The sequence below is a fragment of the Lissotriton vulgaris genome, chromosome 9 (genome assembly GCF_964263255.1).
Source record: "Lissotriton vulgaris chromosome 9, aLisVul1.2, whole genome shotgun sequence".
Taxonomy (NCBI): domain Eukaryota; kingdom Metazoa; phylum Chordata; class Amphibia; order Caudata; family Salamandridae; genus Lissotriton; species Lissotriton vulgaris.
The window spans coordinates 299654847-299726935 of record NC_141697.1 but is presented as its reverse complement, the minus strand read 5'-3'; positions in this window follow the sequence as shown (position 1 = coordinate 299726935).

The window sequence follows — 72089 nt, the reverse complement described above, 5'->3', positions numbered from 1 at the left end:
TAAAACAATGAATTGATGTACATTAGATATTGAGTAAAATAGTAGACTAATGAAATGATATTATTGAACGCTTGACACGCATTATACTTGCCGCTTAAGAAAGTTCGATATGATTTTCATTTCACTGCTGCACTTTATGAAATAAATGGCCACCGACTTCGCTCCTCATGCCCAGTTCCAGTCTGCTCCGTAGCCGGCCCACTGGGTTGTAGGCCCGTATTTGTGCGCCAACCTTTTTCATTAAAATCTTTGAACACGCAAATATTATCGTAGCGTTTATATTTATGAATGTTGTTGAAATGTATGGCTACTGTCATCGACATAGGCAAAATACATGCAGTATGATTAAGGTTAAAGGTTAAAAAAAAAAGGCCCGGTATTTAGCAGCTACACTATGTATCGCAGGCAGCCGGAAAGGTGTTTTTAGACGCCCTTGAGCGATACCACAGAAATACCACCTGACCGCCACCCTTGCACACGACCTATAAGGCCACGATCGTGTGATTCATGTAGATACGCAGACCATCGATGATTATCTATCTGATGCTACTGGTCCCTCTGGGCTTAAACGCCAAGATGGTAGAGAATGCACCCTGTGGAGATAGGTCGAGTATGTGGTAGGTAAAAATATTTTCGGATTTATGCAAGTTGATGTATTTTGAATGCTGCCCCCACCCCCTTCTTCTCCTCCCTTCTGCAGGTCGCGTCGGAACGTCGGCTGAAGAATGGAAGAGCGATGATCGAACGACCGACGATAAAGGAAGGAGGAGCTGTTGAACATAGTACTGATGCTAGACTTAGATATGACTGTTCCTCCATTAGAGCATAGCGACTGGGAGAATGGACTAACATGGAAAATTGACGGGTACTGTATGACGGAAATTGACTCGAAATTAGCACGCTAGACAACGCGATTATGACGTTTAATTAGATAGGGAAAGGACTGGGAAAAAGTCCTGAGGTAAGGGTACCCAGGCATCACCCGTCTGGGAAGGTAGGAATGTTGCTGATGTTCGAAATGTACCACCTCCTTCTCACCCTCTTATAGATATAACAAAATTGCCCGACTGTTCTCCTGATCAATACCCTCTGTTGCCTCAGCCTGGAGAACATCCAACCCAAGGAAGAAAATCAAAAGGGGTTTAAGATCCACCTATGGACAATAGCCTGACCAGGTTAATTTCTGACCGGCTGAGCGAGGTGAAAGTATTGGCAATTGGGGGCGCTCGCAAAAGTAGTAAACGAGAAGAAAAGGAGGAAAGGTAAAAAGAACTCAGCCCAGGGATAAATAGGATATTAAAAATGCGCAGCATGCGCAAGGAGATTTTTTTTTGGCCAACAACTGTTTTATGTTTTGTCGTGAATGTCCTCTATATGTAATACATGAACTGTCTTCCTTTGTCGGAGTTTGTGTGTGTGTACTGTAGGGATTTATGTCCTCCCTCTGTTTGCGTCTCTCCGTTACCTGACCCCCCTGCTGTCCTGTGTTGTGAGCGCACTAAATGACCTATTTTCGTACACGTCTCTCTCTCTCTCTCTCTCTCTCTCTCTCTCTACATGTCATACGTGTACCGAATGGCTCATTTAGATTGCGGACGACTCTCACTCTCTATGAGAGTCTCCCTATTTCCTCTCCCTCTTTGTGGTAAAATTGTGCCCCACCAGCACCAGTCTGATAGGATATTTATTGAACGCGAAGGTGTTCAGCGAAATTGACCAAAACAAAAATGATCGTATCTCGCCATATTACTACCTCTCCTTTCTGCAAAATGAATGAACTCGAATTGGCTGAGAAGGAAAGGACAGGTAAGACGACTAAAGTTCCCCAATCTGGCCTTTTATAGGGGAACTGTATGTCTATGGCACTTTATTTTTTTGTTCATCAGAGACGAACGCCAACGTCTAGGTTGACCTCCAATGCCCAGATTGCCCCACCCCCTTTTGCACCCAAGCGCGAATGCCCGAAGCGTCCCCGCCCCACTTGATTGACCCCAGCTGCTGTCCCGGATATAAACATGATGACCATGAGTAACTGTCGTCCCTCGAGAAAAACCTGCTTTACCCTGACTCTCGATGATAGCGCCCCCGCCCAGTTTGAAAAGGTTAAGCCAGCCTTGAAGGGAAACGTTAGACTGTTAAGGCTCAGGTTAGAAAGACGAGTCTCCCTGGAGGTTCCGAGATGTTGAGTTTGATGAAATGCACAGTTGATAAGAGTCTGACTTTCCTCCATATGTGACATGTGTAGACGATGAATAAAACTTGGCATGAACTCAGTAGGAATGCTGACATATGCACTGCTTGGTAATGAACCTCTGACTGTGACCGATGAGCGTATCTCCCAAGTGCGTAGGATTGAGGGAAGAATTCACGTGCATAAATGTCTTCCCCTGACCAGTTCTCTAAAGCTTGTTTTTTACCTATTTCAAAGATATACGATCACCGGAGGAGAAGGGTCGGACGTGACACACAGCCTGGCCGCAGATCATGGGACACATGTGACATCGAACAAAGGTGGAGCCCCAGCACGACAGGAATACGGGACGAGACAGCACTCTCCAATGTGGTAAAACGAAAGGATGAAGGGCTGCCCTGAAGCCTTTTGTCCGCCTACCCACACGTGCCTGAAGCTTCCGTCCCCCTCTTCAAGCCCGGTTGATGGGCTTGCTTGCTTGTTATCATTTGCTCCCTTGGTCCCTTTGGTGTGTCCCAGGAAAATCTGCCCCCACTCCGCCCTCTCACTCCCATCGACTATCGAAACCACACACCCTCTTTTCCACATGACTTCTTGTCGAAAGGAAAAACAGCATCCAGGTGGAAATGGGGTACGCCGCAGGAATATGGGTGCCGAGCTTAAGGCGCCACTAAAAGGATTGGTTAGGGAACAGGACTGTGGTCTAACAGCAGAGGACTGACCGCACCCTGCAACGCGTAAGGATGGACCCGAGCTGGACCTATAGCTCCACCGCCGGTGCTCAACAGCGCCAACGAAAGGACACGGACTAGAGCCTACCAGTGATGGCTCACTGCTAAAAAGACTAGAGCCTACCAGTGATGGCTCACTGCTAAAAAGACACTGTGGCGAAGAGATATTGTGTATTGAACTGAATTCCGCCCTCAACTACTTGGTCAAAATGTTCATTGGTCACATCCTTAAGTCAGAAACATTTATGCTATGTAGTGCTTTTGAAATGATAGGAACTCGACAAATGCAATTTCCTATGTGCTGCATTCTGCCCATCACATCAACTGTACATGATTATGTGCCAAATGTTAGTATTGACAAATGCTAATTCTTCAACCGCGCCTGTTTATATGTACCCCCATCAATTACAAAAATGAACTCTGTTATATAAAAAGGGGCGACTGTGGAAAATCAGGAAAAGTAATGTACATAAGCAGCGTTCATTTCCCTTTTCCCACTCCCCTTCCTGTAAGCACCATGAATACCATAAAATATTGACCGCATCACTCCGCCAGTAAAAACCCGTACCCATAAGTACATGACAGCCATTCTAGGCACCATGGCCTTTTGCCCATTGGAATCCCTGGCTTCCCTCCTGCGCGTATCTTAAACCCCCTCTCACATGCATAGACCATGCAACCCTCTCCCTCTGCGCGACCCTGCTATGAAAAGCAATCCTCTTGTTTGACCCACGCAAAGTCCCCCATTTCCTCTTGAAAAAGCATCCCTCGCCTCAGCTGACATAACCCCCCCAGCTGTATCTGACTGCCCCCGTTCTCTCATGTGCAGGTCACAAGACCTCTCTCTCTGTGCGACTCTGTCCCTGTGAGCACCCTGGCTCTCCCCTCCTCCCTCACATGGGCAAGTCATAAACCTCCTTCTTCTGCAAGACCCCATCCTTGGGAGTCACAGCCGCACCTGACCAGCACCTCCTTTCCTTTCATGAATAACCCCTCTGTTAGTAAACCCTCCCTCCGCGATGAACTGTCCACACATGTCCGAGGCCATCGCCTAAGCCGGAAGATACTGTTTATTGCCCCCTTATTGTATGGAGTCACTCCTCTTCAAAGAACCCACTATTGATCCTGGCTTCCCCACCCCTTGGGATACGATCAGGCGCACATCTCCTAATAATCAGCGGAACACTCAGCTGCGTCATTGCCCCCTCTCTTATCTACAGTTCAAGGGTCTCTATTGATAACATATGTGGGGTAGGATTGACACGAGGATTATAGGGATGTCTTTTCTTTGTGTCACAATGTCCTGATTGTAATGCCAAGTGTTTTGTAAGGTATAAAAGACGAAGTCTCAGCTCACTTGTTAGAGCACCTCCCGACAGACACTGTGTTTTGTGTCCGAAATGACAGGCTCTCCTCATGAGTAATAAATCCTGTTCTTGTGATTCCTGCTTCCAGCGCCCGTCTCTTTATTTGGTAACTATTCAGAATGAGAACTAAGAGGCGGCTTGCGCCAGCAGCCCGGGCATCGATAGTAATGCGGGCTCACCTTTTACACTTGATAAAATCAAGGTGACCTATTTAATTAGCTGTCTCACAAGGATGCTCTGTCATCCTTGTGAGCCCTAACGTGGATGACCCTTCCTACATCTTGAAATTACAATCTATATTGATGTTGGAGGCACCACCGTATATTGTGGGTGGAGATTTCAATGTGCTATTGGACCCAATAAGGGATAGATCCAACAGGAGTAATTACGTAGGGGCACCAAAGACACGGCGCGCACTAAAGAATATGATTCATGATCTAGATTTGGAGGATGTGTGGAGAACTAAGCAGGGTGCAGTACAGGAACATACATTTTACAGCAAGAAATCTAAGCATGCCTCGAGGATAGATTATATATGTTTACAGATAGGCACTCAATTAATGACATAAAGAAAGTAGAAGTAAAGCCTAGCCTTCTATCTGACCATTCCCCTCTCCAGTTAGTCTATGTGAAAGGCGTAACACAGACACAGTCTAGATGGACATTAAAGAGGTCTATTCTTTCTAGTACAGAGACAATACAATCTATTCGGGCATATACAGCAGAATTATTTCTATTTAATATGGGGTCCACTACTTTTGATTATATATGGGACGCATATAAGGCAGGGCTCAGAGGCAAGCTTCATGCAATAGTCTGTACCAAGAACAGATCGGAGGCAAGGGTACTTAAAGATCTTGAGATTAAAATAGGACAGTTGGAGCAGGAAAGGATGAATATACACATCAATGAGCAGGGAAAACTCACCCAGATCGAATCGGATCTAGAATCAGCTAAACAAACTTATAGAGGGCATCTAGACATTAAGTGTAAAGCTCAGTGGGATTCCAATAGGATGGATAATTTTGAATATGGGGAAAAGGCAGGAGCATTACTAGCGTGGAAATCTAGAACTGACTGTGCAAGGAATGACAAAAAGGAGTTAATAATCAACAACAATAATGGAGAAACATCAAGAAATATTGAGGATATGCAGAACTGTCTTCTTTCCTTGTTTTCAAGCTTATATAGAAAAGAGGCGAATCCGCCTATTGAAGCCATATATACATGGTTGAGCAACAAGAATTTGCCTAGGCTATCTGAGGAGGGGAGGAACACCCTGGATGCCCCTATCACAATAGAAGAAATTTCCGTACAGATTAGGAAATTAAAGAACAAAAAAGCTGCGGGCACAGACGCATTACCCAGTGAGCTATATAAACATCTAACTGAGGAGTTATGTCCGATATTAGAAAACATATTTAATTCAATCTATTCACCAAAGGGTAGGGTCCCAAACTCCTGGAGGGAAGCTGTAATAGTTTTAATTTTGAAGCCCGGAAAGGACCCTCAGAGAGCAGATTCATACAGACCAATCTCCCTGCTAAATGTAGATTATAAAATCTTTGTGGGCATTTTGGCAGGGAGATTGGCCAAATTGATACCCACGTTGATCCATGAGGACCAGAAGGGCTTTGTGGCGGGTAGGCATATTGAGGATCAAACGCACCTCCTACTGGGATACATCGATCTAGCAGTACGAAAGTCAGAACCCTTGGCAGTGATAGCCCTCGACGCTGCCAAGGCGTTCGATAAAGTCTGCTGGAAATACCTCTGGGTAGTCCTTGAAACAATGGGGTTTGGGTCACTTTTCATCAATACACTACAGAATTGTTACAGGGGAGCCTCAGCTAGGATCGTTTTAAATGGAACACTAACATCAGTCTTTAATATCAAGCAGGGAACCAGGCAGGGCTGCCCTATCTCGCCATTACTGTTCAATTTGTATATTGAGCCTTTGGCGCAGGCAATAAGGCTCGATCCTATTATAGCACCCTTCCAATCTGGACAGTATATTTCCAAATTAGCCCTCTACGCGGACGACTTGATCCTGTATACGAGAGACCCAGTTACAGCCAAACCCCAGATAGAGGAATTGACAGCAGAGACGGAGGTTATGCGCTGGAATTTAGATCATTGGGCAGGAGTGGAGAGCTTGGAGTTCAGATATCTGGGGACTTATATAGTGAAGGAATAAGATCGGATCCCTAAAATAAACTTAGACAGAACTACTAAGGAAATAGACCGTTTGTTCAGTAGGTGAAAAAATCTCCCATTAACAATATACGGGAAAGTGAACTTGATAAAAATGGTGGTTCTTCCAAAGCTTACATATCTCTTCTCTACCATACCGCTACTATTCCCCAAGAAAGATGTAAAAAGGATACAGGGTAAGATTGGGAGTTTTGTGTGGGGGAATAAAGGGACACGCTTATCCTGGAAAAAACTCAGAAGAAGATTATTAAAAGGTGGTTTAGCCCTCCCCGATATCAGCCTCTATGTTGTGGCTTTTCAGTTTAAGAGTCTCCGCACGTTACTCAGTAGGCCAGATGATTCACCCTGGGGCAAACTATTGCAGGAAATGGCTAGAATCGAAGGGAGGAATGGCGAATTTATGTATAAGTTCGGCTCCCCAAGATACTTCAAGAGGGTTCATTTAAAGATTTTAAAAACAGCCCTGGAGACATGGTACAGGATAAGGGTAGGATGTGGAATTGGGTATTATTCAGCCTCATCTCTAATCTTGGACTCACCTGGTACCCCGGACTGCTTAAAAGACGCCCTGGCTGTACCCATCCAAAGAGCTGGAATAATGAAGTGGGAGGAGCTAATGGATGAGGATGGGATACACCCATGGGAGTATTTGAGGGCCAAGGTTGGGATAGATCTGTCAAGGTTTAAATATCTTCAACTAGTGTCCTGGCATACAGCAGTAGTGGAAGAGATGGGGAACAATAAGGTAGTAGAAAGGCTTATTCGATCATCTACACCAATCTCTAAAGAAATCTCCGTTTGGTATCAGCAATTAATAAAAGGAGATGACACAGGGATACCAGCGGCAGAAGGGGTTTGGAACAACTCTGCACTGGCTATGTAGGCAGAGCATATGTTAGAACCATCTTTGAAGATCTTGTATAAACATATAAAGCCTGCATGTTTAAAAAAAAACATTTCTTCGTGGTGAATAGACTTTACTACACTCCCTATAAAATCGGGAAATTTGCCCCTCTACCTCCACTGAAATGTCCAAGATGTCAGGAATTGTTGGCCAACGATATACATATGTTTTTTGATTGTAAAGAGCTAGATCAATTTTGGACTGAGATAGGACAGGCTCTGTCAGGACTTTTTAGCTCTGTGATTAAAGTCAATCCCTCCCTAGTGATTTTTGGGGATGACGGCCTGTTCTTTCAGTCAGCTACTAGTTTGGAAAAAGGGCTCCTCCTATATTTGATACTGCTGGCTAGGAGAGAGATATGTAAGAGGTGGAAGGACCACCTTCCCCCGAGCAGTGAGGACTGGTTAAGATCATCATTTAGTATGGCCCGGTTAGAATACGAAAGGGCTGAGGAGAAGCCGCTTAACATCTGGCACCCTCTTATAATATGGGGAAGGGACTTAAGACTGATTCGGACACTCCTATGATTACAACATGTCCCCGGTACTAAAGGGGAGGAGGTCTGGTGACCCAAGTAAATGTGGTCAGCCTGGTGGCCCCTAGAGATGGAATACGGCTGTAAAGGTTCCACAAAGACTTGACACAGTGAGATAAGGAGTAAAAGAAAAAAAAACAAGGATGCTCTGTCTTGGTCCATGCTATTGGTCTACACTTCCGACCCAGTTCTTGATAATTGTACCCTGTTCTTGGAAACATTTCAGGAGATTATTTGCAGGCCAAATCAAGAATATTCATCAGAAGAAGAAGCCTTGTGTGCTATTCAACAAGGATCCCAAGAAGTAATGGCTTATGTAACTTGCTACAGGCGACTGATAAAAACACAGTGGGTTGAGCAAAATCTTCTTAGTTTGTTCAGATGTGAGCTGAGGGAAAAAATCTGGAATATTAGTCAGACGAAGCCTTGGGTGCTATTCAACAAAAGGGTTACAAACAAATTAACTTCAACTTGGACACCTGCTGCTAATTGCTTCCTGGCGCCTCGTTGCATACTTGCAACTATTCTCTGACCCTGCTCTGACCCTTGAAGCAGGGTCAGAGAATAGTTACAAGTAGGCAACGAGGCACCTGTCCAAGGAATTAAACCTCATCAGGAAGCACTTACAGATATAAAAAACAGGAAGAAGTGAGAGGATGGCAAATACACACATTTTGAGTTGTCAGGAGGGGTTAAACTAAAAGAGACCTTTACAGCACAATTTTCATATGCATTTTGCTAAAAATAAAAAGCTGTATGTTCTGTAGGGGCAACTCAGGAATCTGGCCCTTCAGAGATCCGGCCTCTCTTTCTTTCTCTCGTTCTCTCTCTCCCTCTCTCTTTCCATCTCTTTTTCTCTCTTTCTATCTATCTATCTATCTATCTCTCTCTCCCTCTCCCATAAACGACGGCATGGGTAACTTTGCTATGCAAGCGGCTCGCGAAGACGCAAAAGCCCCGTGAACATGCAAAAAACCCTGCGAACACGCAAAAAACCCCGCGAACACGCAAAAAAACAAAAATCCGCAAATTCGCACAAATTCGCAAATTTTGCGGATCGCGAATTCGCAAAATTCACCCATGCTTACTCATCACCCCTGCCATTGTACTATAGAGCTTAAATTGGGAGCCAAAATTCCATAGAGTATGATGTATACTTAATGTGTATTACAAAGGAAACTCCTATGTTAATACTTGGGTGAAAATGCAGAGAATCAGCTTATTTCTCCTTCCACCTCTCCTGCTGGTGCACCCTTATTTTTTATGGTACGGGAAAATAATTAGTTACGGCTTTGTATTGACTTCCGACAAGTAAATGAAATCATTGTTAAGGACCATTAACCCCTTCCTTTAATTAAAAATATCTTGGATGCATTTGAATTTACTGAGTTCAATCTTTATGGAGCTCATCACCTATTATATATAAAGGAAGAATTTTTGTATTGCATCTTTTCTATTTAAAATGATTAAATAGCTATTAAATAGCAAATCTCCGGTGGAAATGAGTTGTTCTTCCGTTTGAGCTAAATTACTGGTTTGACAAGTGTATCAGTGTAGGCATTTCTTTTTGTTATATGATTCTAAACCAGCTGGTCACAGGCGATCAGAGAACCCTCTTGAGGTATTTCCTGAACTTTTTGGTGGCCAACAATGGGTTCTGATGGTGACAGATATGTGAGGCATTTCATACGTGTGCTCAAGCCAAACTCTGTTAACAAAAGCCTATGGGTATATTGAAACCTTGGAATATGATTGCCATCAATTTCTTTGTAGCATTGCCTCATTCTGAAGCAAGAACAACCATTGTGGACACAGTGGGCTCTTTTTAAAGGAGGTCTAGTTTCCTGCTCTGAGCAAAATCATAACCACGAGGGCTGGGGAAAAAATGTTTTGGAGAGAGAGCCTCAATTTCTTTCGCTTTTTGGGAAGGCTTTTTGTTCCACTCTTGGTATGACTACAGATTTGTCTTTAGGTTTTCATCCTCAAACTAATGGACTTACACAGAGGGCCAATCAAAAACGTGAACTATATCTTAGGTGTTTCTGTAGTGCTACTAGGGATAACTGTGTGTTGTTTCTTCCCTTTCCCAATTTTGTCTTCAATAATAATATCCATAGTGCTACTATAACTATTACTTTCTTTTGTCTTCAGTGCTTTCACCCAAGATGTGCCCTGTGGTTGATTCCTTCGTCTCATTTGTCCGTATCAGCAGTTTCTGAGTTATTTCATCTTCAGATGGAAGTGAGGAAGCAGGTAATTGAACATTTATGGTCAGTGTACTAAAGAATGTAGATGCAAGCTTAGAAACATAGACAAGCTGAGGTTGACTACTAGATAGGAGATAAAGTATGGTTGTCCTCTTAGTTCTTTCTTTTTGTTTAAATGTTTTTATTTACAGTTTTATATTTATTCCCCCCCCCCCCCCCATGTGACGGACAGGTAAACATATGCACATTAATATCATGAGCATTACATTTTTTTCCCCCTCTTTTTTTGTTTAACCCAACATTCCTTAAACCAAACCAGAAACAAAAATCATATATATACATTACAGCATTGCTAATACATTAGATTAGCTTTGTGAGTCCTGCCATTGTGTAAGAGGGGTCCAGATTTTCATACCCATTTTGCGATGCTGTCTACCTTTCCGTTTGTAAATGGCTATCTCAATGTTATGCTCCGCTAATAGCCTAGCTAGCCACTGTTGGAAAGAGGGTGCCAGCGGGTCGAGCCAAGCGGAAGCTAGGCATAACCGCAAGACAGCCATCGCTATGAATATGAACTCATGGCCACTTCCAAGGTTATCTGGATCCTCTGCCCCAAGTACCATTGCCTCATTTGATAGAGCAACCTCTCTGTGGAGAACGGATGATAAGAGCCTCTCTATATCTTGTTTTAAAGGAATTAACCCAGGGCAAGAGGCAAAGATATGTATGGAATCGGCTTTAAATAAGTTGCATCTCGGGTAGCAGGTCCCTTTGCCAGTTCCCCATTTTACAATTTTGTCAGGTGTGTAGTAAAGAAAAAAACAGGTTTTGTAGAATTGTGCCTGAAGTTAAGTGGAGATAAGGATAGTTTGGGTTAACTGGCAGGAGTATAAAAAGCCTTTGTTTGAGATCTCAAGTTTGCTTCACTACTTCATCGATGTTCTATCTAGTTCATCCGGGAATATGGTCAGCAATAGCGCATAAACTCCGCCTATAGTGTGATTTTTTTAGTGTATCATCATCTCTACTAGGATAGATTCTTCCCCCAATGTCCTGGTCCCTGGCTTATGAGTGAGAAAATCCCTGATTTGGAGATATTTAAAGAAATCCTGCCAGTCTAAGCTGTATTCATCCTTTAAAGCTTCAAAAGATTTCATTCCCTGTGTTGTAAACATGTCCCCTATTTGTGTTATTCCTAATCTATGCCATTTATTTGCACAATTATCTTTAAAGACCATTGGTGGAAAAATTGGATTGTTCAATATCGAAGTGTAGTGTGAAATTTGTCCTATTCCAAATGCTTTCCTTACGGCCTTCCATACTTTAAAGCAACTATAGAGAGTCTTAAATTTGACCTTCTTATGATAGCTGTCATGTATATGCCTCCATAGATAGCCATAGCTAGAATTTCCCACAAATAGCTGAAAAATCGATACTGTATGTTCCTCTGTGTTACCCCCTCTTGTAGTAATTCCTTACTATAAAGTAACACACATGACCAATAGTATCTTCTTAGGTTAGTAAGAGCTAGCCCACCTCTATATTTAGGAAGGGTGAGATGTTGATATGCCCGCCGAGGTTGTGTATATGCCCATATAAATTTTGAAAATGTACGTTCCACTGCTGTAAGCCACTGATTAGAAAATTCCAAACAAATTGCCCTAAATAAGAATAATATTTTTGGAAAACAAACCATTTTGATTGCGTTTGCTCTACCAATAATGGACAGATGAAGATTATCTAGGCGTCGTAAGTCCTTATGCATTGAATTCAGCATTGGCTTAAGATTAATCTCCACAACTTCCTCCAGGTTTGAGGAGATGGTAACCCCCAGGTATGTTGCTCCCTTCACCACTCTAGGGTCATCCATCACACCTTTTTGATTTAAAACAATTTGTGTCTTCCCCTGATCAAGTGCGTAACCAGAGACAAGTCCAAATTTCACCGCCTCGGCCTCAATGGTCAGCATTGCATCTACAGGATCTGGGGTAGCTATAGCAATATCGTCAGCGTATGCTAACGTTTTTGTGGCGTGCCCCTGCGATATGATAGGTGCTATATTGTCATTTTTTTCCAGGTAGCGAATAAAAGAATCTATATATATTGCAAAGAGCAATGGTGAGCAAGGGCAGCACTGGAGAGTTAACTTCGATATGGGAATTTCCTTAGTTAAGCATCCATTAACGGACACTACGGCTTTAGGATTAACATACATTTTTTGTATAGCCTGAATGAACCCTGTTCGAAATCCCATCATTGCCATTGCTTTACAGAGAAACGGCCAGGAGACCCTATCAAAAGCCTTCTCTGCATCCAGAAGGATTAGGGCCATAGGGTCTCCTGCAGTTCCTGTTCCATCAAAAAGCGTGATAACCCTCTGGATATGGTTTATTGTTGACCTCCCGGGGACAAAGCCATGTTGACTACTGACAACTATTTTATGTATTATTGGTGCAACCCGGTTTGCCAAAAATGTTGAATATATTTTGGAGTCGGCGTTTATAAGACTTATGGGATGGTATGACCCCAGGAGTTCAGGGGGCTTCCCTTTTTTGGTGAAGATCACGATTTTAGCCCTGGACCAGGAACTGGGTGGTTGACCACCAGAGAAAATATGGGTAATCAAATCATTTAATATATTCTTGATTTGGTCTACAAACATACTATAAAACTCTGAGGGGATACTATCAAGTCTTGTTGCCTTCCCTTTCGGGAGGCTCTTGACGGCCATTAGCAACTCCTCCATACTAGGAGTTTCCTCTAGGGCCTGCTGCATGTTTTCCTCAAGGCTGCCGCCTTCACAGTTCTTTAGGTACCTTTCCATTTCAGCTATATCTCCACTGCCGTCTTCTGAGTATAGTTCTGTATAAAACCTCCAAAAGGCTTTCCTGATTAACTCTGGGTCTTTTAACTGTCCTGCCGCTGGATCTATAATCTCCCTAATTAAGTTAACATTAGCCTGTTTCCGCATTCGCACCGCCAGTTGGCGACCCACTTGTTCGTTAACTTCATACACTAGTTCCTTTCGTGCAGTGGCTTTCCAAATTGCTTTGTCTGTGAAAATATTAGGAATTGCTGCTTTAGCAACTGCTACTTGGGCTAAGATGCACAATATATCCCCAATTGAGTCCCCGTTACTGGTGGCGCTAACAAGACCTACTTCTGCTATTGTGAGCTCACCCTGTAACCTCTGTATCTCCTCCTTCTCCTGTTTATTTGATCTGAGTGAGAATAGCATGGTCTCGCCCCGAATCCCGGCTTTTAGAGCGTCCCACACAATTTCTATTGAGGTGCTGTTATTGTTATCTGCTAGGAATTTGGGGATCCAATCTTTCATATGAAGACAATATTGGGAATCATTCAGTAGGGCTTTTTCAAATGTCCACAGTGTTGGTTCAATTTTAGCTAATATAATATAGATAATATTTAGTGTTCAGAAAAGGGGATTATGATCAGATAATACCCGGGGCATTTTCACTGTTATTTATGTTTGTATTTTATGGCTTAGAAACCATACCATGCTTTTACAGTATTATTTTATAATACTCTTCTTGCTGTACGCATTATACTTTACAGCCAGTATTACGATTGTAGCCGTTCATTTCTTCTGCATGAGAAAGAAGACTGTTCAATAAATACTTTTATTGAAAACGCCTGTCTCTCTATTTCTCTGCCTCTGCACCTCTGATGAAACTAAGCATGCACGATTGACTGAGTGAAATATCTATCTATTGTTTTCACGACTCTGAAGATACGTTTTATCTTGGGAAAACATAGTTGTCATGTTTATGCGGTTGTCATAAACTAATCCCTTCTTGTGTATTCGAGAAATTTTCTAATAATCTCTGAGCTAGCTGGCACTCACAATTAAGTCTAATATATTCGATAGAGACCTAGTCGACCTAGTCCTACATCACATCTATAGGATATATTAATGCAATTCGCAGAGCCTATTGGGAATATAGGAACTACACTACACTATAGCCTGCATGAAATGCCCAGGGGGCTCAGACATGCTCTTCCAGGGCCTGCCTCTGATTTGTTTCCCTATACCAGTCAGAGCTCAGCGGCATCGTCAGTAACACAAAACAGGTAAGGAAGTTGAAGCAAACCCCCTTTAAAGTGCACAGTGAGGCTAAATTCGTTTAAAAGAACACATACATGGTGACAAAATTAACAGTACTAAGACACAGTGACATCCACCGTCAGTTAAAGACAGCACAGACACACTATGGCCTGCATGAAATACACTCGGGACTCTGACAGACTCCTCCAGGGCTAGCCTCTGATTGGTTGCCTTAGACCAGGCAGAGTGCAGCAGTGCTGTCAGTAACACAAAGCAGGTGAGGAAGCATGAAGCACCCCCCCCCCCTTTAAAGCGCACAGTGAGGCTAAAATATATAGCGTACATAAATGGTGAGAAAATTAGCAGCAAAAATGCACAGTGACAGCCACAGTCATCCACGATGGCAGCCCTTTATTCCAATTTTATTTTGTTTGCCCACATCATTATGGCAGCAATATTTTCCTGCTGTCCTTTTACTCCTTCCAGGTCTAATTAAGGGCATATAAGGTGAGTAGGACTACAGGAATGTTGCAAACCACTTGCTTCTTGATTCTTTACAAGTTCTTTGTGTTGCCCTTTTCTGTTTGCCCTGTTCTATTCTATAATAATAATAATAATAAGTGAGTTTTATAAAGCGCCTGGTTAGGCTCAGATGGCGTGTCCCCGCGCTAAAACAGAAGAACTCATGTCGGCTGGATCGTAGAGTCTGCTCGGTTACCGTGTATATAGGTGTGTTTTTAGCTTTTTTCGGAAGCTGGATTCAGATGACTCCAGGCGGAGGTCTAGGGGTAGGGCGTTCCAGTTCTTCGCCACCAGGTAGCGGAAGAATCTTCCTCCCATGCGAGCCCTCCTTATCCTAGGGACCTTTAATAGGCCTCCATGGGAGGAGCGAAGGGCGCGCGTGGGTACGTACCTTGTGACCAGGTTCTGGAGCGGTGCTGGCGCCTTCCCAGTAAGGATGCGATGGCAGGTACAGAGGGCCTTAAATTCGACCCTACTCCTCACTGGCAGCCAATGAAGGGTATGAAGGGCAGTTTTGGAGGCCGATTTTTTGGGAAATTTTAGAATGAGGCGGGCTGCCACATTCTGCACCACCTGGAGGCGATTTATTGCTTTGCTGGTTGCTCCCAGATACAGCAAGTTCCTGTAGTCTAGGTGCGATGTTACGAGGGCATGCACCAGCGTTCTACGGGCTGATGTAGGAAGGAGATCTAGGACCTTCGTAGACTTTTTAGGACGCTGAAGCAGACACCCGCCACACGGCCTATCTGAGGTCCAAAGGACAGGTCAGCATCAAGCCAGACTCCAAGGTTCCTAACTTCTTGACAGGGTGTTGGAACTTCACCTAAGCATGGAGGCCACCATGCCAATGACCAGACAGATGGGTTCCCCCCCACTACGAGCACCTCGGTCTTGCTGCCATTTAATTTGAGGCAGTTGGTGGACATCCAGGCTGCAAGGTCTTGCATGCAGGCTCTGAAACTGTCCACCGCAAGACCGGGCGCTCGTGAGAGGGAGATAACCAGCTGTGTGTCGTCGGCGTAGGACACTATGTGCAGACCATGACCCTCAGCGATCGGGGCCACTGGGGAGACATATAGATTAAATAGGGTGGGGATCAGAGAAGATCCCTGGGGTACGCCCTGGCCCAATCCTATATCCCTGGAATAGCAGTCGCCCTGGCAGGCCCGAAAGGTTCTCCCCGTCAGGAAGGACTGGATCCATTCGAGTGCAGCTCCAGATATCCCTCCACTATTCAGACACTGTAGCAGGGTGGTATGAGCTACAGTGTCGAATTCTGCACTCAGGTCCAATAGGATGAGGGCCATAGTATGACCCTCATCCACCCCCTGACGTAGGGTCTCCACAGCCATCAGGAGCGCTGATTCCGTTGAGTGGCGGGGACTGAAACCAAACTGGGTATCGTGTAGTAGGGCAGCCTCTTCCACGAAATCCATCTAACTAGTAGTTCCTTGTATTCCTGTCCAGGTGTTTTTTTGGTCCTCTCTGCTGAATCTGCTGAATCCTGCCCGTCTGGAGTTCTAATTTGGAGGTGTTTGTTGCCATTAACTCTTCCTCCACCTGAAGTGGTTCATTTCCAAGGAAGTCCACTGATAGAAGTTTATTTCCATCCATAAGTTGGCTATTGGAAGGGATTGCCCGTACTTTAGAGTTGAATTCTCTTGGACCCAGAAACATCTGATATGACCTCTGATGGGCAAATCATGTCTTGCTAGCAGGGTCACTTGTCTCTAATGATGCTGAATACTTAAGTTAGCTGTTATGAATGAATGAATGAATGACCCGTATTTGTATAGCACACAGCTACACTTTTGAGAGTGTCCCAGCGCTGACAATTAACACGTGCATATCCTATGAGGCTTAGATTTAAATAGCCAAATTTTCAGCTGCTTTTTAAAGTGAGAGAGCACTGTCAGAGATCTCAGAGCTGCTGGTGGTTTGTTCAAAATGTGGGCTCCCAAAAAGCCAAAGGATCTACCACCTCTGCGCACCAGGTGAGCTTTGGGGACGCAAGCCAGGTCGCCCTTGGACGATCTGAGTGTCCTGGTGGGCACATGGCGACTGACTTGTTTTCTAAGGTAGGATGGATGGCTTTAAAAAAATAACCAGGGGGGCGTGGCTTACGCGCCGTGGCGGAATGGCGGCTCCCGTGTGAGCTCCGGCGAGCACTGGGCTCGAATACGGTTTTGACCTCCTCTTTCCCATCATTGATGCTGGAATTCGCTGCCCTGCAGTAGCGGAATATGGTCCGCTTCCGTTGCCGTTGTTGTGGAGCGATGTGAGGTGGCTCTGAGGGTGCTCCGACTGATTTTTGTTTCCGGCTCCTTTGGGACGCGAGCGGCCGCCATTTTGTGCCGCTGAGCTCGCGTTCCTCACAGACATTCTTCATTTCGGAGCCCCTTGTGGAGACTGCCTTCAAATACGCCATATTTAGCGCTTCAAAGCTCAGGTATGCCCTGAATGCAATTCTACTTTACTGCACTGGGAATGTTTTTTTCTTCTCATTACCATGTGACTTTATAACTACGCCAGCTTCTTCCCCTCAGGTGGGGCGGCCATTTTAGGTGTGTGGAAGTCCTGTTGTTCCCCTCTACGACGCTCTGGAAATTCCTCCATGACTTTTATGTGGTGTTTTAATTGATAAATATCTTCATATTTTCTCCTACGCTTGTGGAATTATCTACCATACTCTTTTGTGGGGGCTTAGTCAAGTCTTGCGCTTGATACAATTTTGCCCAGTTTGCTCCTCCTGTGTGCTCCTCCTACTACACAGTGGTTTTCAGTCCATTCTCCTCCTCGTAGGCTCCTTGCTATTAGCCTAAAGGGTCGCATTTCGCTACAATTTGTACCTGGATTCTTCATATATCCTTGGTCTGCCTCTATATCATCACCATGACTCATGACGCAGGTCACTTGAAGTCCTCTAACACAGGTACGAAACCTAAACGTCCTAAAAACGACCCTCCATCTCCAATTCGTACATCTTCAAACCCTGTGTTGGACTCCATCTTAGAGGAGGTTCGTGGTCTTCAACCCTTCATGTCTGCAACCAATGAAAAACTTAAACAAATTGAGGACAGATGGGTTGTCATGGAGAGCAAGGTCTTGGATTTAGAACAACGCGTCAGCAATTTTCAAGATTTATCTACAAAGATCCCCCTTCTGGAAAAGGAAATCCAGCAGCTGAAGATACACACGGAGGACCTTGAAAATCGTAATAGGAGGAATAACCTACGCGTTTATGGAATTCCGGAGAATCTTGAGGGGCCGGACATTGTTTCTTTCATTCGCAAGTTTCTTCAGGACCTTCTTGAGCTCCAACCTGCGTCACACCCTCTTAATATCCAAAGAGCTCACAGACTTGGCCGTCCCACCTCCAACCCATCCAAACCTCGTGGGATCATTCTTCTCTTCCTTGAATTTACTGAACTAATGTCAGTTCTTAAAGCTGCGAGACTTAAACGTTGCCTCACATGGTCAGGCCATAATATCTACATTTCTCAAGACTTATCCAGTGCAACGAATGCTCGTCGCAAGGAATTCCTGAACCTTCGTTCTCATATGCGGGACATGAACATCCAATATGGCATACTCCATCCTTGTTTGTGTAAAATCAATCATAATGGCCGTACCCGTTCTTTCGATGATCCTCAGAAGCTACGAGAATATCTCCAAAGTGTATCTTCTCCTACTATGGACACGAATGATTGATCCTGCTATATGCACCCTAATCTGACTGTCACTTGATGCGCTTCTTGCGTTTGTTTTCGCTCTTTGATGTTTTATTTCTGTTTTCCACTTCTTCATGAGGTTCTATTTTTCATCTTCTTTTTTTGCCCTCTTGCTCCCCTGCTGCTCCGTGGGGGTCTATTTTCCCTTCGGCGTATCCTCGCCCTCGATGTCTTGGTGTTTCCTCTCCTCTCAGATCTGGCTCTCTTGCTTTGATCTGTCTCTTTGTCCTCTTCCCTTCTCTCCTTCCTTTCCTCTCCTCTTCTTCATTGGTTTTGTTTGCTTCTTTTCCTTTCTTTTCAACTCTTCCTTTTGTAACTTTGCGCAAGCATCTTTTTTGTGTTCTTGCTCTATTTCTTTTTCCGTATTTTTTCACATGTTGTCCTTGCTATCCTCACATTTGTTTTTTCGTATTGGTTTCCTTTTATTGAGCATTTGTTTCATCTGTCGTCTTGATTTTTGCATTACATCCCCTTGTAGTTGTCCGCCTGCAGTGTGGTGGTTCCTGATGTCTTCCCTTTCCCGATCCTCTCATCATGTGTAACTTTGTAACGTGGAATGTTCGTGGTCTTGGTCACCCCGTCAAGCGTCAAAAGGTATTGTCTCATTTATCCAAGCTAAATTCTCAAGTTGTATTTCTTCAAGAAACTCATTGTTCAGATGTTGAGTCTTCTAAACTAAAAAGGCAATGGGTGGGACAAGTGGTTTTTTCCCCTGCTATTGATAAAAAAGGTGGTGTCGCCATTTTATTTCATAAAGGTTTAAATGTCCAAATTCTCTCCTCACAGTCAGATGATGAAGGGAGATGGATTATGGCTAAAGTTGTTATCCAAAACAAAACTATAGTTTTATTGAATGTTTATGGCCCGGTTCGTCCTGATCCCCAATTTTGGAACTCTATTAAAATTCTCCTTTCATCTATTGATTGCCCTAATATTGTCATAGCTGGTGATTTTAACCAATGGTTGGACCCCTTCTCTGACAGACTCTCTACGAGCAAATTTCATCCTGATAAGACACATAAATGTTTCCAATCAGCTATGTCCTCCAGACCCCTATTCGATGCCTGGAAAACTTGTAATCCTGATTCCCTTGAATATACCTTTTACTCTAATGTCCATCATACCAGATCTAGGATTGACTATATTCTTGTCAGTAAATCTCTTCTCCATACACTCCAAAAGTCCAACATTGGATCTATTTTTATTTCAGATCATGCTCCCGTTTATGCCACTCTTGATCTTGCCCTCACCTCCTCTACCTTTAGCCGCTGGAAATTCAATACTTTCCTTTTGTCTGATGCTGTTTTTGTTGAAGAAGTTAAAAAGTTTATAGCTGAGTTTTTTACTTTTAACATCCCGACTGATACTTCTACATCTAACAACTGGGATGCTTTTAAAGTGGCCCTACGAGCTTTCACAATTTCTTATGTTTCTAAGAAAAAGAAAACCAATAGACTAAAATATGCTGCTCAACTTACCAAAATCAAAAATTTAGAACACTCCTATTTTTCCTCTAAAGACCCTAATGCCCTTCTTAATCTGATTAAAGCTAAATCCGAATTGAATAAAATTGCAACGGGCGAGGCCTGCAATACCTTGTTGAAAATCAAATCTAAATTTCATGGGGGTCAGAACAAGGCTGGTAAAATGTTAGCGAATTATCTTAAAATCAAGTCTGAACGCAAATCTATTGGTCCCATCCTTAATGAGTCATCTAATAAACTTGTCTCATCTGATGAAGGCATTGCAGATGTTTTCCACAATTATTACCAATCCCTGTACACTGATGACACTCACCCTACTGAACATGATTTATCCTCTTTCTTTGGTAACCTCCCCCCTCCTCCTTCAGTCCCTGATGAATTTGCTCAACTGGAGGCAGACATCTCCTCTCAGGAGATCCTTAAAGCTATCAACTCCTTGAAAAAATCCAAAGCTCCTGGCCCTGATGGTTTACCTATTGAATTTTATTCCACCTTTCACTCCATTTTTGTACCCCATCTCCTCCAACTTTTTAATTCTTTCATAGCAAATGCGAAGGCATCAGGTTCATTTTTAGATGCCCTTATCATTATAATTCCCAAACCTGACAAGGACCACTCCATTTGAAAGAACCTCCGTCCCATTTCCCTGATAAACTATGATTGTAAGATTTTTGCCAAGATTCTTGCCTCTCGACTAGAATCCATCATTCCCCTATTGATTAAAACTGACCAGGTAGGTTTTGTAAAGGGCAGGCTTGCTGCGGACAATGCTCGCATGTTTGCAAATGTTATTTCTCATGGCAAACATTATGGTTCACCCCTTGCAGCTTTGTCATTGGACGCGGAGAAAGCCTTCGATCGTATTAATTGGCAATTCATGTTCCGTTCCTTACAATGGTTTGGGTTGGGCCCCTCTTTTATTTCCCTGGTTAAACTTCTTTATTCAGCTCCCCGGGCTAGTATTTTTGTAAATAATCAATTTTCCAAATTTTTTCCCTTATCTAGGGGAACAAGACAAGGATGTCCTCTCTCCCCTTTACTTTTTATTCTTTGTCTTGAGCCCTTCTTAGAAAGAATTTGTTCCAATCCTCTAATAGCTGGTTTCAAATCCTCTACCGTCGAGATGAAGATTTCTGCCTATGCGAATGACATCTTGATCTATATGGCTAATCCAGAATCCTCTCTCCCACCATTTTTGAGTGAAGTTACTTTATACTCTGCTGTCTCAGGGTATAAGCTTAATTTATCCAAAACAGAGGTCTTACCCTTAAACTCTTCATGTTTCCAATACATGTTTGCTTCAACTGATTTCGCTTGGTGTTCCTCTAAACTCAAATATCTAGGTATATGGTTTTCCCCATCGCTTGCTGATACCCTTAAACTCACTTTTGCCTCTCTTAATAAAAAAATTGAATCTCTTCTTCAGACCTGGTCCCCTTTATTTTTATCTTGGTGGGGAAGACTAGACACCATTAAAATGATGATCACGCCTCATGTACTCTACACTGTATCCATGCTCCCCATGAAAATTCCGAACTCATATTTTATTAGGTTGAATTCCATTTGCTCAAAGTTTTTATGGAATAATAAGCACCCCCGCATAGCACTACACAAATTGATACGCCCTAAGAATGAAGGGGGGGTTCGCTTCCCGGATTTTAAAGTCTACCACACTGCTTTCCTCATTAAACAATCCTTTTCCTTAGCTTTTGATTTTACAGATACTCCTGTCCCTAAATGGATTACTTTTGAGCGCTCGTTGCTGAAGGATTTTCTTTTTCAACACACAGTTTTTATGTCCAATTGTTCGTTCCTGACTAAACACCCTGTATTAAAATACTCCCAAATAATATTACATAACACATTTGCCAAAGACTTGTCCTCTCTCCAAACTTTTTTGTTATCTAGTGTATAGTATAATAAACATCTTAGGTACAAGGGCAAGTCCTTCTACTACAAGCACTAGAAAGAAAAGGATATTGTCTTTGTTCACCAATTTTTCTCTAATAACTCCATTATTCCCTTTTCTTAAATGCAAGGTTTGTTTAACCTTCCTGCCTCTTATATCAAAGAATACAATATCATTGCTACTGCTTTATTATCTCATTTGTTAACCCTCCCTGCATTTTATACTCTCACTTCCCTATCTCCTTCCTCCCCTTTATATCCCCTGTTTTCATTGCAGCAACCTAAAGCTGCTCTAGTTTATATATTATTATTGTCTAATGCTCAGGTTAGACCTAAATCTATTACTGAAAGTGCCTGGGAAACTGACTTATCTATTTCTCTACCTGTTGATGTATGGGACCGTTTATGGAGTAAATTGTTTAAGATTTCAATTGCTGCTCGTATTACACAATTGTTATTTTTTATCTACCATAGAGTTATTCTTACTCCTGTGAGTATTGCTAAGTTCTCTCCATCCTCCAGTGATCTTTGTTGGTCCTGTGCTTTGCAAGCTGGTACACTTAAACATCAACTGTTTGATTGCCCCTCAGTTTTACATTTTTGGAAATCTGTTTGGAATATTTGCATGCGCATGTTTCATTTTTCTGTTCCACTATCGTTTGTTACTATATTTCTTGGTTCTGAATCCGATGACCTTGATATTGTTTCATCAAGTGCAAAATTACTTGACTTGTTTATTGCTCTTGCTTTCAAAGTTATTCTGTCTTGTTGGAAAGATAACTCCAAACTGTCTGTTCACACTTGGTGGAATTTCATATGTGATGAACATCGTATTGCCATTGCTACCTCTTCCTCTTCTATACTCTTGAAAATTAAATCTGATCTTCTCTGGCTTCCCCTATCTAACTTTTTATCTTCTCATTCCTACATCTAATTATTATACCCTCTTCTCTTCTTCTCTGTTTCTCTTCCTTTCTCTTCTCTTCTTTTCCTATTTCTATCCTTCTTTTCTAGCTTTCTTTTCTAGTTTCCTTTCTCTCCTCCCTCCCCTCACTCCTAATTGATTTAATATTCATAGTCATTCTATATCATCTGTATTAATCTATTTGACTGACATGTATGACTTGTATTATTATCTTGTATGTTCTCAAAACAAAAACAAACAAAAATTCTTAAACTGAAAAAAAAAAATAACCAGGGCCTTACATTTTATTCTCCCCCTAACTGGGAGCCAATGTAAGGACCTCAGATAAGGAGTCATTTGTGAGCTGGGTTTTAGTTTGAGAATTGCTCTTGCTGCTAAATTCTGCACTACCTGAAGACGTTGTAACAGGTAGTCCGGCAGACCCAGATAAAGGGCATTGCATAGTCCAGTCTGGATGTGATCAGAGCCTGAACCACTGTCTTCCTGGAATCCAGGGGGAGGAGCAGTAGACATTTCTTAAATATCTGTAGTACTCCAAAACAGTTTCCTACTAGGGCTTGAGCTTGGGTCCACATCGATAGCTCGTTTTCAATATGGATACCTTGGTTTTTTCACTACAGATTGGGCAGTGCTGGAAAAAGAGTGGTCTGAAGGCCACCACTGAGCCCAATTTTTCTCTACAGGTTGGCTGAAGAATATAATCTTGGTTTTATCGGGGTTGCACTTAAGCTGATTCAGCTTCAACCATTTAAAAACATTAATGAGGCAGGATCTAATTATTACCCCGTTAAAGTCATCCCCTTTCTTGCATGAAAAAATCAGCTGCGTATCATCTGCATAAGAGACAATTTTTGCACCATGTGCCTCTGCTAATGATGCAAGTGGTGACATATACAGATTGAATAAGGTGGCATTCAAGGTAGATCCCTGCGGGACACCCAACGTTATGTTTGGCATTGCAGCAGAAAAGGGAGGAGTCCAATAAATAAGTTCCCTGTGTTCCAGAAAAGATGTAATCCATGCCAGTGCAAAGAATGTAGGTAACATTATGTGTGAATCGGAGTCTAGATGTGGTATATATACATATATATATATATATAATGTGTTGTGTAGTAGCATCTTGTGTGCTGAGGGATGATCTGCATAGAAGTTGCTCCCCTTACTTCTGGTCATACTGCCTGCCAAGATTGATCTATTGCAGGGCAGTGCCATAAAATATGGGCTAATAGTTTTTTTGTAAGTAGAGGTGATAGGTTGCATTGCAAATGTAGACAATAATGGTCTTTTATGAGGGCACATCTTTGTCTAAGATGTGTTTTAAGAATATTGCTCTTTTAGAGAGCATGACATTGTGGGTGATCCACAGAATTTTGAAGTTTAATCTTCCTCATAACTTGGCCCCAGTGAAGAGCCTTAAGTTCAAAGGACATGTAATCTGAAGGGTTTAATTTTGATAGGTGTCTTGCTGTTGTTTTCTGGATTCATCGTAGATATCTCAAGACTAAAAAATATATTCCTTGGAATAAACCATTTGTGTAGTCAGTACATTATTTGACAAGTATGGTTGTTGCCTGAATCTTGAGTAGAAGTTCTAAGTGTAGGAAAATGTGTTTGGGAGTCCTGGTAATTAGGTATGATGATTTTGCTGGTGGGTTGGTTCAAAGTTCATAACGTGCTCCATAGCCATTGTCTTTCTAGGATCCCTAATTGCTTTGGTATTAGTGCTGATCATCCTAGTTCTTCCACCCACAAAACTAGTGGGTATCCACAGGCTTTCAGTTTTTGAGGTGTTGATTTGAAGGTGGCCTCTTGAATTATGTGATTTTGTTGCTGTGGCTTTTTCGCATAATTATGAATGTGGTGCATTTGCCACATAATACCTCATCTTTTGCATAACCTGCAGATTTTCTAGCTCAAACAGATCAAATGTTACTAACTCTCACTCTTGGTTTCTTCACTTTCATCCTTCAAGCCTCTTCCAATCAATTATTTCTACTATGCCCTTCACAAATTCTTCTCTACCACACTCCTATTTCTATTTCTATCTACCTTTCAATAACAGCTCATCTACCACACCTACATCGCACATCCAAGTATGCATGTGTGGCAATGTCAGTACGTTATTATATAAGGCTAAAATAGCCACAAAGGAATAGAAGCCTCTACTAAAGTTTTTTTTTTACAAATAGTTTATTAGACAGTGGGTGTATGAAAGTGGTATGGAGTGGGGCGAAGGGCCCATAGAAGATATTGTAATCATACATTCAAGTAAAATACATATAATCCAAATGAGAAAAAAAAACAGCAAAAAAAAGAAAGAGAGAACATCATATAGCATGCCCATATATAGCATAGATAACAAAACTGGCACAAGCATATATACAGTATTCCACAGTAGCATTCCTTACTAAGCTTATTTTCTAGGCAATAACTTCATTAGTGTGATTTCTTTGCTTGAAAGCAAGATAGCATAAAGCTCTCCTACTTTAGGACCCCTCAGACAGATCTATATTTCTGGAGAGCCTGAACTTCCCTAACTTTAGCCAAAGCCTTATCTCTTTCCCTAATTTCTTTAAGAATTAACCACCATTCCATCTCTGTAGGTGGCTTTGGAGAGATCCATGCTCTAGCTGTTGCTAGTCATGCAGCTACAATCATTATTGATAATATAGGGCAATTGTGCCCAGCTTCTTCTCTATATCCTAACATCCTCTCTGTTATTGACAACCTAAAATCCCCACTTAATCTATTCCAGATAGTCTCCAGGATCTTATCCCATAACCCCTTCAACAAAGGGCAGAGCGCAAACATGTGTACAATGTCAGCCGCATGTTGCCCACATTTAGGACAATTCTGACGAGTACCTCCCTGAGGCCCAGCCCATACATTCCCAGCTTGAGACCATCGAGCAATTTTTTCAAAGTAGAATATAGAGAGAAGATGCAGTAAGCTAGGAATGTGTTCCAAATAGGTATCGTTTGAATACTCAAGAGGGATGACAGGAGGAAGTAAAAGGGTAGACAGAGATGTTATAGAGATATGCAGATTGTAGAGCTACATGTACAAGGCATGAGCCATTCAGTTAAGTATAACAGCCTTGTAGGCACATCCTTTGTCCTCTTTCCATTCACTCAGCCTCTTCATTTGTCCCACCTGTCCAAATCCTTTGTTCCTTTTGACATCCAAACTATGGTGTAATAATAGTAATATCCTGCATATTAGCTTAAGTATGTATTTTCTAAAATAACATGTGTTGCCATTAGTTGGGGAAGGAGTAAAGATAAAATTATATTGTACATTTCTGTTCCTTTTTTGTTGTCCTACAATTTGTAATATTTCTTTTTTTAGTCAGCTTCATTGGCACATGTTCTAAGTATACATTATATTAGAACTTAATTGTAGGTATAACAGTAACTACATTATAAAATAAAGAAATGTTTCAATTATTTCTTGAATCTGCTGGCCTTGAGCGGATTAGTTTATGTTTTAAAATATAACTGAGTTGTTATCGCAATTGCATTTAAGCACATCTGAATCTTTTTTAGAGATAGAATTAGATGCCATATGTTATTTCTCTATTCTATGAGTTGACATCTACTGTGCACTGTACATGGTTTGCTACTTTAAATATGTAAAGATAACAATAGCACCATTTCATGTTGTATGATGCTCTGTACGACATATATCTGTCATGTAATACCGTGATGTTGCCATGCTATTATAATCTGTGTTGTATGTATGGACTTAAGCACAATCAAGAACTGGACTCAGGGAAGGTCAATTGCCCATTTAATGGGAGACTCCTCCCAATAGTCACCGAGTGACCCTGTGCTGAATAGTATGTGAGAGGTGTTTAATATCTCTTTAAAATGGCACCGAGAGTAGGCTAAACCCATCTAGAATTTAAAAAATACCTTGCCATTCTTATAGCTTCTGATTGAAGAGGAAGATTAGAATCAAAGAAAGCCAAGCACCCCCTGAAATCAACAAGAAGCTAAGACCCAAGCAAGACTTGTGAAGACTGGTGAAGGAACCAAAAACATGATCAATATTCTGAGAGCTCAAATCGTGGACAAATATAACAGCAACAATGCAAAGAATGCAACAATCATTGTACTACATCTTTCTATCATAACTGTAGCCCATATTCCCTTATGTATGATTCAACAGGACATGACCTCACAGGAAAATACTCAAATTCAGTCCTGGAGGGGGGATGCTGGGTACTTTTCTATGATCAGTCCAACATCTTGGAAAGAGCTGGTTGTAACTTGTTGTCAATCAAAATAATTAGTCCTATTTTGACATCCTTTGCTCCACACTCAAATCCAAGCGACTGCCTTTCATTCATGGCTCACCAAACAACACATAAGAATCCACTGGAGTGAACGCAAACATACAGATGCAAAAGGGTTTGGCTATCAAAAGTGTGATGTTCTAAGAAAAAGTGGGCATGCATGATGAGGAGATCTTGACCAGCACTTTTGGCACAGAGGTAGGAAACCTTTTCCCAAGATAAATAGACTGTGCTCTGAAGGATATTCATGATAATCATGATACTTGGATATGACTTCTCCTCCCTTCCACCAGATCACTTAACTTTGCTTTTATTCACCCAGTTTGAACATATAATCATTCCTTGTACCTAGATGTTATGATCGCTTCTCAAACTTCAATCCGATTTAATGAGTTTCATCTGCTTAGCGCCAGGGGAAGAATAGAATACAACAAACCATAGCAGGAAAACAAAATGCATAAATGCATGGGATAGACCGCCCTTCTTTTATCATGGTTAGTTTACTGCTTTGAAGTAGTGTGGCTCACTGGTTAGAGGCGGCAGACCCGAGAGCAGAGGACGGCCCGGGACCAGGGTTCGATTCCCGGCGCGGCAGGTTTCTGGACCAGGGTCAGCGGACTCGATAATTCTCTCGCCTCGGTGCCCACTCTGATCAGCGATCACACTCGGCAACTCTGGGCATTAGCTTGCCTCATCTTCACTAACGGCCCCACCAGACCGCCGGGGATGCCTGGTCTCACCCTGGAGATACCCATTAAGGGACCATCTCTCAGGGAAGCCAGGAAGGGTTTCGCAGCGGTCGAAGCGCCTTGGGACCCTACGGGTAAGTAGTGCGCTATATAAATGCCTATACATTTACATTACATTTACATACATGCTTTTCCCTCAACTATCGCTTTTGGATCTGCTTCCCTGATGGGGATGGGAAATGCAAACTGGAATCTGACAAGGGTGAATGCATATGTATCTGGCCAGCTGGTCTATGCACTGTTTGCCCAAATGTAAAATGTGGGTTCTGTAGAAGATAACTGTTATGTTAATTAATGAAACAAAACAAAGCTTTCAATGTGTTTTTCTTCTCCATTGAGGGCTCATGCAACAGTCCCTTACTTGTCGCGGGTATTTAGCCATACTGGTGTAAAGCTCTCTTATGCTAACAATAAAGTCTAACCCCTTACACAGACAAATACATTTTGTAAATTAGTTGGTCTCAAAGTTCAGAAATGGGGAACATGAATGTACTGGACCCCAACAGAGTTCGTAGCAGCTCCATGGCGACAGAAGAAAACCACCTTGCAAAGTGGCAGACTATATGTCTAGATGCTTTCACCTTACATTTTTTGGCCTGTTTGGTGGAACTGGAAATACAGCACTAGCTGCTTCTTTTGCTTGACTGTAACCTTCATGCTGTATCCTGTCCTCAGTACAATTTAATATGAGCCTCACATTGTTATGTATTGTAACTGATCTATTTTAAAGGATTCTATCACGAACATGGATCACACTATATAAATCCGCAAATAAAAAACTAAAAAAATCACCTTTATGCTTCCGACTAAATGAATGCTGTGGATGATTGCAGTTTGTGTAGACACACAAAAAATAAATAGAATAACAAAATGTTTGAAACGGATTATTTTGTAGGAAGTAAAGTGAAAAATGAATTGAGCAAGATCTGCGAAATGCACACTGCCCTACTGTGTTACCCGAGAATTGTCGATGTAGGCTATGGGTCCAAGGAACAAAGTAGTGATACACTGCCGTGAAGCAACCAATTTTGCTCTTCCCCTGCACTGGCGCACTTTTGGCTGCCTTGCACAACACACATACCTTTGCATCATGGTGCAAGGGTGCGTGCAGGAGATGGAGCATAGATTTTGTACTGGGAGAGTACGCTCAAACTAAAAAATACTTTGTATAGTCATAGTTCAATGCTTTTCCAAGTTTGAATGTGTACAGGAGAGATGCAAATTTGCAAAGTTTTAGAGAATAGAAATGGGGTATTCAAAGGTATGCCTGTCTTGTTGAGACGAAAAATGTTTTAACGCAAATCCCCTTCCTCCAAAGTTAGTAAAGAAGGATTTGGCTCAAAAGCCATGGGTGGTTGCATGGGAAAGCCCATATACCAACCATGGAATGTCTCTTTGATGCAAAGTAAAGTAAAGTAGCATATAGTACTAATGTGGCTACCTTAAAGGCTACTTTACCGTGCAAGACAAATTTTGTGCTGGAAAGTAAATCCCCCAAAATATGTTTTCCAGTTTGTGTCACTTTTGTGATTCATTTTCAGTGTGATGTGTTAGTATACATGGGCCTATATGTTTGAAAGTAGAAAATCTGCATTTGTACAGGTTCTGTGTGGTTGTGGCCTGAAAGTGTGACGGGTTGAGTATGAGCTGAGTTGAGTTTAAGGGCGGCGGTTGTATCTTTGTACGGTGTATATGCATGTAGTGTTTGTTAGATAAAGGTTTTATGTGAAAGGAAAGACCATATCTACAGTGTTTTTTGGGGACAGGATTTTTGTCAGTCATGCATTCTTGAGTCAGAAAACTCTTCAAAATGTAATGTGTGTGTGTGTGTAAAAGTATAATTTGCCTGAAAATTGTAACTGTTAGATCAGAAGATTGTGTTACTGTGTCCAGTATTTGTGTGTGAGGTGATGGTGAGAGGAAGAGGGGTCAAGGTAGGAATGGGTGTAAATACAATGGATGTGTGAAATGTGTTTGGCTATTGATGTTTCAGTGGGACAAGGGTGATTATGAGTGTGGGTACATATGTGAGTGTACCTAAGTCAAGGGTGAATGTAAGGGACATGGACTGAGTATGAGAGAAATGTATTTGTCGCAAGTGTGTAGTTTGATGAAGTGTCTTAATTTAGTGTCTGGATTGTGAGACTTAATCTTGAGTACACCTTCATGTTCAGTCGGTATGAATTAATGAAATCTCTGGGTATAAAAACATTGCGCCCGATTCACAGAAGGAACTTAAGGACAAAATCCTAATTGATGAGTAAGTGCCTTCTGTGAATACCAAAATTAGTAAGTGCCTTCTGTGAATACCAAAATGAGTGAGAGCCTTCTGTGAATACCAAAATGGTAGTAAGTTTAGGATTTTGTCTTAATTTAGTTTTGTAAATCGGGCCCAATGTATGCTCCTGATACTGTAGTTTGTCTGCTTAAGAGTTATTTGCATGTGAATGCTGTGTCTTAGATTTGTATGATTAAGAGCTGAATGTGGAGTGACTGACACACATGAGAGACGAGTACATTAAAGTGCACAGTTTCCACGTATACAGCTAGATTTGTTTGAGAAAGCAGGATGCGTTTTTTCTTTTGGAAGTGACTAATAGGTTGGATTCGGTCCACTTCTAGCGGATTAGGGATAGTGTTTTTTTCTTCAGATGGAAAAGCTGGGATTCACAAAACGTGTATCCTACTCAGAGTCACTTTAGGGTGTCATTGGGCTAGCTCAGTGCACCGACGCAGCTGGTTTCACTTGTATACCTTTATTATGTTCTCGGGAAGATTCCTAATCTACGCACTGATGAGTTGAGAGGGGAGAATAGAGGCCCATGTTGGTATGTAGAGCAATACAGTTGCCTTTGGGCATCGTTCGTATTCACAGCAGATGTTGTCATTCACTTCTGAGCCAAAGTATTTTGCCAATTCTCTGTATGGTAACAAAACCGATGCATGACGGCTATGTTTAAGTTCAGCTGTTTCCTGTGGCAAACATATATAGGCAGCTGTCTTATGGTGCCTTACCGGACTGCAGATCGTTCAGTTTCTTCGTCTGCTTTTTTTCGTCCTTAGCTCGTGGGTCTGTTTTGATTGCTGCAGTCCTGTACACTCCAGTATGAAGTTCACTTTTCTGGTCATGATGCTCCGGGTTCCTACCTACAGCAACGGTTCTGCTTTTATATATGGTAATATTATATAGCTGATGCGTTTTAACACAGAGGACAGTGGAGGCTCGCCGAGGGAGGGCTCCGGGCTGTGGAGCGGGGCAGGGGAGGGGCAGGATGTGTGGGTAGTGGACTCCGGAAGATGGCAGAACGGAGTCAAGTACGTAAATAAATAAATAAAACAATGTACTTGCGCACGCGGCATCACCGATTTCTCAATGCAGCCCGCACAATGTAAATTGTTTTGTTTATTTATTTACTTAACTCCATTCCACCGTAAGTCGGAGTCCACTACCCCCCACCCTGCCCATCCCCCGCCCGCCCTACTGCCCAACAGCACTCCCTTGGCGAGCCGCCACTGACAGAGGGGCATATTTATAAGCCCCTATCGCCACCACAATGTCACTTTCAGTGACGTTGTGATAGGGATTAGGGCCTCGCTATATCTACAAGGCAGCATTAAGCCACTTAATGTGGCTTTACGCTGCCTTGTAAATAAGACACCCTTTCACACTGCATTGAGCATGAAAGCGGAGGACAATGGGTGTTGTGGTCGGTGTTCCGCCGCAACACCCATTGATTTTGATGCTGTCCCCTATTTATAAGGGCAGCGTAAATAGGAGGTAGTGCCAAAATTAAGACCCGTGAAAACCTGGTCTTAAACAGGTGTAACAAGGAGAAACACTTTATTTCTCCTCATTTTTGCTGTTAACATAGAAACAGGAAATTGCCTATGATTGTTTATGTGCAAAAAGGTCCCTTCCTGCACATAATCATTTTAAAACGATACTATTTTGCAACTTCTATGCGTGCTTAATGCAGCACACATAGTAGTTAAATGCAGCACACATAGCAGATAAAATCGGCATTTAAAGATTGTTTATGTGCAGGAAGGGGGATTTTTCTGCACATAAACAATCTTTCCCCCAACGCAGACACCCTTGCACTATGGTGTAAGGGTGCCGGCATTGGTACCAGGCAGCTGAACTCAGTGCCAGCTCTCGGGAAAACGCAGGGGTGAGCCACATTCTTGTGAATACTGCACATCCCTGCATTTTCAGACTGGAGAAGCCTGGCGCTCGCAATGTTTTCTGAATGCCACGCTTCTCTGTTCTCTTGTAAATATGCCCCAGAGTGTGATGAATTATATTGTTTGTTTTGTACTGTTTCTTTTACAGAAACAGAACAAGGGTGTATACTAGTGTTTGTCTTTACTGATTTTCAAGCAAGTATACTATTGAAATCATGTGGACCTACTGAGGTGGTGCAAGAGCCACCTGTAGGATCTCCAGCATTTCCTGGGCGTGATCACAAAAATATCAGCTTCACCTATTAGATGCCATCCGTATGTTTTGCGATCAACGACCCAGCTCAATTCTTTGGTCTTTCATGGTTGATAAGAAGGAAGGAAGCACCAGCAGACATTTCATCCTCCACCACACCGAGTCCCCACAATATCAAATCCTTCCTTTGTAGCCAATGAAAAAGGGAAAGCCTTCCTTACTGTGGTGTCAGGTGCAGTGATCTGGGGGCTTTGAAACACGCCCTTGCATGTTGCTAACTGCACCATCAAAGGATCCTTCGGAGTGCAAGACAGGGTACACGTAAGCGCTTATTAGGCGCCATTTCCTTCTCGCTTGAGACCAGGAAGACAGAAGCAGTGCTCCTTTCAACTCTGCAGCGCAAACCTCGATTCAATGATAATATATGGATCTGGAGCAGAGCACACTTTTAATGAGCGACAGTAGGCTTCCTTGACTTCCTCTATCTTTTCTTGTGTGTATGCCACCACCACCCCAATATGGTGGATGTAAAGCACCATGTTTTAGTACAACTGAATCTAGCTTTCATAAACAGTACATGCGCTCCTTAAGGACAGATATTCAGCATTTTACTCTTTCTGGGAATAATAGGAAATGTAGATACTAATTCAATCACGCCCACCATTCATCTGAACTCTAGGAAGGCAATTCTAACATTCATCAATAGCAATACCGAGGGACTACATGAGGCATGAGAAATATTTATTTCAAAGTAATGCACCTGTTAAAAGTGCTACTATGGTGCATGATACAATCAATCCATAGAAGGCATGAAGGAAAGGTATATCAAAGCATGTACAAATGTAGCGGTTAAGGAAAACCTTATCAGCAACATTACATTCAGTTATATATTCAGGAAGGGGTAGCTAAGGCAGTTAATTGCAAATATTCCTAGTGGCTGGCCTGTTTTGACATTTTGCATCTTACTTATTACATTTTCACAAATCTGTAACTTTAATACTTTTGGCTAGTCACTATTTCCAAGCGTAAAGTATAGACTTGCATTCCTCCTTCCCCTCAGTTCAGGAATGCAATGGTGCAGTGTGCTTAAACATAACACACAAACATATGTTACTACTTATAGTCTTACAGCGATATATTACATTGCACCTACTTCGCAGACACCTTCGAACCCTGGGTTCAGACCTCCATAACAAGGGTGAAGACCATTGCATACTGGAGGGGGATCTCATGGAAGGAAGTACTAGAATTATTTACACCTGAACCAAATCATAAAACCTGCAACTCATTCCCTTCGAACAACATACATACTTCAAGCACTCTAGGGTTTGTTTTATCTCTTCATTTTCAGCTTCTGCAGCAAACATATTGTGCTGAATAATGCAGACCCCTTTCTCAAGAGCAAAAGAAATTTCACTGAAGAGGAGACAGCCCTTGCAGTTAAATTGTGGAAAACCAGTTCAAAAAATGGCATGGGCTACCTCAATCACCCTCGTGGAACACAGAAGGCAGACTTATGACAGGAGGAGACAGATTCTTACAATTGTATTGTGGGAAGAGGCATGACTGTGGGAGATATAAAAAAAATGCAAGATGAGAGGGGGCAGGTGAAAGAGAAGATATCCAGGATTCATCTGACACTTGCACTTCCGGTTGGCGTTTCTGGATTCTGGCTCCATCTCACTACCATCGAGGAGTCCGTCATCTTCTCAAAGCATCCCCCCATACACACCCTAAAAGCAAACATACAATCAATCCCCTACATCTGTCCTTTTTGCATACCTACATTGCTAAGAATACCTTATACATTATCCCCCACATGCATCAATGTAGGATTTTGCATTTCTGAAATAGCGAAAATTAAGGAATCGCTATTTAGGAAATGCAAAATGCTATGCATCATTTTTTTCGGTATTTCTTTGTGATTCGGTAAAAATCGCATTTTTTACCGAATCCCAAAGAAATACCGAATTCTTAAGTTAATTTTCGCAATTTCCATTGATTCCTATGGGCCAAAAGGCCCATAGGAGTCAATGCAAATTGCGAGTGGCACTTAGAAAATTTCATGGGTGCAGGGGGGGGTCCAAAGGACCCCCCCCTGCACCCCTGAAATGTATTTTTCGCATCATGTTGCACACACACATGTCCTAAGGACATGTGTGTCCGTAACATGAATGTTGAAAAAAAAACATTTAAAGCATTTTAAACACTTTTTCCAAATTTACCGAGTGGTTCAACCACTCGGTAAATTTGGAACCCTAAGTGCGAATTTTCACTTGTCAAAAGTGATGATGCATTGCTTTTAAGAAGTCGCACATCTGCGACTTCTTAAAAGCACCCGCAATTTTAGAACTCGCAACAATGTTGCGAATTCTAAAATTGCTTCATGCATCCCAAAAAGCACTTTTGCATTCGCAAACGGCCGATTTTAAGGAATCGCACCGTTTGCGAATGAAAAAGTGCTTGATGCATGTGGGGGCATATACATGCACCTCAAAAATCACCCTTTAAAATGCCTTGAATTTTTATCATATTTCTTTCATTTCAATTCTTTTCATACAGCCACTCTTTCATGTTTGCTGGTTGCGTCAGCTGGTGCAGGAGTCACTGCAAGTGCAGCAGGGTAACAAACAGGACAGGCTTTCCAGTGCATCCCATCTACACATACAGGTATGTAAGCATGCTAACATGTTACTAACATACTACACAGGATTTCTTTCATTCTCTGTGTTAAACCCTAACACTATATTTTGTAATTGCTCATAATTTTGTTATGATCTGTTTTTGACTTTTATATTGTTACACTATCATATACTGTTAAATGTTTTTATTTTTTATTTTTAAGGTCCTGTGTTGTTTTCCAATCCACACCTGTCACAACATAGACATCCGCTCCCAGACTTGTAGCATGCAGCACAAAGACTGTAGAGGCTGGTAATTGAAATGTCTATTCTTTTGGCTTTGGATAGATCCTCTTTATTTCTTACTGAATAGGTAGCTGTGTGCTTTTGTCACAAATCCCTATTTGCACCCTGGTCAACATGTGCTACAATTGTCGGAAAAATTATATATTTTATTATAAAATTGCCTTTAGACTTGGCAATCATAGGGAAATTATTTTACATATCTATCAGGTCATGTTTTAACATGAATGAGAGGATGTTTGTGGGTTTCAAAATGAGTATTTTAGCAATCTAAATAGAATCTTCATGCATGAATTGGGATTGCTTACACATCTATGTATGACTCTATCTCCTGCCAGTGTCTGTCTTACAACAGCTCTAGATGTCCACCTAGCAAACATCAACACCAATGATATAAATTTTAAAAAAAAGCACTCCAAAATGCTTATTTTGAAAGTGCTATAAAGATGGGCATAACTCGAAGCCCATGGAAGATGGCGGCATCTAAGTGATTCGCCTCGAAATGGAACAGAGAGCATGTGGTGTTATGCCGACTAATTTTTATAGAATATATGCCGACTAATCTTTATAGAAGCTGTCAATCTTGGCGGTGCACTCCCGGCGAATCTCCAGCATCATTCTGGCACAGTTGCGGCTTAAGGGAGAGGTGGCAAACATGCTTTTCAATGCCGACATGGCTCACCTCAGAGCAGCACCCACCATTTTGTATTGATGAGCACCTGAGGAACACACAGGGGAGCCTCTTCAGGTTTGCCCCTTTCACGCTCCCTTATCTCGGTTGAAGCCATCTGCTGGAGCACCAGCTTTAATTCTAAATGTGAGGATTATTCACCCTAACATTTCTTTAATGCTGCTTTAAAGAGAACTATGAGTGAGGAATGATTGAATTGAAACCATTTGATACCTCTTTTATGGTATTTAGTAACAATTCCTCTGTTTATACTCTTTATCCAAATGTTTAATTTACACATTTCTGATGGCTCACTGTGTATGCTTTCTTTTTAAATATTACAATGCAACTTTACCATGTCTTTATGTCGTTGATGAGGATTTGAACACAGCCTGTGTGTGATACTATTTTCATTGCAATATCAGCTATTTTATGACACTGGGCAAACGCAATAGCAGGAATATTTGGATTTTGTGCTTCAGCCTGAATTATTCTCTGTTTGTTGGTTCATACTGTTCACTGTAACATTAAAGTGACACTTTGACCTTATAATCTAAAGAAACTTTCTGCTATATAAATTGGTTTGTAACAGCATATTGACCTGACCAGCAGGACGTCCAGGCTCAGTGTTATGGCATTTCAAACCGACAGATCAGGAGCAAAACACCAACATTTTCTGAGAAGGAGCCTAATGATGAGAGTGCAAGATGGCGGCCGTGATAACCCTGCAGTGAGGCGGGTCGCTGGGGTGACGGGCTGAAGGGCAGATGCCTCCGGCATGCTAGGAGTAAGCAGGCAGAACTGAGCCTGCTGCTCACAGACTGTTCTGTACATCATTAGAGCTTCCCAGGCTGCATCACAGTGTGACCTGCCTGGAGGGTGTACAGGGGCCCTTGAAGAACTACTATGCTGTAGTTGTCCTGCAAAAGTCATTCGAGTGCTCCGCAGTGAAGCTGACGTGTCGGGAGCTGGGTGCAGTGAGTGGGGCGCACCTGACCTGGGCTTGTGGCTGCGGTGGTGGGTGCAGACCCAGGCACAAGGCTGCGGCCTACGAGCTGCGGAAGGCAGGAACAGCGCACAGGGTCGAGTGACCTGCAAGAGCGCGCTGCACTGCGGCACACAAAGCTAGAGGCAACCTGGTTCCCATTCTAACTGGAAGTGTACAGTATACAGCGCTGTTGGGAGTATTGCTAAGGCATTGGCCTGGAACTGTTATTTTGCAAGGGGAAAGGCCTGGAGCTCAGAGTTCTGCACTGCCATCATAGCTTACAGAGGCCACTGGGTTTGCAGAGGGGCCGTGAAGAGGCCTGGCAGCAAATTGCACCCTCAGAACTGTAGAACTCCCCTGGCTCTCTAGCACATAATAGAGAGGTAGACTCTCCCCCAATAAACATACATGGTTCCTCTTTCACCGTAGACAGAAACCTGGCATTAGTGGCGGCACAGGCATAGAAGGCCTTGTCATAGGGTAACGGCCTGTAAATGCATGTTTGTCTGGAGGTGGCCAGGGCATAGCATAACCGCAGTCGCCTCAGCTGCCCAGGCATTTTGGAATTGCTGTATCATTTTGCCTGGTGTAGGGAAGACAGATAAATCCCAGCCTCGCCTCGCGTTTGACGTGTGGAAGCCTAGCAGGGCACAGTAAAAAGCAGCCTTGGATTCGGAGGCAGACGCCCAGGGAGATGCTCTATCCACGGTCTAATGAACACTTCTGGCAATGCAGTGCAGTCTCCAATCCATCGAAGGGAATATGGCTGCGTTAAACCAAAGGCTGGATCACATGTCAGCACAGTTGGAGAAACACAATACAAGAATGGGGGAGGTAGAGCAAAGGGTTTATGCCATGGAAGATGGTCTCAGTGAGGTTTCACAGGCAGGATGGAGACCTATGTAGAGAACCAAATAAGAGAAATCTTTGATATGGAGAACCTGTCCACTATGTTCATCATCATGCGTGCCCACTGATCCTTGGCTGCGAGACCAATCCCAGGTGCTGCTCCACGCCCTATTATTGCTAGACTTTTAAGATACAGAGATCGTGATGAAAATTTTGCGGATGGCTATAGAAAAAGGTACAATTAAACACCAGGGGAACTTGCTGGCATTCTTTCCGAATTTTACAGTTATGGTGCAGGCAGCGAAAAAAGAGTTTGGCAAAGTGAAGAAGGTTTTGCAATCAGAGGGTATCCCGTATGCCATGCAGTAGCCTGCTCAGCTAAGAATTGGCCAGGAGGGGGACTTTAAAATCTTCACTAACCCTAAGGTGCCGCTGGACAATGCAAAGATGCTGAAGCTGCAATGGAAAGAGATAGCGTGAAGGATCGACTGATCGGGTGAGGAGGAGCAGTAACGTATGATATGTTTGCGCCAGAAACTTGCATATGGGCATGGCAGCAATTGTACAATGAACCACTTTTTCTGTGGCTGATCTGGGGAGCTTGGCCACACCCTGCATGGGAGGCCACTCAGATGTATAGTGTCTAAGCATATGCTTGTACTACTATTGCACATGCAGTAGATCTAATCAGCCACCTCCTGCTCCAGTAGGAGGTTAGTAGCACTCTGTTGCTCTCCACATGGGAGCCGAGTTCTCATTCTCGGCTTCACCCCCTCAGTCTGGGACGACTCCTGGTGGCTGACTGTTCTGGGAGCCACACCGACACCCACCAGCCATGCACGCAACCTGGGATTCATTCTCGACTTAACACTTTCCATGACCAAGCAAGTCAACGCCATCTCATCCTCCTGTTTCAACACCCTCTGCATTGTCCGAAAGATCTGCAGGTGGATCCCCACCGACACAAGAAGAACGGTCACCCAGACCTTTGTCAGCAGCAGGCTAGACTACGGAAATGCCCTCTACGCGGGAGCACTGGCCAAACTGCTGAAACAAATGCATCGCATACAGAACGCCTCGGCATGCCTGATCCTTGACATCCCTCGCCACAGCCACAAAACATCTCACCTGAGAGACCTCCACTGGCTTCCCATCAACAAGAAGATCGCCCACAGCCTCCTCACCCACGCACACAAGGCACTCCGCAACACCGAACCAGCATACCTCAACAGATGACTCTCCTTCTACTTCCCGAACCGCCTGCTCTGCTCCACCGACCTCGCCCTCCCCACTGTCCCTCACATCCGTTGAGCGACCACCGGTGGCAGATCTTTTTCCTACCTAGCCACCAAGTTCTGGAACATCCTCCCCATCATCCTAAGGCAGAACAAAGACCTACTAACCTTCAGGAGGCTACTCAAGCCCTGGCTTTTCGAGCAGTAGCAGCACCCCCTCCCCCAGCGCCTTGAGACCCTCACAGGTGATTAGCGTGCTCTACAAATGTATTCATTGATGATATATGCAGGCTTTGGCATCCTGGGTCACAGGAAAGCACCTTCATTTCATCAGGACATGTGACATGGTCCTGATTGGACTATTGGCTAGCTTCTGAGGTGGCTTGCACATGGGAGGGTCATTTTAACCATTTGGCCAGGATGCTCTCGGATCACTCCCCAGTACTCCTTGAATTACGGGTCCTTGAGTGTGAGAGGCCTCCTTTTAGGTGGCAGTTGCGGCAGGCTTGCTTAATTGCCCCAGTTTTCAGGAGCTCTATTGTTGAGGCAATATGAAACTACTATAGGGAAAATGAGGGCACAGTGGCTATCACAGAAGTGCTATGGGAGGCATTTAACCCCTTCAGTGCTGATGACAAAGCCAGCTCGTCATGGGTTTTACCTGCGCTGTGCTTATGACGAGCTGGCTTTGTCTTGAACAATGGGCATCTCAAGAATGCCGCACAGGACGGGAAAACACCTTAGCAGCCAAGGTGTTAAAGTTACGATCTGGGGTGAATGAATCAGCGAGCAGGCTGGAGTCTTGAAGGACTTGGGGCATAGAATCAGTAAGCTGTCAACAGAAATATCCACTCTAGAACAAGAGTATGAGCATAACCGGGTCCCAGAAACACTAGCCACAGTAAGAAATCTTGTGAATGAGCACAATGAAGCAGTCGACCAAGAGCAGGCACACAGGTCTAGACAGAGAACAGCTTGCTACTATGGGGAGGGGGGCAGGCCTAGCCATTTGTTAGCCCACAACTTAGTTACGCCAAGTTGCCAAGATCATATCACAGAAATGTTGGACAGGGAATGGGTGGCGCAACACCACACGCCTGAGATCAGTAGGGTGGTGCTGGACGTTTACTCTGAACTTTACGGTGACAGGGCACAAGTGCCAGCAGATGATATATGCACTTACCAAGATGATGTTCCACTTGGGTGGCTGTCGGGGCTCAGAGGGAGTATCTAACATAGCCATTTGATGTGGACAGTGTCAAAACTGCCATAATGTCCCTCTCTACATGTAAAGCAGCAGGCCTTGACGGACTCTCAAGTGAGTTCTACAAGGCCTACGTAGACGAGCTGGTGCCAGGATTCTTGGATGTCTTCGCAGAGGCTTATGATACTGGAAAACTACCCTCCACACTCAGAGAGGCACTCACTGTCACACTACTGAAATGGATTAAACTATTATACATGAGCCAAAAGCTAGGTCACGAGTAAATGGCCGGGTCTCCAATGCATTTCCAATAAGGAGGGGTATGAGGCAGGGATGCCCCCTGTCGCCGATGCTCTTCTCGCTTGAGCTGGAGCCCTTGGCTTGTAAACTCCGCCAAAAGCACGCCCGTCAAGCACTGTGAGTTTGGCAAAGACCTCTAATGGTCTCACTATATGCTGATGACATGCTGCGTTATGTTCGTGAGCCTGCTACGCATCTCGCGGAGTTACTGCGTGAATACGTGAAATTCAAGAGATATTCAGGATTAGGAATAAATTGGGCAAAGTCAACAGTCTTGCCGCTGACGGCTGGCACGCAAGAGGTGGAGCTGGATTTCCAGCTGTTGTGGTCAGCTGACCCGGTGAAATATTCAGGGATATGGCTGCATAGGGATCCCGACAGCGTACTCTCCATGAATTATGGCGGAGAAATTACGCAGATCACTGCACAAGCAGAGCAGTGGGCTAAATTGCCTGTCTCGCTAGCTGACATAATCGCGTTAACGAAAATGACGATACTGCCCAAACTCCTCTACTTGTTTGTCAACATCCCCATTCGGCTGAATATTGCATTATTCAATACGCTTCAGTCAGCCATACTGACCCTTGTTTGGGGAGGCAAGAAACCCAGATGTAGTTGGGGGGATCCTGCACAACCATTGGATCAGGGAGGTTTTGAAGCGCCTGACATGCGGTTGTACTATTTGTGTGCGCAGGTGCAGTTTGTGCACTATTGGTACTTCCCTCAGCGGTACTTGCCGCATACTGCAATTGAGGTGGACACTGCAAATCCAGTTCCTCTGGTGGAAATGGTGCTGTCGAGAGGGAGGGTGGTCCGAGAACTGAAATCAACTCTGTTCAATGCACTGTGTGGGCATGGAAGATTCTTGCTAAGTGGGCGCTGCTGAATTATTTATATGCCCAGAAGCTACCGCTTACTGCAAACCCGGATATCTCCGTGACTCAGGAGCAGGCAGCCTTGCAGGCACTAGGGGCAGCGGGAATCAGACAGCTGGGAGACCTGTATAAGAATCGCTGGTTCCGGTCACTCTTGGACTTGCGAGGGGCGGGATCATGGTATAATGCTGGGCTTCAGGTACGTCAGGGTGCGGCAGGCAGTCAATCTATTTTCTTTGATTATTCAGCAGAGCCAAAAACACTGATGGCACCGCAGGCGGTACTGGCGGGGGAGGAATGTAGGGGTCTGATAACTAAACTGTACAATGCATCACTGCAAGAAAGTGAACTCTCTGAAAACCCTTCATACTATAAATGGAATGTGTTGCTTGGATTCCCACTGTCGCTGGAACAGTGGATGTTCTGCTAGGAATTGACTGGCCCACTGATGGCAAGCTGCAATCTCAGTATCAGTTATTTTATCTGCACCAGTTATATTACACACCAAGTCAATTGGGGAAGTTTGGTCTGCAGGAGAATGCATGCTGTGTGAGATGTGGGCAGGATGATGCAGAATTTATGCATCTTGCATCGAGCTACGCTAAAATACTCACATTCTGGAATCAAGTGGCAAGAGTTTTTACTGAGGTTGTGTTCGAAATCGTGGGGGGCATATTCTCAAGAACGTGTAATAACCATTGCAAAAGTAACTTAACGTAACTTCCAACATCTCAGTCTATTGCTGGAAAATTACGGCATTTTAAACAAGCATTCTCAACACAGCCATACCATGTGATAGTCTATAGATAACGAGTCAAATGTCTGCGTTAAAATCAACGCCACACTGCAAAAATGCGGAAACAAACAAGGTACACACTGTGAATCGCATCTCCCCCTCACATTGCTGAGGGACAAACAACAATCCCTGCAAACCTACATGCCATATCCTTGATCAAACAAGAATGAAAGCCTGGACTAATGTAGGGGCAGTGAGTCCCCTTTAAGTACATGTTGCCAATGTCTTGGGACGTGAGACACGTGGTGCATCCCTGCGACCTGGCGGCACATATCAGAGCACAAAAGAATCCCTGTTGTCACTTGTAGGCCACATATAACAGCCAACATGGAATGATTTGGGACACATGTGAAACGCCGAAGAGTGGGCTACCTTAACAACTGTGACACACAGAACTGGCAGTTTGGATATGTGACACCATAAACAACCTTAATGCACAGAGGTGACAAGCCCACCATTCATTAACAAATGCCTTAATTGACAGCACAACATGTCGCACCCACACTTGTCTGAGTGAAGTGCCTGTACAGATGAGTGACATGCATCCAGGAAATGTGTTTGGGAATGCTTTTATTAGCACATGCAGTGCATGTGGTCTGTCAACTTCCTGTGCAATGACTGCTAAGGACCCACACAATGTTAAGTCAGCCAGAAAAGAAATTGTCAATGATGTAGTCCCTACGGGCTATTCCTGCTGCGGCTGCAGTGGGTTGTGGTCCACCTGCCTCATCATCATCGCCAGTGCATCTGGCACTTGTATCCATCACTGTTGACATCATCCAGTGAATGTGGTTTGGTTCGATATTTAAATAAGTATTATATATATATATATATATATTTATATATTTAAACATTACTCGCTAATACATGTATTCACTAAGATACTTTAATAAGTCAGTTATACAATGAAATTTACAAAAAAAAAACATCCATTTAGATACTTATTTACCCATTTATTCTTCCATCGACCTTTAGATATACATATATAAAAATATTTATTTTTCAGAAAGACACACATTCACTGGATGATGTCATCAGTGATGTTCATTTGAGATGCCATCAGTGATGTCATCAGTGATGTCACTGACCATGTGATGAGTGATGTAATATGTGACATCATCAGCAGTGCATTGCGGGCGCGCAAGTTATAGTTAGCTGAACTAACTATAATGGTGGAATTTCAATGGTTTTGTATGAGAGAAATGTCCAGCTAACTATAACATGGGTGAAACCTATGGTTTTTTTCAGTGAATTTTTAAGGTTTTTTAAATGCCAATTCCTAACTATAATGTGTGTGAAACCTATGGTTTTTTCAGTGAATTTCAAAGATTTTGTAAATGATAATTTTTAAATATACTAATTATTATAATTCTTTATTTTTATAGTAATTCCCTACATTTTTATTATAAATACTTATATTTATTTTATTTTTAAAATTACATTTCATATTTTTATTCTAAAACAATAGCAAAAGTAAATTCAAAAAGAATGCAGTGCTAGTGAAACTACCTCGGTGAATTTGTAAGTGTTTGTTAGAGGCAGATTTACAACACCCTTGTGCCTGTTTTACACCACCGTTGCATCACTTTTCTGATGAAGCAGTGGTGCAAAAGATGCACCACGATATGTGCTATTTAGAATGTGACGTATCTGGGACGTACGTCACATTGTAAATCCCTGTACCAGAAGGACACATTCCTACATGGGGGTGGCGTCCCTGCGCAGAAACACCTCCTAAAAGTGGCTGACTACAATCTACAAGATTTCACTTTGTCACTTTTGGGCTCATGCTGTGTCAAAACCCTGCATTACCTTGAAGCAGATGTAAGAATTGACACAGCAGTCTGAGCATAGGGCCCCCAGACCATTGCTGGAGATACGTTGCACTTCCAACATAACTCAAACAATGCACCACCTTTACAGCACAGATATATTACATATATGTGCCATTTTTATCCCATAGTACACCGCATTGTAAATACGGCGCATCCATGGTGATTGTGTCACGGAGCAAAATAACTGACATATTCCTGGGGATATGCCAGTTATTGTATATGTGCCCATTAGTGTTTTCATGCAGTGATAGGATTACTACATACCAATGAATGAGTCACTACAAAACTAAAACAACAGCGACAGAGTGTTTACTGGAAGTGTAACGATACAAAGTAGTAAATTGAACGTATAAAACACAAATTTGCAAGTACATAGAAGACTGCATGCATCGTCTATAAGGATTTTGAAACAGTCTATGCCCTAAGGCCTATTTTAATGCTTGAGTACTTAGTTAGTGAGTGGATGATTACAAGACTGCAAGGAAAGAACGTGATTGAATTTACAACAGCCTCAGTTGTACCACAGTACACAAATAAACACATACTGTTGAATGGCTCACTACAATATTGAAACAGTAGTGTGAGAATGTTTGCACGAAGTATTAGGATACACATTGAGGAATTGAACGTATAAAACATAAGTTTGCTGGTGCATAGAACAGTGCATCCACAGTCCATTGAGGTTTGAAACAGCCTATGCACTAAGTCCTCTTTTAATCCATGACTATCTAGATACTGACTGGATCATTACACTTCTGCAAAGAAAGTTTGTCACAAAATGTATTACAGCTTCAGTTTTACCACCGTACAATTAAAAAGAACATACTGCTGAGTGGCTCACTACAATACTAAAATACCAGTGGCAGGGTGTTTGATGGAAGTCTAAGGATACAGACTGGGGCATTGAAGGCGTAAAACACAAGTTTGCACCTGCATACAAGACAGCATGTATACTCCATACGGATTTTAAAGAAATCGATAGCCTCAAAACCACTTTGCATATTTTAAATCAATACAAACATTTAAAGAATATATAACTGAATGCATAACTGCTTCACTATTAGTACAATAAATACATTAGTAGATACTGCTCAAACCTTTATTATTTTTCAACAATAAATTTATTCTTCTAACATCTCATAATTTAACAGACATTCCAATACAAATTCATCAGATATGTCATACAAATTAATTTCCTCGTCAGCAGGTTCTGATTTAATGTGTTCTAAAATTTCAACATAATTTAAAATATCAACGAAATCTGCCTCACAGCTTTCGTCTTCAAAATCACAATTGATGTCTGCAGCACTAATTTCCCCTTCTTCACTCTCATTGTCTGTGACAGATACGATTAGTTCTTCAATTATACTCAAAATAATATCCAAAATCTCCTGAGTATGACGCTGTTCTCTTTCCATAATTTTTCCTTTATATTTTTGTTCCTTGTATAAAATTATAAACAGTTAATGGTATCACTTTTCTTAATATATGATACAAAACTACAGTTTTCACCTATTTTGGTCTACAAAAAATACTATATAAATACAATTATCCAATAACATTGCATTAGTATAGTTGTACTCCTTTCTGAAATTATACAACTATATTTACTTATAAGGATATCCTGTTCTTAGCTTTTCTTAAATTTTTAAAGCAATCACTCCTTATGACTACAGGAAAATACTCAAGTTGGTATAGTAAAAAACACTACTAAAATATCTAGAATATGTCTATTAACCTTACCCTTTCCAAAATAGTAAATGTGTTTTACTATAATGGTAAAGATAGTATTCATTGTCCTGAACAACACTGTGTATCTGTGTATATTTAGACATCATTATCACACTACTTTTTGAATACTTCATGTGTTTACTCTATCTCTATTCCTCATCTATAACTTAGTCTAACCCTAATAATTACCTACCCATTCCAATTTCGAACTAGCCTCTCCTCTAGTATTTATCTGCAACCTTGTAGCTTACAGATCTTTTTTTTCTCACTGCTTTTAAATTACATAACATTATTTAACCTAGGCCTCTCACTTTATTGTCTAATTTTTATATTATACATTTCCTTGTGTTCTTCTACTGACTTATCTTTATGCAGTTGCTTGTTGTCTATTCTCTCAATCATTCAATCTCTTGTGTTTTTCATTAATGTTCCTTCTTAATTCAAAGGTCTTTCTTCTATTCCTAACTCAATGTTTTCTTTTCCCTTAAGACCTTGCTTATCACAAATTTTATTGATTCTTCTTTTAAGATAGAGAAAATACATCAACTGACTACATTCAATATTGTCTATAATGTCAGGTAAGTTTACTTAGTCACTAACTTGTCAAACAACAATCTTTAACTCTCACAGAAATATTTCCACTTTTTCTTCAAGACTGTCTAAGGAGCAATTGAAAACGGGTCTCAACACTGAAACATCTTTGGTGAAGTGCGCAACTCTGTGGTAAATGACTAGATCGCAACCGCGTCTTTTAGCCGCGGCCCGTGGAGGGACTTGCGATGGGGCAGAAAGGGCGGGCGTGGGAGGGGCAGGGTGAGGGGTGATAATCAACGCAATCTGTGGAGAGGTGTGGCTCACTGGTTAGAGGCGGCAGACCCGAGTGCAGAGAACGGCCCGGGACCAGGGTTCGATTCCCGACGCGGCAGGGTCTTGGACCAGGATCAGCGGACTGATAATTCTCGCATCGGTGCCTACTCCGACCAGGGATCACACTCGGCAACTCTAGGCATTAGCTTGCCTCATCTCCACAACGGCCCCACAAACGCCGGGGATGCCTGGTTTCTCCTTGGAGACCCCCAGGAGGGACTATCTCACAGGGAAAGCCAGGACGGGTTCCCCAGTGGTCTATAGCGCTACGAGGCCTCCGGGTAGCAGTGCGCTTTACAAGACACAACAATTTACAATTTACAATCTGCATGATTGCAGGTAAATAAACAATTACATTAATAAAACTAATTTCGGGCCATATTATCAACAAAACGCGATATCAACAAAAGACGACACATTATCCCCGCTTTTATCAGCAGGAAAGTGCCGATAAAGCGGCGATAATCCTTCTCGTTTTGTTGATAATATGACCCGAAATACATGCTAATGTCTTCGTGGTGACGATCACGCGTGGTTAGGGGGTCGTACATGCGTTTTTAGGCTCTATTTATTATTTTTTTTTTTTAAATCGCAACGTACGTGTAGAGAAATATGTACAATTACGAGCAGGAGCTGCATGCTGATTGGCTGTCAATACTCCAAACCAGGAAGTGTTACAAGCCCTCTTATTTGTCACGGCAGCCGAGTCACAAGGAAACAGTTAAACAAAGTTGACAAATAAGGAAAGAGAGCACAATAAAAACATTCTCAACCTATAGTGTTGCTCAGGGGGTGGTACATTTATTGTACGTGTACCAACCACGTATGGACGATGTACAGCTGTAATGTTGAAAGTCGTCACGTACGCGTACATAACCAAGAAAACTAAAAATAATTTTAGATATTTATGAAGTGTATTTATTTATGTGTTGTGTGGCTCTAAAAAGAACCTTTATGTTTATTGTAAGATTTTAGTACCTACAAGTAAGTACCAATGCAGAGTCTTAAGTTTATGAGGAACACTCTGTTCCCCTCATCTGTAAAATGTACACCATCTCTCCTATAGATGCCATGCATATTGAAACGCAGATTATTGTTGTAAACGCACCCCATTCGGTAGTCTCAGAGAAAGGCAGAAACAGATTTATTCACATGTTTCCTAGCTTTTTCAAACTGTGGGCAATAGTGGTTGGACCGCTTCCATCTCTGCCTTTGGCATATATTAGAATACACAAAGACTAAAATTTTTCGGGAACAGTGTCATCAATTGGGCAAAGATGTCCTTCATGAGCATGTCCAGAGCTACCCCAGTCAAAGTGCCTAGGTCAATTATGAGGTCAGGGTGTTGGGGGTGCATAAAGGAATAAAGGATTTCACCAATGGCATCAATTGGTGCAACTTTAATCCTCTCTGTCCAATCCATTTAATGTCTACATTTGGTAAACCTAAGTCCTTGTGAATTATTTTCCGTTCTGCGTACCTTTGATTACAAAAAATGTAGCTGTGTCCCACAATCCACACGATAAGCATTTTGAAGAGAGGTCTGGATGCACTCTGATGGCGTCTGTAAATGAAATGCCAGTTTCAAAAGTAAGATTTTTCTAAAATGGTGGACAACATGCAGTTTTGAAAAAGAAAATACATGATTGGTTGTTTGACAACATTTTACAGAAAACTAGGTTCCATGTTCCTCTTATTTGAAAGCCACATTTTTATTGGTTGAGAAAAAGTGATAGAAAAGAACGTTACATAAGATAAGCTGGTATATTCTCCAGTCAAGCACACTTGCTATTTTAATTTGCAACAATGTATGATGAACATTTCACCTGTGTGCAGACATAGGTGTTCCCTGAAGAGTTTCTATGGTAACTGGCAGATTGTGGAACGGGGGAAGGGTTGAAAGTTCTATTAGTTCCAAAGCTTTGGAATGTTAAACCAATCGAAATGTGTGTTTTCTTTTGACTTAATGTGAACACGATTTTAATTGGTTATTTATATGTATGTATACATAAAGTAAGAGGGAAAATGTTCCATTTGACGATTGTGCTGCAAACACTGAACTCCAGAGATTTTGTAGAAGAATACCCACTGTGTGAGTGGTATTTCTGTTAATCTAAAATTCAATTTGAAAGGTGAGTTGAAAACTTGTATGGGAGTGCATCTGTGCGGTGTATCTTTGTACATTACGAATTATAAGGTATATTATCAAGACTCAGCGATACAATTATCGTCACTTTATCAGCAGGAAACTGCCGATAAAGTGTTTATAATGTTATCGCCTGCATTGATAATATGCTCCTATATTTGTCCGTTGTTAAACGTTTTATAGTAGTAAACATGTTTTGCTATAATGCATGCTGTTCTATTTTTTTTTAATATCATTTTGTGCCTCTTGCCTCTGTACATTAAGGGGTTATGGGCCATATTATCAATCAAGGAGGATACATTATCGCCGCTTTTATTGACAGGTAACTGCCAGTAAAGCAGGGATAATGCTCTTGATAATATATCCTTGTGAATTCTCATAGAAACCGAGGAACTGGTGTTAACCTGGGCTTCTATGGGAATTCACAAGGATATACTATCAACACCATTATCGCCGCTTTAGTGCCAGTTTCCTGCCGATAAAAGCGGCGATAATGTATCGCCCTTTACTGATAATATGGCACGGTAGGAGTCAAGATGGTGGCGCAGTAGTGGCTGTGTGAGGTGGTGTGCACTCGGCTCCCTATGACTCCCCCTTAACCCCGGAAAGGAGTGTGATTCTGCGCTGGAAACAGGGATGCAGTAACATCACGGAACTTCTAAAGACTTGAATTTTGGAAACTGAGCCACCCTGTGTCAATTACAGTCGGGTATTGCCTAAGCCCCCACGTTGGTTAGAAGCTACCAGCTGAGGCCGCTCATGAGTCCTGCTGATTTCGGAGACGCCGGCGCGGGCAGCGCTGGTTGCAGAGTGTACCGGGCGGTAGCCGCGGGAGAGCGGCTATCGCAGAGGTCGCGGCTTGAACATCTGAGAACACCTGAGAGCTGGAAAGGTGATCCGGTAACAGCAGAGAAGTGGGATTGAGCGACGGCTCATAGTGGGTCCGCGGCAGGGAGCGGCAGGCATCTGTGCGCAAGTATATCACTACTGGCAGCTGACTCAGTTGGGTGCGGTGAGTAGCACATCTATAGTAATGTTGCCAAAAGGCAGAGGTGGTGCAAGGACCCCTGGGGGAGCATCGGCCAATACACCTGCAGGCACAGCGCTGGAGGGTTGCGCTGCAGCCCCGAGTTATAGTGGCGACAGGGAGAGTGCATGACCTTCTGCTGCATCTTGAAGTGAGGGTATTAGTGTGAGTAAAGGCACCAAAGCTATCGGTAACAGCGATAGCAATAGTAACTCTGTCGCAACATTACATAGCACTGGGGGCACTCAGAATACTGCTGGGGCAATAAATCACATCAGGAGTTATCTACAGCCTCTAAAGTACAGGATATGCCGCAGAGTCAGGATACTCCAGCAAAGCAGCGAACTGTCCCAGCAATTTTCAATAAAGAACAGGGAGTTAAGGCAAAAACAGTTATAGAGGCAGCAACTATTACTCAGGCTACTCCTGAGAGTAGGAATGGACTAACTCAGGATGAAATTGATCGCAATATAAATACCACAGTGATTGCTGACCCTGGAGTTACTGTAGCAACTATCACTGGAGATAGTGGTCCTATGGCAGGGTCGAGTCTCAGCAATGGAGCAGGGCAATGACCTGGAGTATGCTGGGTCTGAGGGCAAGTTCTATTCCATGTCTGATTTAACAACTGCCTCTGATAAGGAGAATGAAGAGTATAGCTTCAGCAACCCGGGGGACTGGGGGGATGCCCTTGAGGAAGACGAAGGTGACGATTTTGAGCGTTCCCTCCCCACGAGACAGTGAGGAAGGTGACGGAGACTGGAGAAGGACCACTGTATGAGCAGAGTCTACCACTTGCTCAGCCGAATGTGGATGAGGATCTGGAGGCTGGAGGAGGACTCGATCACTCTTGATCTAATCTATAAGAGTATAATGGCTCATCGTGCAGAAACGAAGGCAGAGGGCTTGCACACACAAGGGGCTGTGAGGAAGCTTCAAAATACAGTGCAGCGCCTGGTAAAGATTTGTGCAGAGGTCTCCACTCGTGTGGTAGAAGTGGAAGAACGAGTTTCCTCAGTCGAAGACTGCCTGGTCAAACAGCAATCTGCCATTGAGACTCTGCAAAAGTCCAAAATAGATGTGGAAGCTCACGGATTTAGAGAGCCACGCACAACGCAATTGTCTGCACATTTTGGGCATACCCGAGTCAAAGGAAGGGGCAGGTCCACGGAAATTCATTGTTCAACTCTTTAAGGAAGCCTTTCCTGAACTCAGTGATTGTAACTGGGAAATTGAGGTGATCAGGGCGCACAGGTTTCCATTTGTTGTGCGGCACCATAGGACTGAGCGACAAGCTGATCAAAATGCCTACCCCATGGGCGATTCTAATTTGCCTGAATAATTATCTGTTGCGAGAGGCGCTTTACGACTTGACACGACCTGAGAAAAGACGGGTTGGTATGGGGAGTGAGTTTTTTGTACGCCCTGATTTCTGTCCAGCAACGGTTCATGAACGATGGCAACTTCGGAAGTTAATTACACCTTTTCAAGCAAATGGTGCCCAGGCCTTCCTACTTAATCCGTCAAAACTAAAAATCATCTTCAAGGGTCAAACTAGATACTTTACGCCTGGGACTTTTTAAATGATATGGACAAGGGGCAGAAACACTAAAGTCAATATTCTGTTTTCCAGCAATTGTCATACAGCGTTGGACATTTTTTTTTTCTCTCTCTCCCTTTTTGATTACTGATAATATGGCACTGACGGGCATAATATTAAAACCAGTGTTAAAATTATCGACGTTTTATGGAAAGTAAACTGCCGATAAAACTGCAAAAATGGGCTTGATAATAGCTTCTTGTAAATTGCTATAGAAGCCCAAGTTCTAGTGTTAACCTGGGCTGGTATGAGAATTCTCAAGGGCATATTATCAAGCTCATTATCGTCGCTTTATCTGCTTTTTCCTGCCGATAAAAACAATAATAATCTATCGCCTTTTGTTGATATTATATCCCGAAATTAATTTTATTAATTTAACTGTTTACTTACCTGTATTGATCGAGGTGGCATATTACCAAGGGGGGGGATAGGCCATTATCATCTATTTACAGTCCATTTTTGGCTGCTAAGCGGCGACAATTCTATCGTCCTATTAGCAACCTGTCGCTAACTGATGTTAGCGACAGCTTTTGAGCAATAGCGAGCAGTTGGAGCCCGCTTTGCATGTCAGCGATGTTTATCGCTAATGACATGCAAAGTAGGCGTACCCAACCAGTTATCGACTGAAAGTAGTCCCTAACGTCGCTATCGCCTATTAGCAAGGCAGACGTACCATTGGAAATATTTGCGTTAACCGCGATTATCTCCAAATACTAACACCTGCCCAGACCAGTTCTCAGCCATGTTATCCAATGGCAAGTGGATATCATGGCTAAGACCATTTCGTCTCTTATACATGAATATCGCTGTATTCTCAACGATATTCATGCATTTCACCGCTATCGCTGGACATTTTACCACAATGGAGAAAAACGTTGCTAATAGCATGTTTTCTCTGCTAACATATCCAGCGATAGGCAGCGATAAAAAAAATTGTTGCTAACCCTATTTAGCGATAAATATCGCAATATGCCCCCAGACTCTGTTGTTTATCACTCCTCAGCCTGCCCCTCCTCCGCCCCGCCTGCCTGCCTACTTCAAACTTCCTCCATGGACCGCGGCTGTTTCTATATTCCGTTATATTGTACTGTCTATTTATACTCTCATTTTTTATAAAATTTTCCTTGCCTCATACTCCTTGTTCTTTTGTTGTAAGTCCTCTTATTTTTATACTCTGAGCTTTCTCCTCATACTCCTCCCTCTCCTTCTTGTAAGCAATATAATAGAATATTTGATATATATTTTTTTGTAATGTTACATATATTTTTTTATTATAGGTTGTGTTTATCAATACTAAAAGTACTGCATCATTCCAACGAAGCACAACAGACGAAGCAACAAAAAAAGTATGTATTTGAAGAGAACTCACCCAGAAGATTTACATGAAGAGAGATATCTTAACAAACAGAAAGAAACTCCTGGTAAGAGCAGGAGCACTTTTTTGAGGAAAATACTAAAGACTAAGAATAGTGTTCAGAAACAAAAAAATTTCCTTAGTGTATCAGCAACGGAAAAAAACTAGTAATAAACAAAAGAATAATGGAAAATCAAGTGCAGACAAAACTGTGTATAGTACAAGGAGAAAAAATCAATTCATAGAAATTAGGAAAAAATGTTTTATAATAGATTAGTATCAAATTTAATGAAAGAAATTAAGGTATATAAGAAAAAAACAGTATTTTATAAGAAAAAGAAAGCTATAGAAAATTTAGTTGAGACAGCTTTGGAATTGAAAAGAAAACTGTTTATATTAGTAATCAATAGAATTAGATCACTAGATAAACCAATCCATTTAATGAAGAGCAAAAGCAGGTGGAGAAGACTAATTAACAGAAGTAGTTTTTGTGAGTTTTTTTTAGGTGATTGACAACATACTTCAACTTCTGAGCCTTTTTTTAACGAAGAAAGTTATCTTCAGAGGGATGTACGGCTTTACAACGTGTGCTATTACACCGCATGCCGTTACAACGCGGTTTTTTCAAAGCAAGTCTTCAACAAGAAATTATACAGTTTGAGGTGATTTCAGGTGAAAGGCCAAATTATTCTTGTATCTGTTGTCGACGAATTCATTATAAAAATCAGACCAGGACTGTTGATCTGTATTTAAAAAGTGAAAAGGAAAATAATAATGAGTGGAAGGATTTTACAACTTATTTGTTGGTTGATAATTGTTTTGATTTTGGTTCTGATCAGCGTATTTGTAAATATTGTTATAACGAATTAGAAGAGAACAAAATGCCTGCTAGATCTGTGCATAATAATCTTGAGTTGGTAAATATTCCTTCTGAACTGATGGATTTAAATACCTATGAGTCTATTCTTATTCAATGTGTGCATCCATTTCAGGCTATTGTTCGTATGGAGCCTAAGACAGGAAAATTGCCTCCTTCTGATTTACAGAAAGGATTAAAGGGAAGAGTTGTATATTTGCCCCTAGATTTAAAGAAAAATATTGATACTATTGGTGTAGAAAATGTAGAGGATGAACCTTTAGTTATTCTTGTTAATGGCGTTCCTACTAAGAGTAAGAGAATCTGTCAAGAATTAGTGGATGTTAGGAAAGTCAAAAAGGCAACGTTGTATCTGGTAAAAAATAATCAATTACAAAAATGTGTATGTGGAAGAAGAAGAAATATCTGTACAAGAAGATACTGACTTGCCATCTGACAAATTGAAAAAGTGGATGTGCCCAGAACTGAAGAAATCTACGAACATTACAGTGTTCATCCATTACATTCCAAAGAAATGATAGGGAATGTTATAGAGTTTTTTCAAATGAAAGAAGCAAAAGGAAGTCCCATTAGTGTATGGGAAAAAAGCTTGGAAGCTCGTTGTTTGCCTCAGTTGTTTCCTACAGGAAAAGAAGGACGATATGATGAACGACCTGTGCAGATTCCTGCTTCTGAATACCAGACATCAAGATTATATGCAGAAGATGCAAGATTTCGACAATGTATTCCATATTTGTTTCATCTTTTGTTTGAGAGTGATTTGTCTGGACTTTCTTATGCAGTAAACCACATATTGAAAACAGGTGTACATCTGCAAAATGTTTCAGCAAAGGAATTTATGGATAAAGTACAGCAGAAAGATAATGTGTTGGAAACTCATCTGATTAATCTGATGGCATGTCAGCGTGGTACTAATAAGTACTGGTACCATCGTCACGGAGAACTCAAATGTATGCTATGGAACTTAGGAACTCCTACATGGTTCCTTACTCTAAGCTGTGCTGAATATGCTTGGGATGATATACTTCAAACTCTTCGAGAAGCAAATCCAAATATACAAAATATGAATACAAGACACCTGGAGAGTTGTGCTCCTTGGATCTGTTAGTGTATGCAGGTATTTCAATCATAAATTTGAAGCTATGATGTCTTTTATCACCAATAAAAAAAATCCTCCTCTTGGAGAGGTTCTGGATTTCTTTTGGTGAAAGGAGTATCAAGCGAGAGGTGCTCCTCACATACATATGCTATTATGGATCGAAGATGCTCACAAATTTGGAACATACTCAGATGATACTGTGTTGCCTTTTATTGATGAATATGCTACATGTGAAGTACCCAAAAGTGCACAAGATAAGGACTTAAGACAACAAGTCTTACGATTCCAAAGCCATAGTTGTAGCAAATACTGTCTTCGAAAGTACAAATCTAAGGACAAATTCTACAGAAAATGCCATTTTGCATTTCCTCGACCTGTAATATCAAAAGGAAGAGTGAACAGTTTTATGTCATCTTTGCGACATAATATCACAAGAAAGTCTCCAAAAAATACCTACAACTTAAAAAGAAATGAAAAGTCAAAATACATAAATGACTATAACTCAGTCATTTTGTCTTAGTGGAATGCTAATATGGATATTCAATATGTTGCAGACAATTCCATTGCTGTTGCTCGATATGTGACATCGTACATAACAAAATCAGAAAAGACGGAATTGAAGGAAATGTGGGAAGAGATTTCCCATGAGAAGAGTCTAAGTAAGAAATTAAACAGTTACAGTTTGAAGATGTTATCTCACCGGGAAATTGGAGCGTATGAATGCTCGGAACGCTTATCATCAGCAAGTCTGTACTCTAAATCCAGAAGAATAATTTGGGTGAGTCTAGGTCTTGCTGCAACACGAAACCAAGTTCTTAAATATGTACAAGAAATTGAATATTTAGCTGAAAAAGAGCCAGAAAGTACTGATATTCTGAAAACAAATGTGTTGGATACATATTTTCCAAATAGAAGTCATCATCTTGAGAACATTTGTCTCTATGAAGTGCTGTAAAACTATATTTTTAAACTGATTATTACCGAAAACATTAATAATGGTATATATGCCATTATTGGTACTGAAGGATGTCTGGTAAAAAAAAGAAAAGGACATTTAATTAATCACCGTAAACTGAGTTGCGAAATACCTGACAAAAGGGAATTTTACTATTTATCTCTTTTGCAACTTTTCAAGCCATGGCGTTCAGAATTGGAATTACTTGGAGATTTTGAGAGCTATGAAGATTCCTTCAATGCAACTAAAGATACTATAGAATGTCCTGTTTTTGATAATTATGTCAAAATGTTGAATGACGAAATTGAGCAAGAAGCTACAATTGCAGCTGAGATTGCTTTAGATAGTTCTCAAGACAGTCAAACTTCTCCTCCCTTGAGTCAGGACCCACTAGGAGAACCAATTGTTCTAAATGAAGCAGCAACTGCTATGGAAGAGGTGGAAACAGTAATGTATCAAGGTCAAGAACATCTAACAAACTTAGGAAATTAAAAGAACTAAATCTTGAGCAGAAAGAAATATATGAGCAAGTGAGACAACAGATTGACCATGGATTTCTTCATGAGAAAAAAGAGTGCTCTTGCTCATCATTTGAACCTATCCATATGTATGTGAGTGGACAAGCTGGAACAGGAAAAAGTTTTTTAATTAAAGTAATCACAACTTTTCTACAGAAAAGAACTGAGTCGCATTTGTCTTGTGTTGTCACTGCTCTAACTGGGTTGGCGACACACAATATTAAACAAATTAGTTTACATCGTATATTAATGCTACCAGTAGAGCATGACAACAAATTACCTTACCACAAGCTATCTGGAGAAGCTTCTTATGAAGTTTAAAGAGTGTTGAAGAAAATGAAGCTTCTCATTATTAGAGAGGTAAGCATGGTCTCAAACTTAATGCTTGCCTTTGTGCATTTAAGAATGCAGCAAATTCTTAAAACAGAGTATGACTTACTATTTGGAGGAAAACACGTCATCGTTTTTGGAGATCTTCTACAACTTACTCCTGTAAAAGGACAGCCAGTGTTAAAAAAACTTGTGCATGAAGATACTAGAAAGTCTTTGGGGAGTATTGGCAATGTAAACATTTGGTCAGATTTTCAGTATAAGGACCTTACTACAAATATGCAACAAGCAAATGATGTTGGTTATGGAACTATTCTTCAAGATATAAGAATTGGAAAATTGACCGAACATGGAAAACAAGCTTTAGAGACACGATTACTTTCCAATTTGTTTCCAAATGCAAATATTGTCCCACAGAAAATATACATGAGAATTGCAGAAAACAAATCTGTAATCTGCTTAATGCCAACACTGCGTGAATGTTCTATATTCAATGAAGAAATGTTAAAGTTGGAAAATAAAGAAATTATCAAATTGGAAGCAATTGATAAACTAGAACATGAGAGAATCAGTATTATTTTGAGTGAAAACTTGAAGAGGAATTGGATTCTTTAGAGAAATCGATAAGTAGAACTGCTGGTTTAGAAAAGAATTTGTATGCATGTGTAAATTGTTGAGTAATTTTGCTATGTCATTTGGATGTGCCAAAAGGTTTAGTAAATGGAACAATGGGTAAAATTGGTGATTTTGTTAATTATGTAAACAGAGCAGGCATTGAATTTTTGAAAATCAAATTTGATGAAATAGCTGAAGTACAACAAGTTAGTCGTTTTTTGCTAGTAAAAGATGTGTATGTCTGCAGAAAACAGTTTCCTGTTTGTTTGGCATATGCGGTGACCATTCATAAATCTCAAGGTTTAAGTGTAGATTGTGCTTTAGTGAATATTAGAAGTACCGTGTTTAAAAAAGGTATGGCATATGTTGCTTTGTCTCGAGTCAGAACTTTATCTATATTGCACTTGATTGAGTTTGATGAGACAAAGATTTCTGCAGATACAAACTGTGTGAAAGAGTATAATAGGTTAAGAAGAGAATATGCACCCAATTTAGGTCAATATCCAGTGATTGAAAAGCGTGTGGTAGGTAGAAAAAGAAGATTTGAGAATATCGGTTCTGAAACTGTAGAGAAAGAAAAAAAACAAGATGAAGTTGTGCCTCCAAGCAAAAAGACAAAGGACAGAGATGAAGAGAATGTTGGTTATCGATTTGAAAATAGTTTTGGTGTCAACTGCTATGCTATGTAGTTGTAAATGTTGTTTTTTTTTTAAAAGTTTCCAACAGCAAATTGTAGAAAATCGTGACAAAAGATTCTGTTCATTGTTGAATTCTGTCTATGAGAAATGTACTAGTGATAAAAATAAAATACAAAGTGTTTCTAATATTCAAAATGTTTTGGACATATGTTCTGGTTCTACTCAATTTACGCAGAATGTTGAGCAAGATTGTCAGGAATTTTTAATGTTTATGCTTGGTGTACTGGAAGATGAAGGTATAGATGTTGAAAACCTTTTTGTCCTTTCTTATAAATGGCCTCATGACTGTCGAAATTGTTTGTTTACATGTAACACTGACACAGACACTGAGAGATTCATATATTTGACTTTACCTGACTGTGAATCACTGTCTTTTAACAATCTAATTAGAGGAGCAAGTCAAAACATGGAGTGTAGCCAATGTAAATCAGAAATGTCATCAACATTATTTATACAAAGATATGGACAGTATGGTATTTTAAGGCTGCAACTTTGTAGAACTGATGGAACAAAACTGAAAACTTTAATTAAAAATGTTGTAGCTGGTCAATGTTCAATATCAGGAAGAAATTCTATAGCTGTTGCTATTATTTTTCATGATGGACCTTCTACCACATCTGGACATTACATTGTTTATTTAAAATGTCTGAAAGGTTGGATACAGTGTAATGATTCTCAATTAGTTTTTAAGCAACGTTTGCCCAAAGAGTTACCAAATTCTTACCTAATATTTTTAAAGACAACATTTTAAGATCAAAGTTTGCCCTTTAGGATTAGTACTGTTAAGGTAGATTACTCTGGTGTCGTAGAGTATTTTGTAAGTGAGAGTGAGGAGCTTAAAGGTGATCCTTTTGTTGATATTGAGGCTGTCTAGGTGTATCAGGTGGTGTGTGATGTGGGTGCAACCGGGACATTAATGATCAGTCAGGTAGTGATCTTTTGGATTGTTGTAGTTGTTGTAGGTGTTTGGCTATAACTCATGTGTAGAGTCTTTTACCACAGTGTAGTCTGCTGCTGGTGAGGGCCTGTTTTACAATTCTTCTTTTGGTTAAGATTTACTTGTAAATGTTGCTGGGCATGAGGAGGGTGTTATAGCAGTACGAGGACACAGTGTAGACTTGCTTACACTTGGAGAGGGAGCAGTTGAGGTTGAATCTTATGTTGTGCACATGGTTAGTAGGCGTTGCTACTCTTCACACTGTAGTCAGGTTGCAGGAGTTGTCTGAGGCTGATGGAGTGGGTCTGAGGATGAGTACCTTCATCTTCGGCAAGTTTCTGTTTACAGTGCTGCTCCTTATGTAGTTGGTGACGTCCTTCATTGTTTCATGGAGGTTCCTTTTGGTGGTATGTGGCTTCTTGGTGACGAAGAGGATGAGCTGGGTGTTCTTTGTGTAATAGATGTTGTTGAAGTTGTGATGGTGGCCTACTTGCGTTAGAGTAGCCATGTAGATGATGAACAGCATCGAAATGATGGATTACTCCTGGGAGACCCGTAGATGATGTCTGTGGTTTTGGAACAGAAGGCTGCGAGGCGAACGTTCAGGATTGCTATTAAAGAACTTCCAAACAAAGGACTTGATGCATACTATTTGGGCGTAAAGAAAAGTGTGCGAAACCATTAAGGACTTTGATTTACAAGCCCTAGGCGTGCATGGTGCACTGTACTAGGGGTTGACAGATAAATCAAATAACCCAATCATGGAATAACCAATTAGTACATACATTTAACATAGGGAGCGCTTGCACTGTTGCACTAATTAGCAGTGGCACAGTGTTCAAAGCATAATACCAGCAAAAACAGATTAAAACAGAGGAGGCAATCTGTCAAAATGGAAGGGAGACTCACGCCAATGCTGCCAGGTCTAACAGCTGTGCACTAGAATATCTCTAAATGAGGTACTTCTACTGTAGGTGATCCATGGATTAGGTCCTATCTTGTTAATCAGTACTGGGTCCTGTCTCATGATCCCCCATCTGGATTTCAGAATCTTACTCAGTTGTTCTACGCGACTGCTATATCTGGTGATGAACCTAACAGATTCTGTCTGGTTTTTGTGCGATGTTTTGATGGAGCTGTGTTGAGGTAAGATTTCGTCCCTAGAGAGGACTCCTACTCGAGCTTCTGCTTGTTTAAGGCTCGATTGGAATAGCATCTTTCCCTAAACCTTGTTTTCATAGCCTGTTTAGTGTGTTCATATGTGGCAGTGGTGCTGCATTTTCTCTTGGCTCTTATGAATTTGCTGTTCGTTAAGCCCCATCTGAAGCTAGGTGGATGGCTGCTTGGGGCTTGAAGGATGGAGTTACCCACTGTTTTCTTTCTAAAGAGGTTAGTATTTTTAGTGCCCCCCTCGATGGTAAGCTTGAGGTCAAGGAAATCAATGGTTTCTTTACTGTAGTGTCCGGTAAATCTGATGTTAATGTTATTATCATTCAAAAGGTAAATTAACATATTCAATTCCATTTCATCACCCTCCCAGATAAAAAACACATCATCAATATATCTCAGCCATGATTTAACATTGTAAATCAATTTGTATGTGTTGTCATTCCAGAGCACCTGCTTCTCCCACCAGCCCACCAATAAGTTGGCGAGGGTAGGGGCAAAGCAGGTGCCCATTGAAGTCCCCTGTAGCTGTGAGTACAAATCCTTTTCAAACCTAAATACATTCTCCTGCAAACAAGTATCAATCATCTCTAGGTGCATGTGTGTGTTCCCACAACTGAATATCATGAGTCTGAAGGAAAGATTTGCATGTTTTTCGTCCATCACAGTGTCTGATACTCTTATATAAGGAATCTACTTCCAAGCTTACTAGCCAGTGATTGTCGCTTATGGCGATGTTACTTATTTTTGTCAGGAAGTCAGTGGTGTCTCTCAAGTAAGAATTCAGATCTTTAACTATAGGATACAAAAAATGATCGACATAGGTCAAAGTGTTTTCTAGTAGGCTATTCTTGGAGGAAACTATAGGTCTCCATGGTGGTTCCTGTGGATATTTGTGGACTTTCGGTAACAAATAAAAGGTTGGTGTGGTAGGTGTCTTATTTTTGAGAAACTGCCTTTCATCCCATGTGAGTAGCCCTTTCTCGTGCCAATCTTGCAACCCCGTCAGACATCTATTATGTAGGTTCACAAGCTATCTTTTGTCCACCTTGCAATAGCAGTTGGTGTAATATATATATGTTTCCAATGATCTCCACAGGTTCACGTGGCAAGAATTTCGCAGCACCATAAGGAGTGAACTCAACAGGTAATTTTCCTTTTTAAAAAAGTGTTTATTCAGCACACCATAGTGCAAAACAAAAAGTATGGACAGTCTACGCGTTTCGGCTCTCCACCTTCTATGGACAGTCAAGTGGTCCAGACAGTAGTGTGCAGCTGCCGGTCCCTCGCAAACAGAAAACAAAAACAATGAATAAAAAATAGGGAAGAAAATATCAAAGAGGGATGGACAGCAGTGCAATCTCATCGAACTATGAAAGCAGAAAAAAACTGCCCCCTCACATAAGTGGTGTAAGGATACATCTCATCCAGTGAAAAATGATGTGAAGAAAAAATGCTTCCGGAGAATAACTCTTGAATAATGAGGAAACGCATGAAAGGCATGAAATAATGAGCATGAAACTGAGACATTCTAAAAAGCCATCAGATTATGATCAAGGGGCTGTCCCAAAGTCTACGGTATGCAATCTATTGAATAGATCTTCAACCATATATAGCTGAAGTTGTCTGTATGCAAAACCTAAAATTGCATTAAACATGAAAAACAGACCCCTAAGTGTGGGAGGGCTCTATATGCAAACTTGAAAACACTGCGCAAAACATGCAAATTAATTGCAATATTAGATGAAAATACAACACAATCCAATAAAAATAAAACTTAAAAAGTAAAATGATAAAAGGAGGGGAAAAGTAACTGGGCATTGTGACATATTTGAAATGGCAACACTTAACACTCATTTTGAAAGAATGTTGCTAAATGTGTGTAAAGTGGTTTCCATGAATACGGAATAAGTTTTGGATTTAAAAAGAAAGTGGTATTGCTGCATTAAGGGCAGTGGCAATTCCACTTGGCCCATGAGCACCAGCAATAACATGGTTCTCATTTAATGCCTCTAGATGTGGTGAAAAGGTGAAAGCACAGATTTATCATGTACTAGCAGCCCGTCCCGACGTTGTCCGGGATGAAATAGAATGTGTGTAATGCAATGTACATCATTGGTGCATGATGCTGACACTCTTTTTTAATTTTACTACTGTGGCACAATTATTTGATGTTTGATATTGTACAAATTATGTGTAATAAATCTGTGAGATATTTTATTTGAAGTGTATTTATATTTTGTGACAATTGTTATTGGTGGCCTTATTTGTGTAGATCTCTTGAGCTATGGTGGCATGATATAAACAAGGTCCATCCCCTTTCTCTTTAATTAAATAAGAGGGACTACCCTGTTTTTCTGTTGCTCTTTAGCTCCTCGTCCCTGGATTGGTTTCTTGAGGAGACCTCCCTTTCTGTTTTTTTAATGTTTGGAATAGGCAATGCTAATTTATTGTAAAACCTCATGGTATACAACATTTCTTGTTTTAGTATGATGAATAACACTCCTCATTTAGGAAATATGGGACGTCGTTCTTTACCTGTCCAGTTGAGGTGTGCATAGACGGTAACGCTAGGTCTCCATTGCAGTGGAACATGTGCCTCCGCTTGTGCAGCCAGTGGCAGGAAGCGGCACAGTGTAGCGTGTGTGGCTGCTGTGAAGTCGTTTGAGCTGACAGTGTCCGATAGCGGGTCAGCGATGCTGTGTGTGTGTTAAACAGCAGTCCGTGGAATGTGTTTCCGCGCCGCTGCGACGCTGGCTCGGCTCTGCACCCGCCTCAGCACCCGCAGATGAATGCATGCACGCCGAGGCCGTGTGTTTGATGCAATATTGGAAGGTCTGTGCTCCAGCCGCGAAGGTGTTTGTTTTCCCCACGTGACGCCACTTAGAGGCCCCACATAATGCTCAAATCAGCAGTCCGTGTAATGTGTGTTCGCGCCGCTGCGACGCTGACTCACCTCTGCACCCGCCTCAGCACACGCAGATGAATGCATGCACTCCGAGGCCGTGTCTTTCATGCAATTTGTGAAGGTGTCGGCTCCATCCGCAAAGGTGTTTGTGCGCTCCACCTGACACCACTTAGAGGCCCCACATCGCACCAACGGCCAATGCCCCCAACAATAGTAAATGCAACGCCCACTGGTATTGTAACCCTAGTACACCTCTTGCAAGTGTTATAATCTGAACGCCGCGCCCATCGCTGTATGCAGACGCCCATCACACCGAACGCCGCGCCCATATCGCTGTATGCAGATGCCCATCATGCCCCCAACTGACTGCTTTTCCCCTAACGTTCTTTCCCCCTAATGTATATGGTGGGCTGCTGTATAGCCTATGTCCAACTGCTGCAACTGTCCTTTCCAATGCTGTATTGGGTGTTGTGATTGGTGCTGTAGTTCCTGAGCTTACCCGCCTCAAAGGTTTGGGCTCTCTCTTTATAATAGTTGTTTAGATTTCCTGTTTCATTTTTCATTTCTCGTAATATGACTATTAGCAATTGTCATAATACAATTACCAATAATTATGTTCTTACCATGATGGTCTGCTCCCTGTAAATGAGTGCCTTAACACAATGCACAAATTGATTCCACAAACCTGAAACCTGAATTGAAATATCACCAAACAGATCCTAGCAAGATAATCTGTTAATGAGAACAGAAAGCTTTTTAAAGCCCTTCTAAAATATTGAAGGAAGGCATGAAATTTATTGTCTGGGGAAATCTCATTCTAGTAGGAAAAAGTTAGTAACAATAAAATATGCAAATTCCTGGTCTGAATATATCCTTATTTGTTGTAGTTTTACTGAAAATCTGGGGTTAGTTGACCAGGAAAGGTAATTGCACTAGGACAAGGATATTGTAGTTTATGCAGCTAAATCTGACCATGATAAGAAATCACAGAGCAATCCATTGCAAGTAAAAAGTAAATGTATTTTACAGATCCAGAGATTAAGCACAATGTGCAGAGGGACGCCACCTTTCATGGTTAGATAAAGTGGGTAGTAAATCTGGGAAAAAACACTCCCACTGTTTAAAGTAGCAAAAGACCAGCTGTGTGGAAAATAGAAATCTGTTTTTCTTCAACAGAACTCCTTGAAACATGTTTAGCGACACCAATTTGTTTATATGTGACTGACTTTTAAAACAGGAAACAAAAGCAAAGTAATTTACCTGAAGGTGCCACTGGAGAAGTGAAACCATATGTTTCAATAAAAAATTACTGTGTAGAGAAAAGGACACTAGGTGTGATGAGGAGGAAATCCTGTGTATCCAGTTAAGAAGGAGAATTCAAGAAAACATCTAGTCCCTATTGGCTCCAAGACAATCTGCAAGGAAAGATCATTCACAATGGGCAAGATCTTAAAAGGTAATTGGGTATCATCTCAGCCCATGAATGGCGATGCCGGAGACTAAGACAAAGTTCCAAGCTGCATTAGAAAGATATTAAATAACATTGTAGTTCAACTCATTCTCTGGGGCTTTACACATCTGCTAACAGAGCTATACCTCTAAGTACCCTTTTGAATGTAGAGTGCTCCTAGAAAGAATGGATTGAACTCATTGAGGCAACAAATTTGTTCTTGACTGGAAATGCTTTCTAATCTCTTAGATTTTTTCTTATAAGTAGCATTCCATTCAATGGTTTTATCTTGCTTTCATACCCCTTACTGAGATAACAGAAACAAAAGTGACCATTAAGATTGTAATGGGTGGGAGGGGTTATTTCAAACAATTGTTGCTGTAATTATAAAAGAGGCCCAATGTATACAAATTACTCTTTGACCTCTATCAAAGGAATACTAAGAAGTGAATGGCGAGGCAAAAACACTTCCTGTAAAACAATCTGGTATTAGTGGGGCTCTAAATTAATTGCACACCTGGTAGGAAGGGAGGATCTGACTGCATAGTTACCCCCACTTTTTGCCTAGAGTTTTGCTGGTTTTTGACGATTTTGACTGGGATCCTGCTAATCAGGACCCCAGTCTATCTGCTTTCTCCCTAAAATCTTGTGTCATGTACTTAGGTACACTCCAGATTGGATACTGGGGTACCCTTGTCAGTCCCTAGTATATGGTACCCATGTACCCAGGGCATAACTACCCCAGAGGACTTCCATGGGCTGAAGCATGTATTATGCTACCCATGAGAGGTCATGTAAAATGGAACTACAGGCCTTGCCATTGCAGACTGTGTAAGATGGTGCATGCTCCTCTTATTTTAGATATAGGTTTCCTATATCTAAGGGTCACTGCACTTTAAACCTATGAGGCACCCCTACAATCCTGAAGGCAGGGTGCTTGGTTCTAAGTGAAAGGGTGCCGCTGCATGAGCAGGACACCCCCGCAGCCTACGGAGTCCATTCTCCTGGGTTGTCAGTGTATCGTCATTTACGACATATAGAGTGGCATTATGTGACTGCATTAAGACCAACTCTAAAACAGCTGAAAGTAACCCTATCATGTTTGGTATCAAACATTGTGAAGTCATACCTCCCACACTGGTAACCTGGGAGGTATGATTTGACCTCTCAGAAACAAGCTTTTTGAGGTCCCTGGTGTTCCCGATACCAGCCTTTTAGTCGCGGGCAGCCCAAAAGGGTTGCTGCCGACCAGAGACACATTTCTGCCTTCCTGCTGCTGAGCCAAGCCTGAGCAGGGAGAGGCATAACAATAGGCATCCTGTCACAGGACAGTGTGACACCTCCCAGACAGGAAATACTGTATTAGGCCTGGGCGGGTGTACTCGCCAGCAACTGAAAGTCTGCATGGGGGGCACATTTGGTGTCCCTTTGCAAAGTCCAATTCAAACCAGTCCTGGGGGCCGTTAGTTCCTGCTCTGCCACAAAACTGGACAAAGGACATGGGAGTAACCTCCCCACTGTCCTGACCCTCACCTGAATCTGTCCAACCCTCTCCTGTGGGTACAAAAGGGCTTACCTGTCTGGAGGACCCGAGGTTCGACATTGACAAAATTCTGACCAAGAAACCACTGACCTCAACCATCTGGACACTCTGGACTTTGTTTGGGACCGACTTCGTCTCCCACTCTATCCAAAGCATCGTCTGTGCCCGTGCACCATACAGGCTCCATGCAGGATGGGTAAAGCATAAAGGACAATCAAATACATTGCCCTTGTAGTGAAGGAGTCACTCCTCTGCAACCGCAGGCACCGTAATGCAACTGACCGGTCTGAGGATTCTGAGCTTCTGCGTATTCCGAAGGCTCCAGCAACACAGAAGGTGTGTTCCATGTCACGTGAGGTCAGAGCTGCCCTCGCACCAAGTTTGAGGTCGGAATACCTTGTGGTGGCTGCAATACCCGTACCCCTGTGAACGTGTACTTTTGCAAGTGCATATGCTTGTTGGTTTTCCCAAAACAAGTGCACTGGGCTATGATTAGCCCTGACTTCTGGCACCACTTCCATAAAAGAACTTTGTCCTCCACACACTGAGTGCTCCGTGGGCTGTTGCTATGTAATTCTGTTTGAGGTCCCCTCGCGACTCCTGTGCCTCTGGCATGTGAGTCCTCTTGAGGGTCAACACTGCTTTTCTTGAGCTCCCCTGTTTGCTCCAGGCTTGCCCTGACTCCCCTGTGATTGTTGATTTTCCTGGACCTTGCTAGTCGGAGACGTAACTCCTCTTGACTATATTCATGGGTTGCCGCTGCGAAGGCTTGTTGGATCTCCAGCCGGACACCGACCCCATAGCACCCGACATCCTTTGTGGAACAGCTCGTATTCAGCTCATGGTTGTCCTCAACATCTCCTGGACCTCGTGGCTACAGAGACAATAACCCCTTCAACGCTCCTGAAGCACCCAACATCGGTGGGCATTCATCTACTGAGCCCCTGGTCACTCCTGAGTCACCCAGACTCTGTCCCCTCTGCTTTCATGCACTCTTTGACATGAATCCCCCTTTGGATTCCAAGGGACACTTTTTTTCTTTTCCACAGTGGCATTTCCTTGAAGTCCTCCATTGAGATTGACGGCAGTTTCTGACACCACTTCAGCCCTATGCACCCAGCTTCCCTGGGATAGGTAACTCTGATACCACGATATCCACGGATGGGGGGCTATCCAACCTTCTATGATCCAAAGGGTTTCTTCGTAATCCACTGGGAAGGGTCCTTAAACTTTAAAAATGCAATGCAACTCTACATTTGAATTGTATGTAGCACGCGGTCGTTTTCTCACACTGTATCTGTCCTCCGTGGGGGTCCTTACTTACTCACCTTGGGTGGTTCCTTGGAGTCCCAGCGATTCTACAACCTCCAGACACTGTTTTTGACTTGAGTATTGGTTCTTACACCACTATTTTAGTATATGGTTTGGTCTCCCTCTGGAGCCCACTGTGTACTTCGATTGTTTCTGTGCTACAGTATTATGTGCTTTGTGTTTATCTGTGTGTAGCTGATACTGTGGCATATTTAGAGTGTGTTTTAATAATAAATACATATTTTTATAACTACTGTGTGGTTCTCCTTTCATTTAACCAATACAAGCAGATTGCATTCTGGTAAAACAAGCTGCTTAACATTCCTTCAAGACTAAGCCTGAAGGCTGTTCTCCAAAGTTACCACTTGGATGGCTTTCTAAGGTTATCTTTGACCTCTTCAATCAACATAAGGGTTGTTTGGACTGGTGCAAGGTACCCATTTTAATTAGTGAAATCATATACCAGGCCAACTATTCACACACCTGTTGCAGGACTATTCCAAAAATGTTACCTAAGTAAATGGATGACCAATGATTCCCTAATATTCCTCAAGGGAACCCCGAATTTAAAGTGTAACTTTAAAGGAAATATAATTTATGTTTTGACAGGGATGAGGATCCTCATTCTAGGTTTGCCTTCAGCAATAATTTGTAACTAGATGAACAATATCCCTTTTTTTACTAGGTAAACTTCTCAGTATGGATCCCCAACTTTCTTCTAGTTTTTCACTGTCAAGTTAAGTTAAATAGCACTATAAACACATTGAACTATTTCTTGTTCCTAACACAAGTCTGGAACTAGGATTTTAATTTTCTATTGTGGAAAGGAGCCTGCACAATCAAGCATGTGAAGACTACAAGGTTACACAAATCGGGATTTGCAGAAGATATCCAACATGGTATGCAAACATTTTGAAGCACTTCATGATGGCTTGTCCATCAAGTGCAATCAGTAAACCCAGTTTGTATGAAGTCAAAATATATTGGAATGGTGCTGTTTTCCATATTTGTTAATTGTTTGACTGTGGCTCAGAATAAGATCTGACTTGAGACCCTGAGTAAGTATTGCTATTCCACACTCTCAAGATTACAGTATTAGTTGTGGGATGACTGGTCCTGTACATGTTTGAGGAGTCTTATTTCACTTGACAATATAACGGTAACTGAAGTATCATATCCTGGAGATGAAAGGCCTCAATATTAATTTTCACCTCACTTACAGCTTTAGAGAGCAGGATATGCGGTGGATCCAGCAGGCATTATTGAGATGGATCAGGGCTGTCCCTAGTGAAATATGCTGTCTTAGTCTTGGTTAAATTTGCAAACAACAGAACACGCTCACCAGGGCATGCACAACTCTCTGCTTTCCATTCAGGGCATCAATCGGCAGGGGTGAGAGGGATTTCTTATTTCACTTCCAGCTGTACTCGAAGGGCCTTCTGTCCTCCATTTGTTGGAGTGTCATTCTCGCTGGAGCTAGCTCGAGCCTAACACTTAGATACCAATAAATGGGAAGAAACAAAGGAGCTCACATTGCTATGATTCCACAAGTGCTTAAGAGAAATCATAATGTGGAAGCAGGTTTTTGACTTTATTCAACCCCTGTATGTAAGAAATATGCATGAACTGTAAGAATGTCAGATGTATCTGTTGTGGGAGTAATTAAACTAAAAACAATTGTAAGACATTGGCTAGTTGGTTGACTGGGGTTTAAGCTCTGATCAGGCAGCAACCACAATCCTTTTCATGGTAAGGCAGAATCAAATCTCAAATTAATCTGTGCTCACCCCCTTGACAGCTTGGCATAGAGCATTCTGGCTTAACTTAGAGGCAATGTGTAAAGTATTTGTGCAACAGTTTAAACAGTAAAATATTGCAAACGGAACACAAATTGGAGCCCACAACAGATTTAGAAAAATAGAGTTCATTTTTTGTTTTACACACGTTTTTATTTGTGTACAGGTGCAAACAATGTATTTAGCTGAAATAAACTTTAATCAAAGTATCCTAAGCCAGAGGGCCGATTGGATCTTGGTTGGCATTAAAATTTAGGAAGCACCTACATATTTTGATGAAACAAACCATCAAACAACTCCTCCAACCTCTTCCATCAAACCAAATCCCACCTCTGCCCAATGCCAGCTAAACAATATGAATGATAATTAGTTTGTCCTGTGATGAGGATAAAGGAAAAGGACTTGAAATACTACAGTCCACACAGGGCTTGGAGGCACGCACACTGGACACCTATCAAATATCGGCCCGATATCACTCAAGCGACATGAACAAGAATTGAAATGTGAGTAGTTATTGGGATGATTGTACCCTGGGTGGAGATGGCGCTCTCTATTTTCAGTATGTATCAGATATCTCGATTATCACTGTAGGTGCACAGGGAGGAGGTAATCATCCAAAACCTCAACATTCAGATCAACAGATCTGTACAATAATTGAAATGTGAGTGAGGGATTCCCTCGGGGCCATCATGGTGGGTGGGTATCAACACAAATGTTGGCCTTAAACTGCCCCAATGTTGTATCCCAGGCCTGAGACATGTTATGCTTCCAGAGTCCTGCCTGCATCTCATTGTGTAACCGAATCTGCACACCCCCATTGTGCCAATGCCAGAGACCAGGCAGTGATGGAGGGGGTGGAAAACTGTTTCCACTTCATAGTGACTGCGAGCTTGGCCAGAAGGATAGTCAGGTCCCAGAAGGTAGTCACGGCCCAGTCAAGAGTTGGACAAGGGAGAAGGCCAATAAGTAGGCCCACCGGGGAGTCTAGAATGACAAGGCCAGTTAGGGCTGTCAGAAAACTGAGAAACTGGGTCCAGTACTGTCGCAGGAAAGGGCAAGCCAAGAGCAAGTGAACAAGGTCCACCCCTGGAAATAGACACCGTACAAAAAAAGCCCTGGGGCAAGATGGCGACCGAGTAGTTGGTCGCTAGCGGTGCAAGTCTGCTATGGCAAAAGGAACGGGATGATTGACTCCAAGACCTTGTTTTAGCGCGATGCGGCACTAACCCCTCTGCCTCCCCCTTCACGGCTTCTACAAGAACCCCCCCTCCCACAGATTCAGATGCAGTTCTCGTGCGGCAGGGTATATTTTAAATGGACTGAGCTGTACCTGGTCAGGCGATTGGTAGCAGAGTGCTTGCGGCGGGTTCTCGAACATCTGATTGTAGACAGCGTCCTGATGGCACCGAAGGCTGTGGCTGCCGCGAAGGCAATGGCAGCAGCGGGAATGCAAAAAACTCATCTAGAGGCCGCCACGAAGGCGGCGAATCTCGATGCTTCCCCCGCTAGTTCACCGCTGGTTCACTTCCCGGACCCGCCAAGTAAGAAAGGAAGAGGCTGGGGAAACAGTAAGAATCGTCTGGCAGGACCATCAGTGGCAGAGTTGCTCCGCCGTACGAAGGAAAAACAAGGCGAGGTGGGAGCGGCTTGTTCTCAGTCGATTACAGCTCCAGCTCCAGGTACTGGGTGTGAACTGTTGGTTGGTGAAAATGAGGCGAGCCTGTTTTCTGGGGGACCGCTAAGGCAGAATGAAACTGACATGATAGTTCAGGCTCAGCTGGTTTTGCCAGAGGACCCCGAGGGGGAAAAAATAAAGGAAATAATGGGAAAAGTAACGGCTATTAATTCTGTTTCATCATCTATAAATACACAAATTACGGCAGAAACTCCCCCATCAGTAAACACTGTTAGTGGTGAATTGTTTACTACCCAATCCAGTAACATCATTAGGAATGCTAACATTATGACTGTCCCCAGCACTGAGTTAAGGGTTACCCTGGAAGAGAGTGGGCAGGAAAGACCTGCTCAATGTAGTAAAAACCCTAATAGCAATGCCAGAGGAACTATTGATAATACTGGCGGAATGGGAGCATCGGCAGCAACCCTGCCTGTATCTGAGCAAAATAAAGCTGATATGGACAAAGATAAGGACCCCAGCGATTGTTTTCACTCAGTATCCGAAGGTGCTGAATGGTCGGATGACTTAATGAGTTCATCTCAGGCGGGTAGTAGTCTAGAATCCGATCTGTAAGACAGTGATCTTAATTTGCCATCCACCACTAAAAAAAATAAAAAGCTGAGTAAAAAGCAGAGAAAAAAAGGATCTGAGATGGGATTACTCGTCTAACCTCCCATTATCTGGAGCATTGCCTGGAGATTTACCACTGAGCACTCCCTCTTTAGATTCAATTCATCGAGCCATATTGGGCCACAGGGAAGAATCGTGCCAGGACAGCAAAAAAAACCAAGCTGGGATGAGGAAAATGCAGGCAGTCATGAGGAAACTATCTAAAGCCTGCGCAACAATGGGTGACAAATCTGGAGGAGAGAATCATCGCGACAGAACTGGATACAACAAATGCGGTGGCCCAAGTTGGGTCGCAGGGGGCACAAATAAAGGACATACAATGGAAAGTCGAGGAGTTTGAAAATCGTGGGGGGTGGGGTGGGCTAGGTGGTTGGGTGGGGTGTTTTTTGGGTTAAGGGAAAAAAGGGGACAAAGAAATATTCACTATACCTGGTATGAAGCTTTGGTTAGAGGGATTCATGGAAAATGTTTGAGGTGTTTGAAAGGGAAGGAAAAGATGTCGGAGCTTAAACCACAAACACGTAATGGGGAGACTTAGTATTTGTTCTTTTAATGTCGGGGGTCTAAATGATTGGGGTTTAAGGCAGAGGATGGGTCAATTCATTAGATCCTATCAAATCGACATAGTTTGTCTTCAAGAGACCCATCTGCCATGGGCCAAGAAGCATCTGCTGAGTATAAGAGGATATGAGCTGTTGGATAGCTCCTCTCAAACTTCCAATATTAGAGGAGTTCCTGTACGGGCTAAATCGGGAATTGGGGGGGGGGGGGTCAGACGGCATCTGGCAGATATTTATGGTCGCTTGGTAGTGGTCGAAATGGAGTTGGGCTTTATATTATGTACCATATATGGCTCGAACCAAGATGATCCCGAAGTTTTTGATGGTCTCGAGCTTGAATTGTTGAA